Raw genomic sequence first — 60,948 nt, forward strand, 5'->3', positions numbered from 1 at the left:
TAAAAATTCCTTATTCACTGCACTGCAATACTTAAACTTTATCACAGTTTTTGGTTTATTCCTAATGCTAATATTAAGAATGTGAAATAGCACATTCATGGGTGGTAAAAATCCAATTACAAGGTGACCCTCACTTCATGAATAGACTAAGGCATAAGAGAGTAGATGGGAAGAGAGGGATAGAAATATAAAACTAAATTACAGGAAGGCACAGGAAAGAGCAAGAAGAAAGAAGCAAGAAGTAGAAGGAACAGACCTCATAGGCCAACTACGATAGCTAGGGACTCTTTTAGACAAAACCATAAGTCAGTAGTTTGTCTGTCAGGAATTAAGGTTAAAAGTATAAGAGAGAAGCCAGGCACAGAGGGCATAAGAGAAAAGAAATCTTGGTTATGAAGATGAGTTTCAGGCTGTTTTTTATTAAGAAATTATAATAAAATGGAACGGTTCACACAGATGTAAAATCAGTTGAAATGAGTCTCTGAATTGTTAACCAGGATTTGAGTACTAGCTCCTTTTCTTTTTGTGAATACAGACTAACACGGCTGCTACTCTGAAACCAGGATTTGAGTATAACTGTTTGGTTTAGTCACTGCAAATGAGAAAAAAATGGAATTCTGGGACTATTTTGAGGACAAAACAATCTTTAGATTACAAGGTATCCAGGGAAAATTTCAGAAGCAAACTGGTCACCTGTAGTGAAAACAGGCTCTTTGAAATCATGGTTGGGAAGTGGGAAGATAAAGGTGACAACATTGTGAAACTAAGGTGACAGGGAAATAGTTAAAAGAAAAGGAGTACTTGTGGCACCTTAGAGACTAACAAATTTATTTGAGCATAAGCTTTCGTAAGCTACAGCTCACTTCATCGGATGCATTCAGTGGAAAATACAGTGGGGAGATTTATATACATAGAGAACATGAAACAAAGGGTGTTACCACACACACTATAAGGAGAGTGATCACTTAAGGTGAGCTATTACCAGCAGGAGAGCGGCGGGGGGGGGGGCGGGGAGGAACCTTTTGTAGTGATAATCAAGATGGGCCATTTCCAGCAGTTGACAAGAACGTCTGAGGAACAGTGGGGGGTGGAGGGGGGGAATAAACATGGGGAAATAGTTTTACTTTGTGTAATGACCCATCCACTCCCAGTCTCTATTCAAGCCTAAATTAATTGTATCCAGTTTGCAAATTAATTCCAATTCAGCAGTCTCTCGTTGGAGTCTGTTTTTAAAGTTTTTTTGTTGAAGAATTGCAACTTTTAGGTGTGTAATCGAGTGACCAAAGAGATTGAAGTGTTCTCCAGCTGGTTTTTGAATGTTATAATTCTTGATGTCTGATTTGTGTCCATTTATTCTTTTATGTAGAGACTGTCCAGTTTGACCAATGTACATGGCAGAGGGGCATTGCTGGCACATTTGTAGATGTGCAGGTGAAAGAGCCTCTGATAGTGTGGCTGATGTGATTAGGCCCTATGATGGTGTCCCCTGAATAGATATGTGGACACAGTTGGCAATGGGCTTTGTTGCCAGGATAGGTTCCTGGGTTAGTGGTTCTGTTGTGTGGTGTGTGGTTGCTGGTGAGTATTTGCTTCAGGTTGGGGGGCTGTCTGTAAGCAAGGACTGGCCTGTCTCCCAAGATCTGTGAGAGTGACGGGTCGTCCTTCAGGATAGGTTGTAGATCCTTGATGATGCGTTGGAGAGGTTTTAGAGGTTGGAGAGGCTGAAGGTGATGGCTAGTGGCGTTCTGTATTTTTCTTTGTTGGGCCTGTCCTGTAGTAGGTGACTTCTAGGTACTCTTCTGGCTCTGTGAATCTGTTTCTTCACTTCAGCAGGTGGGTATTGTAGTTGTAAGAATGCTTGATAGAGATCTTGTAGGTGTTTGTCTCTGTCTGAGGGGTTGGAGTAAATGCGGTTGTATCGTAGAGCTTGGCTGTAGACAATGGATCGTGTGGTGTGGTCTGGGTGAAAGCTGGAGGCATGTAGGTAGGAATAGCGGTCATGTGCACTTTCTCTATTAGTCACCACAAACAGTATGATTTGGTAAAGATAGAAGTCAAGAAATTATCTCCCGGTACCTTTATTCTTGCCTATTAACACTCTTTCTCTAGCTTTTCTTGGTGAAGTTTATTGAAAAAGTTTTGTCAATACAGCTTTGCCATTATGAAAGGATTCAGGATTTCTAGCTGTCCTCTCAGGCCAGGAATTATAACTGGTTATAGTTCAGAGATAGATTATCTCCTTTTAGCAATGTACAAAGAACAAGTATTTATTCAGATATTTTGGATTTGTCAGCAGTCTGACACACTGATTATGGGGTTTGCTGACACATTTATGGACGATACTAGAGATAGATGGAGTTGGGCTTGAATTGCTTCAGTACTCTCTCTGAGAGCCTAGAGGAATTTTTTCCTTTTGCCCTTCTGGTTCTGTTGTTTGGGGTACCACAAGGTTCTTTTCTTTTGAGCATCCTGATCAATATATATGTGAAATTACTGGGAGAGTGAAGTTATATGAGCTGCTGTTCCATCTCTCTGGAGTTGACACTCATCTGTCTCTTTTCCATCAAATTCTGGTGGTGCAAGCTCTTGATTTTCCCAGTGTCTGGCCAAGATCAAGATTGGAAGAGGGCTAGCTAGAGCATACTCAGATGATGGAGATGGTGATATTTGGTTGGGGAAGCTACCTGGAGAAAATGGAAATTAATAAGAAAAAGCCACACTGTTTTAGGAGAGAAATACTGTATTATGCATTAGTAATATAGGAGTGCTACAATATTATATATTTAAAGACAAGAAGAAATGTAATTTTAAATCCCCAAGTTTTTCAAAGTCAGGAGACTGCCTCGGATATTAAATTACTGAGATACAGAGGCCACAGAAAGGAAAAACTATAAAGTGGGCCTGTGCATGCGTGATGAAATGAAGAGCATAATGATTAAAGGAAATAGCTCACTTTCATCGTCTATCACAGCAGGGATATCAGAGTGGAGGTCAAAGTTTTAAAAGGCTGTCTTAGAAAGTAGTTATATAGACTTCCTGAGCAGAAAGGGAAGGCATATACCAGACTACATGAATTTTCTTAGCCATGTCACAGTTTGAGATAGTTGTGAGAATTATGAGGAACCTGAAAACTTATTTGGATGATGAGTATGTGACTTCACAGTGGCTAGATGCACTGCTGAACGTTGTTTGATTTATTATTTTTCCATACAGTTGAGCGAGGAAAATGTGACTTGCCAAAATCAGATCCCTAGGGATGGAAGATGGAAATGAGGAAGTATATCCCCATTGAGAATGTTGCACAGAAACTTGGATAATTACTGTAACAGTATCATTAAATGTTCTGTTTAAATATAGTGAGTAATTTTCATAACCTCTTATTCAGATCTAGTAATTAATGCATTATTGTACATTATCCTATTCAGGTGTGGATTTGTGTAGGAATATAAAATAGGCAAATATTTAGGAAAAGCAGACATGCCAGCACATACTTAGGTGGCTCCCACCACAGAATTACCTGGAAGTGCATGAGTACAACCGGTGGGGTATTAGACTACTTAGACCTAAACATCTAGTCGGTGTACAGTCCATTTACTGCCCCTGAATGATGACATGTGGCTAAGCGATCTGGGAGACTAAATCCTATTATGAAAAGTAATAGACACTTTGAAAGTCAGTGGGACACTAGAGGGATTCCACTCACTGCAGGTACATCACCTTGCAGGTAGTTCTGAGAATTAGCTCTCACCCCATCTGGCACCCCCTTCCAACAGTTGCTCACAGTATGTCCCCTTTCTCCCCACCCCCATCTTTGTGACTTGGCTGTCCAGCCAGGTCACTATATCGTCCCCCACTTCTAGGGTAACGAGCTGCTCACATGCTGTTTCTGGACGTTTTCTGTTCCAACTCTAGGTTCTGTGCCACTTTGCCAGTGGCTCATAGGGGAACCCATCCCTCCTGCCCACCCCCCTGGTTTCAGCCCAGGGACCCTGTCACTAGCAACCTAGGTCTGCTCAGTCCCAGGTCCTGTTGCTTTTTCCCTGGACTCCTTCCTAGCCTACCTCTCTATCTCCTTACCAGGGGCATAGCCAAATCTGAGCAGGGGTGTAGTGCTGCCACAGTGGCCCAGAGTGTCACTTGGGCACCTGAAATATGGGATGGAGCTATGCACCCACCCTTCAGAAAGCTACACTCCGGCAACTCTGCCTTGCCATTTTCTGCGCCGCACCATGTGTGTGCCCAGCTCGGCTGGTGAAGCCCTGTGTCTGGGGCACCAGGGCTAGGAAGAGGGCATGGCAGAAGCTGAGCTAGCATAGTCTGTCATTGCCCGTTCACCCAAAAGTTGGGGCCCACACAGATTTCCACTCCTAGTTATGGCACCGCTCCTTACTTATCTCAGGTTCACCACCAGAGCTTCCTTTGCTCTTCATGGCTACCGTACCCTTCTTAGCCTCTTGCCAGACTCTCTAGTCCAGAACAGGATCCCAGCGCTTATTTTCCCATTGGACTTCTTCCTTGTACCTTCCCAACTTTTTCGCTCTAGAAAGAGACTGCAGGTCCCTTCCCTACTGCAACTTCCTGCTCTCACTTCCTGGTTTTATAGTATTATCTCAACTCCTCCACCAGCTGGGCTTCATCTGCTGTTAAGACCTATTAATCTCTGGTTCCTCTTCAAGTGGCAGCATCTCAGGTTAACTGCCACCCCCTGTGCCCACATTAACCCGCTCTGGGCTTGTATGTGGTGAACACCCCATCACAGGGACTTAAAAGCCTAATTCACTATTAAAAAAAGATGATTCCTCAATCACTTAAGCACTTTTGAAAAATTCACTCCTGTTCAAACTATCCCTTTGTAAATATTTAATTTATTGTCAATTAGCCCTATTTTCTATATAAACAACAAGGAGTCCTTGTGGCACCTTAGAGGCTAAAAAATTTATTTGGGCATAAGCTTTCATGGGCTAGAATCCACTTCATCAGATGCATGGGAGTGAAAATACAGAAGCAGGTATAAATACATGAAAGGATGGGGGGTTGCTTTACCAAGTGTGAGGTCAGACGTATGAGATAAATTAATTAACAGCAGGATACCAAGGGAGGAAAAATAACTTTTGTGATTATACCCAACCTGATCATGATTTATCCAAAATTTTCATGATTCACAACTGTTTGACAAAGTGTTTATGAAACTATTTGGGCCTGTGGATCTACATTTACTCTTGATGCCAACAATTGATATACTGATAGATGTATTTTGTGTTCTAGCAGTCTTTTACCTAGACATGGTGTTTTTTGGTTCCCCCGCACCTCCAACCGCATGGCCTAACCTGAATAAACAGGAGTAGTGCCTGCCTAAAGACATTATTAGTTTTGAATCTACAGAAAGATATAAAAAATGCACAGCAAGGAAACTTTGCAAATTTAAAATTGTTTCTTGTCTTCTGCACCAGAAATGCACATAAATGATTTAAGAGTCTAAGGGTAAAATTTTCGAAAGCACTGAAGGGGCAGATTTTTAAAAGGTATGGAGGTGCCTAAATATGCAGATAGATACATTGTGGGATTTTCAAAAGTGCGTAAGCACTCATTTACTCTGAAATTAATAGGAGTTAGGTACCAGTGGGATTTTTTTAATGTACCTAGATGCTTATCTGCAACCTCCTTGTAAATACCTTTACAAATCTGTCATAAGTGCCTATGTCTTTTCTGAAAGCGGGAGCTGAAGGATAGATCTACACTTCAAGCTGGAGGAGTAAATTCCAGCTTGAAGAGACATACTCTCTCTCTCATTGAGCTAGCATGCTAAAAATAGAGTGTAGCCATGGCAGTGCATGGGACAGGAGTAGCTAGGACCCCAAGTATGTCCCGTCCAAGACACTAGATACGCACTTGGACAGCAATCCCCTCCCATTACTCCCACCACCTCAGCTACACTCTATTTTTAGCACACGAGCTTGATCAGAACTAGCACAGGTATGTTTCAATCTGCAATTTACTCCTCCAGCTCAAACTGTAGACATTCCCTAAAAGTCACTTAGCTGCTTTTGAAAATGTTACTCCTAATATCTAGTGTCAGAGTGTAATGTTTAGATAATTAATAGCTTTAAGGTGAACAGTGAAAAGTCTTACCAACATAGTTTAATTTCTGAGTGGCCTCACAATTTCAACGACAGATAAGTCTTGCAATCGGACACTGGCTGGCTATGAAACTAGTTGCAAGATGAGGAAACCAGAGACTGACCAAGACTGCAAGTCTGCTGGAAAAAGAAAATCTTCTGAAATCATGTGAAAAGCTTTGAGAATCATTAAAATATATGAAATTCAGATTTAATGCATGTTGCACTACATTAGTATTCTTAGATCAACCTTAAAATAGTGTACATTGTGGTATTCTTTTGTCTACATTCAGCCAACAGCTGGGAGCCAATTTTGGAGAAACATTTGGAATATATATAGAAGAATGCGATACTTCATAGTGACCTATAATTTTCAGGTAGTTGTACTTCTGGGAAGGATCCTTCCCTTACTTGTGCTGATTGCTTTTCAGTATGTTTCATGGATGTCTGTTTTGTCTCTAAGGTCAATTCAAGAACATCTTTTTCATTTATGGTTTTAGATATCCACTCAGTATCTTTGAGAGGAAAATGTTATTTCAGTTGCTCTAGGTTAGCTTCAAGCACTGGGAAACAATGCAGCATATTTCCTTCTGCAGTAGGCAAAGAAGATGGATAATATAGATTGTGACTGTAGCTCATGACTTATATAGACAAAGACTGCAGATGATCTTTCTGTTAGATTCTGATTGTCTACCTTGCAATCATTCTACAGCTTTGCAAAGTCCTTAATATTTTGAATTGAGGTGGAGTCCCTCAATCATATACTATAAATGGTGGAATTTCACTTGAGTTACTTTCTTTTTGAACTAGAACATGTACACTTATTTGGGATAATGAACTTCGAAGTAAGAGTTAAATTGACTATGCAGCTTGTGTGCAATGATGAGCATTTTCCCTCCATTCTTTGGTTATGTCATTGACTAATGAATGAAAAGAGCACGCAAAGTGTGGGATATACCCACTTGCCCCATCATTCATGATATAAACCATATTTACCATTATCAGACATTATCAGATCAACCCAGAGAAGAGAGAAATAGTACTTTGATTTCATCACATGGCTCCTCTGCAACAAATTCAATGCAGTGGTAATTTTTAAGTCTAGGGCCATATACTGCCTGGAATCCATTGCAAACTTCCTGCTGACGTCATAGGGAATTGTACATATGGATGAAGGGCAGTATAGAACTCACAATGTTGCCTGCTAATAGACACAGGTTAATGATCCTGCATATGAAATGGAACTCTGCCTGTCCTTCTTACCTAGATATCTGAATGAAAAAAAAAAACAACAACCCCAAAATGTTTTACAGTAATTTTAAAATAAGTCAATTAAAAACAATGTCTGTAATGTCTTATGTTAGGCCCCTATAGACCTTAGGTTCCATCATTTATGCATCTTTCCATATGTCAGTGAGCACACTGCAGTTTAGCAAGTGTAGTTTTAGAGTAATTACATAATTCTAAAATTAGCATAGCATTTGTATGTAAAATGTACATAAACGTTATTGGCCATATATTTTACTAGTAAAAATACTAAGAAAACATTTCACAATATTACATATACTTATCCACCTCTACAAAGGAATTGGACTAAATCTAAAAATAGCAAAAAACAAAATAAACTTCAGCAGGAAAATATACTAGTTTGTATCTGTCCCATGCAAGTCTCCTGATTAAAAATGGGTGCTCCAACAGGTATCTGATTCATAGATTAAGGCCAGAAGGGACCATCATCATCATCATCATTATCTATTCCCCTTTCATAACAGTATTCCTGAACCTCACCCAGTTATTCCTGAATCAATCCCATAATTTATATTTGAGCTATAACCTCTCTTTTAGAAAAGATATCCAGTCTTAATGTAAACACTTCTGGTGATGGAGAATTAACCATATCCCCTCGTAAGTTGTTCCAATGTCTAATCACCCTCACTATTAAATTTTATGCCTTATTTCTAGTCTGCATTTGTTTAGCTTCAACTTCTAACCACTGGATCTCATTATGCCTATTTTCTGCTTGATTAAGAGCCACCTATTATGAACAATCTTTCGCCTTCATAAGTTCTTGCAGAACACAGTAGATACTTATAGACTGATCTGGCTTGCAATATTTGGCAGCTGAACAACCAGATGACATGAGATTTCTATGCTCTTTGGGGCTGGAACTGTCATTTTCTGTATGTTTATAAGGGGCTAGACAGTGAGGCTCTCACCTGATTCACCTCTAGATGCTTCCACAATACTTATGTTTAACAATAATATGTCTATGTACATACTTCTGTGAGCTTCTTCACTGTATTGTCTGAACAGCTGACTCTTGTGAGAAAGTGAGGTATTATCCTCAATTCACAGATGGAGAATTGAAACACAGGGTACCTTAAGTGACTTGACCAAGGTGTCAGAGGGGAAGTCTGTGACCAAGCTACATATTTACTCAGGAGATGTTGGTTCAAAGGCCAATCAAAGCCCTATTCACTAGACAATCCTTTCTAATAAAGCTACAAGAACAATGCAATTGTTCAGCAGACTGTTATTTAAAAATTAGAAAGTCAGATAGCATTAAAAAGTTTTTTTGTATCTTGACAGATCTTATAACCTTTGTACACAGTACTAAATTTTTTGAATGTATAGTCAGCATCTAAGTCTCACTTCCAAGCAGCCTCTCTATTTACACTTGGTGATACTTGTACTCTTTGGCACACTTCCCTCAGAAATGCACGACCCTTTGTAGTCCCTCAGAACAGTCTGAAGTCCACCATTGAGAGAGCCCTGTAAAGAAAATCCCATTCACAACTATAAACAAAGATAAATGTCAACACATCTTGCCTAAAGCTAAGTTTGTATGAAAGGGTGACAGTAGATATATTCCCAGTATCACTATCTGTTGGGAATTTGCCACCAAGCTTGGCATGTTTTCATATTATACCAGCCTAAAAACCTTCAGTTTAGTTTGTAAAGGTTTTAAATTTATACAATCTTATACAAGGACATCAGAACACAACAGTTAATATTATACACGTGGTTTATTTACAACACTTAAATACTGTAAATTGTGGTTGGAAAGGAAATCACTGAACTGGAAAGAGTGAAGCGAAACAGCTGCATGTTAATAAAAAAAGGTTTTTTTCAAATAGTATTTTTCTGTCATGACCATATGCCTACAGTAAGGTCACATGGAGTTCAATGTCCCAGAGGAACATTGCTGTTTTAAACCACTCTGCTAAAGTCTTTTATTTCAAAATGCTATTCATTAAAACAGTATATTGATAATTGTTCTGGGGAAAGGCAGATTAACTTTTTAAAGAAAGGCTAAAGCAAACGACTATTGGATAGTAGGGTTCGTTTGACCACAATGCAAACCTCCAAAAAGCCGTAAATTGTGAAATACAATACTATATTTCTGGTTACAATGCTTGGTGGAGGAGGGGTTGGTTTACATGTGCACTTATATAGCTAATCTCTGAAATAATAATTTTGACTCGCTTTATTATTACAGATGACATATTTAAATATAATGTATCAGGTATCATAAACTAAGGGTCAATTTTTTTTTAAAAGTAACATTAAATTCATATAAAACAGAAACCGATACATAATATCAGCAGCACTCTAACTAGTGGATGCTTTGTCACAAGCATCTGAAGAATAGAAAATAAATCTACCAACCACCCTAGTTTTTATAAATCACTTCTCTGGGTATGGGTTCAGACAGTTCGGAAAACCACCGAGCTTCTTCTTCACTTAGAAATTTATTTTATTCCTGTCTTGAAAGACACAAAACATGATTTTAATGTACAACATTCCATTATTGTACAGGATATTGTTGGATGCCTGGAAGGAATTTTAAGGGTCTTTTACCTAGAGTCTCACAACTCTCTCTTAATGGAAATTTTATGTATATGTATTAAGATAATTCACACCCGTGGGGTATCAGTTTATTAAACTGAATATAAATGAAAAAAATAAGAAATCAAAATTTGATAGCACAATAACCTAACAAAAAGTTCCATCTTCCTAAATCATTTAGCAAAGTGAGCACAGAATTGTGTTTTAAGGTCAATATACAGTATTCTGTTCTCCCTGCCTGGGATGGACGCACTGGAGACCGAGAAAGAGAGAGAGACAGAGACTGACTCAAATCAGACCCAGATCAATGGTTCATCTGAAAGATAATTTCTTCTTGGCTAGATGAAGGAACTGAAAGTGCAACTGTGGAAACTGAGATTGGAACAATTGTGATGGGCGTGAAAGTGCCATTAGAATAGGCTCTACTGAGGCACTTAGCAATGTCAGATGCCAGAGTCCAGAGTAAAAAACTACCACACTACTGGAAGTGATTGAAAGTGGTTCTAAGTAGCCTGCTGAGAGGACTATATAGGGAATAAGAGACTGTAGATAGATAGATATGGGAAAGTACACAAATTTGGGAAACAGTGGCATAATACTGAGAAAGAAGAACATTAGAGGTAAATTTTTTTGCAAGTGCCCAAATACTTAATGCCTAAATCCTATTTTCAATAGTGACTTTCAGGCTTTGTCTGCACACAAAAGTTGTACTGCTTTAATTGTACTAATATAGTTGAAGTGCTACTGCCCACTTTTACTTCCCCCAAAGTGTGCTTAACCTGGTATAGCTTGTTCCAGTACGGGAAGGAGACTAAGCAATATATATGTCTCACTTATACCAGTACAACTGCATTCATGTTAAGCATTGTGCCTGTATAACTAGTTCCAGTAAAAAAAATTCACCCCCCTAATCAAAATAGTTATGCCAATACAAAAATCAATGTGTAGACCAGCCTTAGGCCTTAGAAGCCCAAGTCCTATTAAAAGTCTGTAGGATTTTTAAAGGCATTTAGGTACCTAAAGATGCAGATAGGTGCTCAACTCTCTTTTGAAATTAAAGGCACCTAGTGGGATTTTCAAAAGATGCTTTAGTTACCCTAAGTCACTTTGGAAAGTGGGATTTAGGCCCTGAATCACATTACCCCATGCCCCTCTATAAATGTTAACATTAAGCATATATTTTGTATTAGGCTGCATTTATTTTCTGACAGGGATATGGTATACGTATGGCATTATTTACTATTAATCATATTACTCTAAGCTTCACCTGGGACAATGATTCTGCAGTAGTTAATGCGTTGCTATTAATTTAATAACTTTATTGAAATAAAATACCTGAGATGAAACTCTCCACTGAAAGGTTGCATTTGAAACCATGACAAGAGACTCTCCCAATAGTTAACAACGATCTCACAGTGTTAAAGCTTTTTCATAAGAAAGTACTTCACTATTTTAACATGGGGGTTTCTGGGTGTGGCTACCTTCTTGTCTGGATGTAAAATCCCACACAAGGCAATTCCAGTTTGGATGTTTGTACTGACAACTGGCTGATGGGGTGACTGACTGGCACTTCTCACAGAGAGGTGTTTAGTGTGTTTGGGGTGCGTTTGAAGAAACTCAGTGACACATTAATGAGGAGCAATTTGTAGAAAGTAACAGTTTGGTTTGGTGTGTGTTTTATTGGAGTTTTTAAAATGGAGGATTTTTTATATAAGTTTTGCAGTCTAATCCATTGTCATTCAAGGTAAACAGGAACTATGTAAAACAAAATTTATGACTCTGAGTTAACAACATTAAGAATTTATGACCAAACTAGGATAAATTTATGTTCATTCATCTCCCTCCCAGCAGGGAATTAACCCACTCCAGGAACCCAAACCTTCCTTCAACTACTTAGAAGCTTCAACAATACATTAACTCTATTTCTCAGTGGACAGAATCCACATAATTTAAGAGTAAAATAATATGTTTGGCTACCTAAACAGTAAGCACAGAGACTGAATGAGCCTGGTCCCTCAAGCATAGTATGGCATGGCAGGTCATGGAACAGTATTGCCAAGCCAAACACTCTGGCTTAAACATCATGATTTTTATTTTTAGTCTCATGATTTTTGAAAGACAAAACAAATTAAATCTTGGGCGCATTGAATTCACCTTCTGGTTTTTTTTAAGCCTTTGTGGTGTATGTGGGTCACATTTTCAAGCATTTTTCCATACTATGACAGCTATAAACTTTCTCATTTAATGAAAATGGAGATTTTCACTTAATCATTTTACTGCAGGAGGTGGGGCTTCATCAAATGATACCAAGTTTTATGAGACTCGCAATAAATTTGTGGAAGGTGGCAGAACTGAAACTAGCACTACTAGTATGCATGCTGTATCTGTTCTGTGAATACCGAGAGGACTTCAGTCTCTCAGGGCTTCTCCACACATGAAAGTTGTATTGCTTTAATTATGCCAGTATAGTTACCTGGCAGACGCCTCCAGTGTGGACACTGTTTTAAAAGTTCTACCAATTTATCTTATTTCCCTTCTTGTATGGCAAATGAGCTGTATAAGGTACCTTTATACCTGTATAACTGTGTCTTTGGTAGGGGCTGTACTAGTATAAGAATTTCAGTTAAAAAAATAAAATGTAAGAAGCAATACGTCTATATTACATTTGAATCCTCTCTAGCTGACTCAGTTAAGAAATACTAACATATTCATGCATGCTCACTCTCCCTCTCACAATTTTAAAGAAAGCAAAAAAGTATGGAATACAAGGAAAATAGACAAATATATTCCACTGCATGTGAATTATACACATCTGTGTATTTTTCTAGTATAATAAAATACTCAAAGTAAAATTTTTGTTACAGCATACAAGTATTGCAAAATAAATGTTTACTGCTATAAGCTATAGATATTGGCAGCAAGACAGCTGACTAAGGTCCTGCAAGATAGGCAGGGATTCATTTTTATTACCTTAGAGATCGATGGGCCTTTCAATCTAATGTCCTATGAAGCTGAGGATATGTATTTAAGTCTTAAGGGAAACTTTTACCCAAAAGAGTTCTACGCAGAAATTCCAAAGTTGCTATTTGATATATTTTAGTTATATATGTTATTAACTTTTGCTGTGATTTTCTTCTTTATGTTTAAATGTGGGTTGGGTAATTGACAAGAAAGTCACATTTTTAACAGTTCTAGGTTTTGTTAAATTATCTTTACATGCTTTATAAATCTTTGATCCTCAGTTTGGTTAGTTTGATAGCTTCTATGTTTTAACAGAGCATGATGATCTCATCCCTTAAAAAAACCCCAAAACAACAACAAAAGCATTTTGTCACATTTCCAGTCTTTTCCTTGCAAAAAAACAGTTTGAGACACCATACATGCTTCTACAATATATTAATGGAATTTCATGGGAGACTAGAACTTTTAAATTATGGCAGCAGAAAATAATACCCTTGCTAGCCTGGGAGATATTTATTAAAGTACAGTCTTGATTATTTGAACTTCATTTATCCAAATCCCTTTGCATCCCAAAACAGGGTTATGTTGCATGGCAGTTTCAGACAAGTGAGTTCTGAATAGTTGTGCCTGCCAATGCTGCTCTTCTACATTCTTCATTCAGCTAAAGCTTCTTCCCTGTAGTGTTTCCTCCATGATTGGGAATGGTCAGGTTTCTCCAAAAGCCATTGGCTCAGCAGTATATCAGTCTCTCTACCTTTATGCCATTATCATTAGATAACCCTGGTGCCCCGGGGAACGTGGATGGACAAGAGAATTTTCCAGAAAGCTCAGGTTCTTTAGCATTAAGAGCCTGTTAATTATCCAAACCCCTAGTTACCTGAAGTGTTTGGATGTCTTGGGCATCTTCTTGGAACCATGGGATTAGGTCCTAGGTGTATATATTTGTACAAGCTGATGTACTCTAGCCCAATGGCCAAAAATATTGGTACTGTTACGGAATCAGGAGATATTAGCATAAACTAAAGCATTATACAAGGGTGTCTGACTGAGTGCCAGAAACAGCACCTATTGAGTTCCAGTTCTTGTGCCCGTCCAAAGCTAAAGACCCCTTCCACGTGCCAGAAACTAGTATGTGAGCTAGGCATCAATCAGCTCCTCTGGAGACGGCTAATTGGGGCCATGCAGGATATTTAGCTGATCAGGCTGAATGAGAGCCACTTAGTCCAGCCACTGAGGGGTATAAAAAGGACACAGGAATGAAGTACCAGGGGGAGACAGGGAATGACCAGGGCTAGCTGAGCCCAATGTGTACAGTGATCTCAAGACCTCTGGTCTTCCCTGGGACTGTAGGAAAGAGCTAAAATTGGACAAACGCTGTATATTATACTGCTATACAGGACTGTGGTAGTGATGGGAATGTAAACAAATGACATGAAGTTGCCACTCAGAAAGCATCAGAGGTTCCTGGTGCATCTGAGGATGGGGACAGAGCACACCCTGTTATCCTTGCTCTTTGCATTAGCTATGGATCTTGTAGCACACACAATTAGGTTTAGTAGACAAATTACAGGTGTCCAACTGGGAGATGCTGATCACTGCATAGTGCTGTATTTAGACTAAACTATTTGCTAATAATCTTAATATTTTGCTTCCAAATATTTTCAAAGAATGTCAGTTATTTATCAGCTACTTTGGCTGTGAAGTAAACTATAACAAAAAAAAACATAGGCAAACATTGCCTATAGGTTTTACTAAAGTAATCTTGTTGACTCCTTAAAATAGATATTTCTTTATATTAACCTCAACTTTTACCATCTGCTAGAGCTGGATGATGTTTTCTTGCCAAATAGTAAACTCAGCAAAGCTATTTGTAAATTCGGGTCACTTTCACAAATAATTTCACCAACCCCCTCCCCACAAAATTGTTTTTGAAGTGACCCTTTTTGACTCTACATTTGATCCACACAGTATTTTTTTAGTTTATTGATTTGGTGAGAAGCCAAAAATTCAAAATAAAATAAAATAAAATAGGTCAATCAAGATGTTTTAAAAATTTCAAAACTTTTCAATTTTATTTTAAAAACCTGTTGAATTGACTCCTGTGAAAATTTCAGTTATGAAATTTTCGAGTGATAATAACATTTCATTGAAAAATTCCTGACCAGCTTTAATTTGTATGGTATGGTAGTACCTGATATCTCTAGTCATGAATGGTACCCCATTGTGCAGGGTGAAGAACAAAGATAAAGGAAGATACAAATAGAAAAAAGGTTCACTCAAGAGGGAATAGGAGATATTGGAAATCTCATCAGAAAGCGTGGTCTTGTGAAACTTCCAGGCCATCTTTTTCCCCATACAAGACACGCCAATAATTCAGATAAATTGAAGTTCAGATCCTACTTCAGTTCATGCATTGCTAACTCAGAGGAGGTAGCTTTGTTAGATGAAAATGAACATCACCTGGATATAATGCACAGTCTACTTGAGGTTCTTCTGGATGTCATTTGCATGTAGTCATTGTAAAAAGCTGCTTTCCTTACCTGCTTAGTCACCAGCTGTATTTAGGTTCTGGTTCCATGCTGTCCTAGTAAATTATCAGTATAAGATTTATAAACATGGTATGCATATAGATATACATATTTTTACAATTGAACTTTCCCCAAGTAGTTTGAAATCTAAGAAGAATGTGTTATGAAATGCACCCCTGTATACACACTCTACACACTATTGTAATAATCTTTGTATAAGGTATGCCTTGTGAGGTATCATTTGAAAACTTATAACTTACTGATCAGTAATATCATGGTAAAATGCATGTAGCAATGTGTGTGTAAAGTTATGAACAGAAGCTGAAATCATGGCTGAAGTGTGTTTCCAGATAAGTCTGGGGAGGGGCTAAATCAGTTTCTCAAGACAAATGCCAAGATGGTGCACCAGTCAGGTGTCAACAAAGCTGATGGTCCATCACCTATCAAGTGGCCATTCTTTGGCAAGAAAGGGGGGCAGGATCAAAGAGATCTGGATCTTAGCAAAGAAACAGTATGAGGTCTCTTTCCTCTACCAGACCCCAATTTCTTGGTTCTCAGCTGAAAATGCTTTTCAAAGAGGGACTGAAACTATAAAAAGGAGGGACAAACCTCCCATCTCATTCTCTGCACCTGAGAAGACAAAGAAAGCAACCAACGAAATCTGGAGAAGGGGTCCTGACCAGAAAGTTTGGTCAGTAATGCTGTTGGAAGCACATGGTGAGAAACTTTGGTTTGAATCTAATAGTTTGTTAAAGCAGGCACAAGAAAGCATTTTAACCTTTATTTTCTTGTAACCATTTTCATCCCTCATTGCTTGGACTCACTTAAAATCTCTCTCTCTTTGTAGTTAATAACCTTGTTTTATTGTCTTATTTAATTCACTGTGTTTAAGTTAAAATGTCTCAGTATCTCCATTTAAGGTGGTAAGCTGGTGTATGTACTTCCCTTAAAGGAATAATAGACTTAATATATTTGGACTGTCCAGTAGAGGATTGGGCAGGACAGGACTTACATTTCTAGGGGGAAATATATGACTGGGACAGTGTTGGGGTCACCCTGCTGCATAACCAAGGCTGGTGAGAACCAGAGTGTAACCCATGTGTGGCTGGTAGGCTGCAGTTACACACAGATGCTCAGGGTATGACTTGCATGCTGAAAGACTGTGAGCAGCTCAGATGGGAGCTACTGCTAGCAAGGTATTGTAAGGCACCAAAAATTGCAGGGCAAAGGTGACACAGCCCTTCACTGGTCTGGATTGCACCTGGGTATGTCTCACAGGGCTAGTTGAAGAGCTTGGTTATTTTTTAACTACAGTAAGTCTCTTTCCTTCCTCCCCCTCTCACTCGCTTTCTAAGCTTTAGTTTTGGAAGCTAATACAGATATTTGTATCGTAGGACTCATTAATCCAGTGTACTGCACGAACTGTAAATGTCTGCAACATGTTAACTCCACAAGTTAGATTCATAGATGGAAGAAGAAAAGCGAAAGGTTGTGATTTTTGGTAAATATAAAGTCCTGCATGAGTGCCTTTTAATAGCTTGTCAGCATGTAATCAGACTGAATAACTGTTGCATCGGAGAGCTCCTACATACTGGTAGATGCCCACAGGCAGCGCTTTGTTGTGGAATGTCACTGCAACAGAAACTGCTGGACATATAATGCATCATCAGCCTTAATGCTATAGGCATGTCATGCAGGTGGATAGGAATCACTGGAGTGTGGTAAATGTAAGCGTGCCAATGACATCTGAGTGGTATTAGATGGATAGGGGGCAAGCAGAAAGACAAAGAAGCCAAGAAATTGAAGAAAACAGCTTTCACCACTAAATGGAAATTACCTTGAATGCTGCAGTGCACCAGTAACTCTGACAGCTGAAGCAGCAGCAGAAAGAACCTGACTAAGATATTGGTCATAGTGTTTTCTTTGCAAGTGGCTAAATGTGGTTGATTTTCCAGTGACAATATCAATCAGTGTTCTTCCAACAAAATAAGCTCAAACTACTGAATATTTTCTTGGAGGCATAAGAAAACTGAAAGCCCAGATTTGTGTGTGTCTCTGTATGTGTGGAATAATGAACTGTAAGGACGAAAATAAATGCATATCTCCCTTATTTGACTAAGGCTATGTTATTTAATATTTGAAAAGAATCTTGTAACAAAAGATGTATGCCACCTTTATGTATATCATAAATTCTCTTTAATGGCTACTATATATCAAAAGTAGATGTTCATATATTAGGAATACATTTGAGTTATATGCAAAATTTGCTGGCAAATCTGCCCCAGTTTGGAGCTTCATGTCATCCTGAAACTTTTAGTTTTATTTCCCTAACTCCTTTTACTTCTTTTCCCTCTGTCCAAATGACAGTATTTTCAGGGAATATGGAGCCTTTGGTATCCCTGTATTTATTACTGTACATTATCTTTAAAATGCACACATTAATGTTTAGCTTTAATGTAGCACTTCCAAGCCATAGGTAATACTTTGCCTCATTTGAAAGTGCTTTAATCCACATTTTACACTCAGGGAAGTGGAGGCGCAAAAGGGTAAAATGACTTGTCCAAGGTCACCAGTGGCAGAGCCCAAAATAGACTACAGGTTTCCAGACTGCCAGCCTAGTGCTTTTTCCAGTAGGTCATACTGCCTCATCTTCAGAGATATGCCTCTCCCCCGTCCCATCCCGACAACTAACATCTGTGAATTACTGAACACAAATGCACAGTTAGCATTGCCCCATTCCACCAGTATGACAAAATAAATTGAAACTCTAAGGGTGCCAAACTCTGCTCTGATAAGTTGCTCTCATGTAACTCAGAGGAGCTTGGCTTTATATTATGGCCCTCCATTATATGCTGGAGATGAAGTTTTCCATTTTCATTACTGTGTAAGCTATCAGAGATGGGGTTGTTATATTTAGTGGCAACTTCTTGCAGCAGATCATGTTTAAAAGAAGAGGTCAGGGCAGGTCTTCAGCTGGTATAAATTGTCATAACTCCATTGACTTCAAGGCAACAGAGCTATGACATTTTCCTTTAGGAGCAATGAACACCAAAGATGTTCACTCTAACCTAGGATGCTGTGACAAGAAAACTGAACCAATGCTATACGATTAGGTAACAGCTGTGGATCAGTGAGGCAGAGCAGTAGCTCAGAAAAAGGGAGACAGCATTTTAACAAGTACACCAGTCCTTCTGTGTGCCTCTTAAAGATGGTCCTCATTTTAAATAAAAGAGCTCAAATACGTACATTGCAGCAGAAGCGGAACAGCATATTTGTTTGTGGAGCAAGCATCAGCCTCTACTCAAAACTGTAGGTGTGCCAGAATACTACTCTCCTGTAATAGGGTATTGGAGATACTCAGGTCCAGAATGCTTTTCTCCATATATTCCTGTCTGAAACCAGTAATTCTGGACACATTTCACAAGCACAGTGTATGGGAATTAATAATGCACATGAGCCTCCTCTGATGTGTACTCATTCAACAGGGAGCTGTCTGTCTACATGAGGTTTTAAAACACATCTGCCAGCTAACTCAGATTCAAATGCAAACACCAGCACCTAGAGGCATCATGTGGATATCTGCAGAAATGAGGGTCCATTAACCAGTGAATGGACTGCACATTATCTACATAGTGGTTTTCACCCACAACAGTTAAAACATGGACCATGTTCTTCATTTAATAAATATTTCAAGTATGTTTCTGTAGCTACTGATTTAACAGCAACAGTCTGCATTTTAATGAATCGGGAACACGTGTGACAGAGAACACAAATAAATGGAAATAGCTCATACACTATGAGAGAGAGAGAAAGAGAGAGAGAGAGAGAGGACTGCAGTAGTTTGACACAGTTGTCAGTGAAGTGAAAGGCTTGTCATACACTGGTATGCTGTAGCTGAGGTGGCATTACACTGCCAATTGACAGATTGTGAGATGACTTTCACTTCACTGAAAGGCACTCCAAGTGTCACAGGATATTGCAGTCTTACTGAAAAGTGATGCAATACATATTGGACAGGTAAACTGTGTAGCATTCTTAGGCGGTATGTGATTACAGTAGTCAGGCAGAATATGAGAAGTGGGGACAGCATTATCCATTTTGTATTTCCTGCTCAAGTATTTGTTGGGTATCAACACTGAACTTTGTTGTTGCAGCCAGAAGCTTTATTTCCAACATAATGCTAGTCTCTATTACTAACCTGGTCTACATTATATCCCTAAAAAAAATAGTAGGAAACGAGCTGTCTACCGAACAACCAGAAAAGAGATACATACACTGATTTATTATCAGAGCTGAGATAGACACTAGACACATTATCTATGAGTACAGAGATGGAAACTATGCACATAGCCAAATCTGAATACTCCATCCAGTTTGCATAAACAGTGTTATTGAAAGTTGTGTTACTGTTTGTGTGCACCTAACTTTTTAATTTCACACCCTTCCCTCACCCATAAACACAGATCGCTGTTCAGTCTAAGGATGGCTGTTGTAGCACTGCTCACAATCTCAGCCTTATACTTTAATTCCCTGAATAAATCATTTTGGTATCATTTCTGCATGGATTATATCCAATCCAGATTGGTTTCAGAGTAGCAGCTGTGTTAGTCTGTATCCGCAAACAGAAAATGAGTACTTGTGGCACCTTAGAGACTAACAAATTTATTTGAGCATAAGCTTTCGTGAAGCTTATGCTCAAATAAATTTGTTAGTCTCTAAGGTGCCACAAGTACTCCTTTTCAATCCAGATTGGTCATTCTCAATCAGCTGCAGTCTCTTTTTCAAAACTGTTTTGTCGATCATGCTGAAATATTTGGTTTACCCACTGAAGGTTGACAAGAGCATAATGTTATCTGCAAATCTCTCTCCCCAATTACTTTACCAGCAAAGCAGCTGTATCTTTGAAGAATTCTCATAATAGAATAAAATGGAGTATCACCTTTGGGCTAATTGATTATGACATCTATGGTATATCTGGCAAGTTTAGGATGACAAAATCTTGTTGATTGTAAACATGCCCAAGAAACAATAACATATTCACAATAGTAATAGGATAGTGAGAACTTGGGGGAAGACTTCACAAGAAAAAAAAAAGATTCAAAGCTAATTGCAAATAAGTACATTACTAAAGGCATGGTATTAATTAAGATGTATGTGCTACCTTAGAACATAATTAAGGTGGCAAAATGTCAAGCATGAAAGAGTTAAGAAATGCAGACTTAAGGTGCCTGTACAAACGCGTTGCTTAAAATTTGGCCTAAAAATCTTAATATGCAGGAAATAGCAGCTGGTATTTCAAAGTTTCCCAGGGAAGCAGCCACAACCCATTTATTTAAGTTTTCCTTGTATCACCATAGCCTTGTTTGTCCAGCAAAAGACCAATTCTTATAGTTTCTGATACTTATCTTATTATGATTATTATCTTCTTCCCTAGGAGACCTAGTCATGCCCTAGGACCCCCACCCTGAATCACTGAAATCAAAGGGAGTTTTCCTAGTGAATTAAGTGGGCTGGGAATATGTGGAAATCAGATCTACAGTGCTAAAATGGGAAGTGTTTGGTGGGGGAGAGGGGAAATGATCAGACCATCAACGATGTTAGAGTGAATTAACATTTGTTTTGAAATTAAAAAAAAGTGCCAGATTAGCGTGTCCCAGTAGGAGATGGGATGGAACAGCCGACAGTCTTATCCCAGCACTCCGACAAGCCTCTCTTTTATATGAGTGAAATAGAAACGTCGTGAATAGGGATGGAAGTATTCATTTGGATAAAGCAAGAACTGATCTAAACTTTTGTTCAAGACTGAACTACTTTTTTGTTGTTTGAAGTAGTTGTGACTATCTTTATTTTCCCACTTGCTTTTAACTATGAAGTCCCAGGTTTTAGCTGGGAGTGGAATGAGCAAAAATACAAGCAAAAGATTCTTGAGGTATTTATGTTCCAGACAGACTTGGAAATAATAGAAATATCAAGAGAGCCTGTTAGGCTGTTTCCAGCCCAAACTGGTTTGAATGAGTATCTAAAATACTGAAACTGAATCAAACTCAAGATATTTGAGATAGGCCCCAAATTTATTCTGAAATGCAGAGATCAGTATTTTTAAAGCACCAATCACTCCACTATCCAGGCATTTTGGGTCATTAAACAAATTGGGAACTGTCCAGAAGGGACAGGCAATTCTCATTCTTACTTTTCAGTTGGCTTCTATATTAATTCCAAACCAAAAACCAATATAAGGTATATCATTAATGGTGCACAATTAAGCATTCACAAGAATCAAAACATTTCAGAGGTAAGTTGGCCCTTGTGACCTTAACTATGCTTTTTTATGTTTGTGATTATGTAAGGGGACTGTTGCCCACTTACTAACATTCAGTGGGGGTGTTTTAGTTGCTAGCTCCCAGTACTAAAAAGGGGGAAGGGTCGATGGGGAATCAGGACCCTGAGACTGATAGACCCCAGGAACAATGGGGAGAGCCAATGCTTTAGGTCATCCTGAATGACAGGGTGGGCAGGCTAATCAGGGAGTCAGGAGGCCAGGGAGGTCCCGTCCTCCATGTGAGCTGAAATTGCCTGGGTCAAGCAGAGTGGGGCCGAGCTAAGGAGAAAGCAGCGGCCTGAGCTGAGCTGGGGAGCAGAGCTGTGCCAGATCCAGAGGGACCAGAAAAGCAGCCCAGAAAGAGCAGACCCTGTGCTGGGAGCAGAGCTGCAGCCCCAAAGCCAGAGGCACAGCCCAGAGAAAACAGACTTGCCCTGGGAGCAGAGCTGCAGCAACCAGAGCCAGAGGCTCCAGAAAAGCAGCCCAGGAAGCAGGTCAGTGCTGGGAGCAGAGTCACAGAAGCAGCCTGCAGAGCAGACCTGTCCTGGGGGCAGAGCTGTAGCAACCAGAGGCAGAGGGGCCAGAGAAGCAGCCCAGGGAGCTGGAGGGAGAGCAGCAGCAGCAGTGCAGAGACAGAGTGGTGCAGCTGGGGCTGGAGCCGTCTGGAGCTGGGTGCGGTGAGCAGCTGGGGACAGCGAGGGGGACCCGGGGCAGCAGCCCCAGCATAGGGAGACGCTCAGCCAAGAGGCTCTGCAGGCCAGGCTTGGATCATAACCTGGACAGGGTGGGGGCGACACTGGGAAGAAGGGTCCTACCACCTAGAGCCTGAGAGCGTGTGGCCACCACCAGAGCAAGTGTCCAACCCACAGCATCCCTGCAGGAAAGCCAGGGCCTGAGAAGAAGGCCTGGGACTGTGAACTGCCCTGACGTTCCAGAGACACTGTTTGTGATGTTCCCTGCCACAGAGCAGGTTGATGTGTTTCGTTTAACCTTTCCCATTTTTCCTTATCCTTTTAAAAATTAATTGTTGATTAAATGACTTGAGTTTGCTTTAAATTGTATGTAATGGTCAGTGGGTCAGAGAAGTGCCCAGTGCAGAGAGAGTACCCCAGAGTGGGGACACCCTAGCCCCTGTCCTAGGTGACCACAGCAGGGCTGGGGGGTCGAGCCCCTCAGGAATCTTGGGCCCAGCCTTGTTGGGGTTACGAGGACTGTGCCAGACAGGAGAGTGGAAGGGGAGTCCTCAAGGGCAGGGAGGCCACTGGGTAAAGGAAGTGGGAGCGAGGACTCAGATCCTTTCACTAGCACACTTCACCGGGGTAGTACAGAAGCCAGGAAGGTTCCCCACAATAGCGGGACTATTCCCCCGCTTACAATTACATACTATTTCTCAAACACTGCAATAGAATATCATGCTTTTTCTACATTAGATACACAGGCGTAGCAGCTGGCACTGTGATCTACACCAGGTACAGCAGACAGACCAAGGCTCTTGTGAATCCTAAGACCTTTGAGAAGAACAATTATACTGATCAGTTAGGAAGAACCAATAACTATTCATTTACAATCAACCCTTTCAGTTTCAGAAGTAACTGTGCATTAGCCCTGCAGTTCCCAAGACCAAAACATTGTAAGTGTTGAAAATTAGTTGAAGGAGGGTTCCTGCTGTCAGCCTCCCTTCACCTCTCTCCACTTAGTGTCTTGTCTAAAACTATTGAAGTAATGGGAATCTTTCTACTGACTCAATAGACTTTTGATCAGGCCCTGACTGAGGAGAGATCTTTTGCATAACTTTTGTTTCAGACTGTGCACCCTCTCACTCTATTTTCAGAATGCAGGTATAGCAGTTCCATAAACACATGAAGCATGGCCTTCTCAGCTGCACACTTGTGGTGAAATTCACTTCTATGCAGAGAGTCCATACAAGCCTGTACAACACTCTAGCCTCATTTTGCATGGGGTGAATTTTACCCTTGTGCAACAACCACCAAACATCTACTTTACAAGTCTTATAACTCAGAAGAAGGCCAAAGCTCCGATACAACAATAAGGTCAAGCAAAGCCTCAATTCCCACTGATAACAGAAAGAAAAGGAGTACTTGTGGCACCTTTAGTCTCTAAGGTGCCACAAGTACTCCTTTTCTTTTTGCGAATACAGACTAACACGGCTGTTACTCTGAAACCTGTCACTGATAACAGAAAATTCTGCCCACAATCGTTCCGTTTGGAGAAGCCAGGTTAAAACTGGTGCAGTTACCACAGAGAGCCATCAGAGAGCCCAGGCTGAGGCTCGCAGGAAGCAGAGAATGCATCAACTTCCATCTGGCGAGTGGACCTGTAGCCACTGTGGGAAGGTTTGCTGCTTGCGCATTTGGCTCTTTTCCTATACCATTGCTAAGCACTACTGATGGACTGACTTTGTCACGTCTCCTTGTATCTGTCAAAGATATTGGGCGGCCATATAAACTCAACTTGAACACTAAACAGCACTTCTCACTGAGGACTAATCTCTTTGCTATTTTGCTATTTGCTAGATTTCACTTCTACCCTGGCTGCTTGGGCTGTAGAACTGTTCATTAAAGAGTGCAAGAATTTTATATAAGAAAAGTATATATTTTTCACATTACTTACACTCAAAAATGGTTTCACTTAAATATTCAAAACCAGTTTTTCTCTCTTTTGAGCAGAAACTAAGCTTGGAAATGTGTAGCCCAATAAGTCTAACGTTTCAGAAAGTTACAAGCAACTGAAAACAGGATATTATAATGGAAATTGTTATGCAATATTAACTATATTGGTCGCAGCCACTTCAGTTATAGCTCATCCATTTCATTTCTCAGAGATCCCAAACTTAAGCATTCGGATGCTACAATGATTTGGGCTATTTAAGTACCTGGATAAAAAGACAGAAATATTGAGAGCTCAGGTTTTCAGCCAAATAAACCTCTCAAATATATTTTAAGACAGCTCCACTAGAACCAAAACTTTGGAGGCCCTCTGTTGGTATCAGTAACCTAGTTTTATTAGCATTAAGAGTATCTCTTCCCACTCAAAATTAGGATTAATTTGATTCCCACCTCCTCAGTCCAGCATTTACAAATGGAGGCTGCACACTTTTCTAGGGCTTACTTTAATCAACATATCGCTTGGGATAACTTGAACACTTAAATATTAGATCAAAATTGTGTTCAAGTCACACTTGTGCAATTCCACTGATTTCAAGGATGTAAATGAGGTAGAATATGGCCCTTCATCCATTTCTAACATGGCCACTTTTGCAGATGACTTCTTTCAACTTGGCTGTTTTGTAAGTGTGAAGTGTTTGGATAAACTCAAGATTTCCAAAATAATATAAATTTAAGATTAACACATGAATTGTGCAATAAGTGCTAGAAAGTGTATTAGTTATGTTTTGGAAGTTCTCGATCAAGGCAATATTGATCTGGTACTGTGTCACAGGACAGTGATTTCAACCATTATTAAAGATGGAAGGAGAGTGAATGCTTGTGAAATAGCATTACTAGATTAATTTTTCTTTCCACAACTCGATGGCCTTACATCCCTTGGCTTCCTGTCATGTCTGCACCTTTGTCAACTTAGTGTCTCCCCATGGTGGTCCCCCTGTTCCCTGTATCACCGTGAGAGACCTGAGGAGACTTAGCCCTCCAGCTAAGTCAGAAGATTGGACGTCTAAGAGTTAAACAGGAAGGCCATACTGCATCTTCATCCTGGATCTTCAGCCGAACTCCACAGCCTTTCCACTCCTGTTGTGGGGATTTGTCACAGCACCTTCTTTAGATTGCCTGTAGAGGAACCCAGGCCTTCCATATACTCTGGATTCCAGTCCAGGGACCATTATTAAGGAGAAAAGATCCACCTACTCTGACCCCAGCTTACTTCACTGGACAACTTCCTAATTGTGCCTACCTCTCAGCCTTACCCACAGTCCCTTCCTGGGTTCTCTGTGCCTGCCTGTTTCCTGAGCCTCTCAGCACTTCCCATGACCCACCTGGCTTATTGTAAAACAGCTCTTCTCCCTACAGCTCTTCTCAATTGAGCTGAACAGGCTTCTTTTTCTAGCTGCCTCCTTAGGCAGCTGATGGACTTTGAGGCACCTCACAAAGCACAGATGGACTAAGCTGAACTTCCTTAAAGGACCAGCCCATACTGTGACTCTCATTCAACTACTGCAGAGAAAGATCAACTCCCCCCCCCCCCAAGCTAGAAAACGCTACACATAAAGGCATACAAAGCAGACCAATTGTAGTTGGCAGTTTTGAAACAACAAAACCAGCAAGATTGGTTAATACCCTTCAAGTACACATGGAGATTTGGATTTGTGTGAACCTGAAAACTCAGAGCAAAATCAATCAAACAAACAAACAAAAAAACCATTAGCAAAACTCTTTACAAAAACAGCTAGGGCGAATAATTCACAATATATTACTCTGTGAATTTCACCTGTTTATTTTCAAAGCATCTGTCAGGGTTCCTTCCCCACTCTGAACTCTAGGGCACAGATGTGGGGACCCGCATGAAAAAAACCCCTAAGCTTATTTTTACCAGCTTAGGTTAAAACCTGGTACGCAGCCATCACCAAGCAATTTAACAAAGAATCAGGGAAGAGACTACTTGGAGACTTCTTCCCCCAAAATATCCCCCCCCTCAAGCCCTTAGCCCCCTTTCCTGGGGAGGCTTGAGAATAAACAAGATGAGCACAAACCCGCCTTGGATTTTTAAGACCCAAAAAACCCAATCAGATTCTTAAAAAACAGAACTTTATTAGAAGAACAAAAAAAGATAAGAGAACAACTTTGTAATATCAGAGTGGAAGATAATCTTACAGGGTAATCAGATTCAAAACATAGAGAATCCCTCTAGGCAAAACCTTAAGTTACAAAAAGACACAAAAACAGGAATACACATTTCCTCCGGCACAGCGAATTTCAGAAGCCAAAACAAAGAAAACCTAATGCATTTTCTAGCTAGATTACTTACTAACTTTACAGGAGTTGGAGGGCTTGCATCCTTGATCTGTTCCCTGCAAAGATATTACACAGACAGACAAAAGCCTTTCCCTCCCCCCTCCAGATCTGAAAGTATCTTGTCCCCTGATTGGTCATTTTGGGTCAGGTGCCAGCCAGGTTACCTGAGCTTCTTAACACTTTACAGGTAAAAGGACTTTGCCTCTGGTCAGGAGGGATTTTATAGCACTGTATACAGAAAGGTGGTTACCCTTCCCTTTATATTTATGACAGCATCCATGAATAAGCTGCAGAACTTTTTTTCAGCAAATAATCCTTGGTTTGCAGACCATTTATGAATAGTTTCCTTGCACCTATCTGGAATTCACAATGTATCTTGCATTGACTAGTTATGTCAGACACATGCTGGTTAGGGAGCTAGAGTGGGACCCCAGAGACGTGGGTTCAGTTCCCTGCTCCAAACATAGATACCCTGTGTGACTTCAGACAAGACACTTAGCCTCTCTGCCTCAGTTCCCATCTATAAAATGGAGATAATAGCACCTCCCAACCTCTCAAGGATGTTTTAAGGATAAATACATTAAAGATTCTGAGGTGCTCTATTTATACAGTAATGAGGGGCTATATAAATACGGAAGATAGATAAGATATATTTCTCTTACTTGTTTGGTTGTCTTATGTAATTACCCAACACAAATTTTCTATTGCATATTCAAGTATAAAGTACACAGTTGTCACCTCTGTTGGTTAATTCAGTACTATCCATGACTATATATGCAGAGATCATGTAGGTCTTTGTTCTACTAGTAGCATATAAGTAGCATTCCTACTTTTGTGCCTTTGTTTGAACATCTCTTCTTTGTACATACTTATTTGTTCTATTTGGAATTATTAGCTCCTGAGTTAATGAGCATGAGTAAGAAAGGTGCTAGATAGTGCAGTCCTGGAGAGAGAAAGATAGCACAGACCCCTTTCATTTTGAGACAGATACGCCAGTATTTATATTCAGTTCGGTCTTTTAACACATACTCTATTAGTCTTTCCTCCACTTTGGATCATACCCATTTATAAAGACAGATTAGTATTGAAAGCCAACTGCACAACAGCTAGGAAGACAGAGTTATCTTGTTTGTCTTAACATTAGCTAACCTTGGCGTCCTCTCTAATATTGAGGAATAATAGCGCAACAACACAGAGGGAGAGCCTGAATTAATGAAGTGGGGATGCTGAATGAGTAATTCATCCAAAGCTTCCTTTTGGTTAGGAGAACAATCATAGACCTGTGTTTGAGCTACTGTCTGGGCAGCTGGAGAATAGGTCAATGCAATGTCATTCCCTTCCTGTGCTAGAAACAGTACTTTCTGTACTTACTAGAGATGGGTTCCTTCCAATGGAAAAAGGAAGTGCCATACATGAGTCAACCTTGTGTGTCCAGGTGGTGCCATTACTCAGTTTTTGGACACTGTGCTACAACGTACTCATACACTCATTTGGGGATTTCACAACTGTGTGAAAAGGAAACATTTTCCTTTGGATTCACTTAAACCATTAAAACAAACATAACCCTCCCATAAAAAGTTAGCTTGTGAGCCTCCCCTTTTTCTCAGGTGCTTATGAAGGAGAACAAGGGATGGGATAATGGGTTAAAAACGCCTCTTATTTGAGGGCCAATAGAAAAAAAAAATTTCCTGCCTCTGGTGTTAAAGAAAGAGTTCTTTCACAGAGGTCTCCTTGTTGAATGTAGCCTTAGCTATGGGATTGCCAAAATGCTGCTGAGCAACTTTTATAATACACCTAAAACCTGACTCATTTGCATGCCCATATTTTATTTTTCATGCCAACTGTCATTTGTCATAAAACAGAACAAAATCCTCCAAGTCTGCTTCCTCCAGTAGAATTACACCAACTGCAAGTTTATTTAGAATTTATCTTTGCATCTTATTTTTTTTCCATGACACACTGCAACAAATGTAGTTCATTTTTTATTACTTAACTAATAGGATATTAGTGTATCTATAAATAGTGGACAGTCTCCTATCCAGCTACAAGTGGGAGTAAATATCCTTAATAAGCATTGCATGGGGTTAAATATCCGTGAAGTCCAGAAGAACTCTGCCCTGAAGTGGCACCATTTTGATGATCTTTGGACAGACTCTGGGTGGCTGTCATGATGTATAGTGGCAGCTAATTATTTGAAATACCTTCTAACCTATTCCCTTAACCTCTATCAAGATTCTGCAAAACTATTCCAATGGTTGCCATTATTTGTAAACATTTACCAATTGTTACTATGCAATGGTATGTGGTAGGTCATTTATTTATTATTTTAAGTATGAAGTAAAAAACTGTCACTTTGTGGTAACTATTGATAAAGGTTTAATTTTATTGGCACACACTCTAAGTCGTACATTCCCCTGACTCTTCACGTTTTCAGTGGGAATCGTTATGATCTTAAAGGTTTTGCCTAAAATCACAAAAAACAGTGCAGGTTCCAATACAGAACCATGTCATCATCCAATACTCACCCTTTAATTCCAGCTCTTAACTTTCTGCCTGAAAATATTTTTTTTGATAACTTACTATCATACTGTTATTTAAAGAGTTTATACATTAATCCATCATGACAAACTTTGTCAAAAGCTTCATAATAATCCAAATACATTAAATCTGTTGGGTGAACCGTGATCTAGACCAATATTTACTTCACTAAGAAAAGCAGGGGAGTGTAAGAGCCAGCAGATTGTGTTATGATTCATCACTGAAAATTAAAAAGCAAATAAAAGAAAAATTCCCCATCCAGCTTCTGTTCTGCAGAGATCCCGACAAGGCTGTATTAACCCAGAAAATAATCAGGATGCTTGTGGCCTCTGAAAAAGATTTCTAAATTGCAGAATCTAAATCAAGTATGTATTAAATCTAGTCCCAATAAAATATTAATCACCGTCCCTCTTTATAAGAACAATTGTAATGGCAAAATGCTGAGCTGGCTGTGGCCTCGAGGGAGGAGGATTGTGTTAGGGAAGGGGGGAGGAGAAGACTTAGTGGTGGGGAGTGGGGCTGTGGTGTTCAGAATAGTATGGGGACATTTTAACTAACAGGTTCTTCACTTTTGATAAGTTTGCATTTTTTTGTTTCTTTCATCTATTCCTATTTGGTTAGTTTTTTTGCAGACTATTAATTATTTGGGGCCAGTACTGTCTTTTCTTCTGTGTCTGTACAGTGTCTAGCATGATGGGATCCAGGAGCAGCGGAAGCTTTCTAAAAGTGAGGGGAGCCATCAGTGCCTGAACCATGGTCCCACTCCCTCGCGCCACCCCTTCCACCGAGGCTCTGCTCCTACTCATCTCTGCTCCTCCCCCCACTCGCCCTTATGGCTGGTAAAAAATGTGGGGGCATAGCCCTCCTACTTTTAAAAGTGAGGGGGCCATGGACCCCTGCCCCACTCACCATTCTGGCACCCCAGGTCCAGCTCTCTGACTGGAGACCCCAAGAACTACTTCAATACTAATAAATTATCAACAACAATTCACTTGCCCCCCCGGTCAATAAGCCATGCAGTACACATGGATTTTCAAGACAGAATTCATCCCTAATGCTTTGTTTACATCTAATAACTAATCCCTCCATACTTTGGTTTTGACTTCAGGTTTGGGGTGGTAAATAGTGATGTTTACTAGGGTTCCCATTTTCTTTATAATAAATGTCTCAGAGTGAGGAGTTATTTTGCAGAGATATGCATTATTGTACTTGTGATGAACAGCATAAAGAAACAGCTTTACCCCTACAAGTGAAGGTGGGGGTTGTGATGATCATAATTTTAGAAGATGGTAGACAGTGTGAGGTAGAACATTAATTTTATTTTTGTAAACAACTATACTGTGTCAGAGTATTAGTGTTACATATCTTTGCTTTGTATCCACTAAGGATACACATAAATAAACCTTGTACTTTTAGAGACTGGAGGTAATAAAAACAGGCTTCTATTTCCTTTTCTTATTTTGTAGTTGGAGAGAGAGCCAGAAAACTTGTGTCATATTTGCTGAGCTGTTTGCAAGAGATGCTACTGAGTAACACCATAAATTCCACAAACACGCTGGTACTTTGCCAGACAGCACAGCTAAAGATATGACAGTTCTCTTATAATATTTTCCCAAGGATTTAAAAAGTTGTAGGGCAGAGAAAGTGAGGAGGAGAATTTTTGTCTGAAAAAAACCCACAATTTTTCTGCAGTTTAAGATTTACTCTTATTTTGCATAGACTGCATTCAGTTCTGAAGTGTAACTATTTGCATACCACTGGAAGTGCTTCCGTGCAGCACTGGGGGTTATTATATAAATAAAACTTGCATTATTATTTCTTGTTTCACGTAATCTTAATAAGCACCTATTGCACAGTTAATCCTCAACAAATATGCTTTCAATAATCTAATGGTAATTATTTAGCCTTTAATAACTGACTTAATAAAATCTAATTTAAGCATGTAGACATTTAAAATGTTTAACCATTTGATTACTGATTGAATTCAGTCTATAGTCAACAGGAATACTTGCTTTAGCACTAGACCATTAAACTGAATGGAACATGAATACACAACAGGTAACCACAGAACTAAATGACTATCAGTGTCCTTCCTGACTGTGCCTTTCTATTACCAAATGTGATAATTTAATGTTTTGTTAGCACTTCTTTTTTTTTTTGCAAAATACAATACTTACCATTCTGGCCTATAAGGGTCTTCTGTGTGAAGTATTGTAATGGGAAAGTGTTTGCTCAGAGATTCACCATCTTTGTCCTCAAGGGTTCAATTACCTCGTAACGTGATGGTGGCGACTGGGTCCTGGATATGGCACAAATCTTCCCAGTAACAAATTTGAAGGAGCAATGATGTGTGTTCCTCCCTGGAAGCTGCTCATGTAATGTTAGTTGTCCAAATACTATCGTCTGCTGGGTGCAAGAGGGAAGAGACAGGGCCAAATCATATTCCTCATGCTGACATACACAAGGATTGATGGGACAGCATCTTCTTCCGCAATCTTGACACAGGGTGCCTGTAAGGTTGTAGTCCATTGGTTCAGCAGTTTGTAGACCATCTCCCCATACACAAACATTCACTTTACAACTGTACCAGGTTGCACAGGCAAGCTGCTACTGATACAGGGTTTACCTCTACAGTCCCCCAGAACGAAAGTTGCCTATTTGGAAAGATTATTTCTCCAACCCAGTAAACATAAGACTGTCACATAGCATGTAGAGTCACATCTTCTGCCCCTTTAAGTCTGCTTTTTACTAGTGAATCTGGCTAGTACAGGATTTACCCAAATGAGGGAATAATCTGGGTGGCACAGAGATAGCATGGCCTGATCTGCACCACTCCTTACTCGTAGACTCTGGCATACTGGACTTTACTTGGAGAAGTGGGCTGTGGTCAGAGTTCTCTCAATTCGAGGCAGCCAGAGCTATTGACAACTAACTGTTGTAAATGTAAATGTATACCTCCTTTAAGGCCTGTTACACTTCCCAGGAGGGTAATATAATTAATGCCAGTCAACATGGTTTTATGGAAAATAGATCCGGTCAATAACAGTTTTTTTGGGTGGCATCACAAGTTTAGCTGATAAAGGTAATAGTGTTGATGTAATTCACTTAGACTTCTGTAAAGTGTTTGAGTTTGTATTGCAGAACACTGATTAAAAAATCTGAATGATAGAAAATTAACATGACAAACACTAAATGGATTAAAAGCTGACTAAATGTTAGGTCTCAAAATGTAATTTTAACCAGGGAATCATCATCAGGTGGATGGGTTTCTAGAGCCATTCCACAGGGATCAGCTCTTGGTCCCATCCTATATAATATTTTTAGGAATGACCTGGAAGAAAACAAGATAATCACTGATAAAGGTGGCAGATGACACAAATTGGGGGAATAGTAAATGAGGACAGTTCACTGATACAGAGCAATCTGGATCACTTGGTAAGCTGAATACCAGCAAAACAATGTGTGTTTTAATATGGCTAAATATACACATCCAGGAATAAAAGAATAAGGGCAAGGACTCTATCCTGGAGCAGCAGTGACTCTGAAAAAGGTTTGGGGCTTGTGGTGGATAATCAGCTGAACATGAGCTCCCACTGTGATGCTGTGACCAAAAAGACTAATGCAATCCTTTACTACAGGGGGAATTCTATGCCACTGTGCAAGCGCAGAATTAATGTCCCCCGCAGATTTTTTTCCCTGTAGAATAATTGATTCTGCCACAGAGGTGAAGGAAAGCTGCAATTATACCTTTTGCCCACCAAGTGGCACCAGAAGAGGGCACTGGGCTCACAGGCTGGAGCAGCGAGCCGCGGAGAGAGAGGGGGAAAGGCTACCTTCCTCACAGTGCCGTGTCTGTGGGGCCGGTGAGGAGGCATGGGATATGGTGGGGACAGGCTGAGTGGGGCACACGGGGCTGCTGGAGGGGGGAGTCACACAGACTGGAGTTCAGAAGGGCTAGTGGGGGTGACAGAATGGGAGTTGGGGTCCAGGGCAATGTTCCCTCTAATTTTTGACAGGCTGTGTGTACAAAACATTTCTTCTGTGCAAATTTTTCTGCTTCTATGCAAATTTTTGTGTGCGCGGTGTTTCGCCATGTGCATGGGGTTTGGGATCTGTGTGCGCGCATGCACAGCTTAGAGGGAACAGTGGTCCCGGGCCACATGGGAACAGGGGCAGCTGTGCCTGACTGAATGGGAGAGGCTAGTGGTCAGTCAGGGTCTACAAGGGGGAGGTCCCCCAACTCCCTAACAATCCTCCCTCCCCAAAAAAGCCCTGTTCCATACTTTTCCCATCCAAACCCAACAACCCTCCAGATTCACTCCCAGGCTCCTTCCCAGCAATTGCTTCCTTCTCCCTCAGTGGCTCCATTATCTCAACTCCCCCAAGCCTTTGCACTACTTCTGAGAGTGTACAATACTTCTGTATTGTAGCTTAAATTAATTACTCAAAGCTCTGTATTAATATGCCTAGTAAGGAATCTATTTGTCAAAAAAAAATCTGGAATCTTTTTTGTTGTCTGTATTGTTACAGACATACTTGCTGACAAGTATTTTGAAATAAATAACCAAAATAATTTAAACTGGTGCGGTTATGTTGTGTTATTTTGACAAATAAAATATGCAGAATTTTCAAATATTGTGTGCAGAATTTTTTTGGTGCAGAATTCCCCCAGGAGTAAATCCTTGGATAAACAAATCAGAATCTCAAGTAGGAGTAGAGAGATTATTTTACCTCTGTACTTGGAACTGGTGCATTTGCTGATGGAATACTGTGTTCAGTTCTGGTGTCCACAATTCAAGAAGGATGTTGATAAATTGGAGTGATTTCAGAGAAGAGCCACAAGAACGACTAAAGGATTAGAAAACATGCCTTACAGTGACTGAGCTCCTTGAATCAATCAATCTAGCTGAGCAAAAGAGGAGGTTAAGGGTGACTTAATAGTCTCTAAGTGCCTCCATTGGGAAAAATATTTGATAATGGACGCTTCAGCCTAGCAGAGAAAGTTATAACACTAACCACTGGCTGGGAGTTGAAACTAGACAACATCAGATGGGAAATAATGAATACATTTTTAACTGTGAGCAATCAGAACAATTCACCCAGGGTCATCCTGGATTCTCCATCACAGGCAGTTTTAAAATCAAGATTAGATGTTTTTTTAAAAGATATGTTCTAGGAATTATTTTGGGAAAGTAGGGCCTGTTTTATACAGGAGATCAGATTAGGTGGTTGTTAGTATATAGGTCTGTTTGTTAGCCTGCGATAGAATTCTGGGTTTGAATTTTTGATACTCTTATACTAAAATGTGTAAACAAGGGACACAGACACTGTGATGTTGCTTTTGCCTAGTCAGCTGGATTTGTTCATACAATGGGAATAGATAAGAGCAGTTAAAGTGTTACTGGAGAGCACACTTTAAGATTGCCTCAATCCCAATCTCAAGGCAAAGTCAAGCACCAGTCGGGAGGGACAAATGGGCTTGTGGGGGAGGTATAAAACACTAGAAGACCAAATAAATGCCAGTCCATGACCAGAGCACAACCTCACTCCTTACCCCTCCCATGGAGTACAAAAGGGGTGGAACGAAGAGCCCAGATCCAAAAAGTTAAAAGACAGTGTACCTCTGAAGCAAAGGCAGGGGTGAAATGTACAAAAAGCAAAGTCAGAAACACTGAGCCTTGAGGTGGTTCTGAGTAATCAAACTGTTACAATGTTAAATCTTGGCAAAAATGCTCGTGAGTAATCCTGTAATAATGGATAATGTGTTTGATTTCGGGGAAAATTTTTAAATATGCTAAAAATGGTAATTGAAAGCAAAAAGCAAACCATGTCAAAGGTTTCACGATAATACTGCCTCTCAGCTATTACCTGTGAATAACCTTAAAGCTTGGCACAGCAGAAAAAACATTACAAACCTCATCTGTTGTACAAGAGGAAAAACTGAGGTACACCACCTCATGAATTTCATGAATGAAGAGTAGGATAATACACTAGCCTCCCTATAGAACAAATGAAGAAAAGTATGGAGGTAATTATTCTGTTTTTCCTGCAATCAGCAAGGAAATTGGTAAAAGGAAGGGGTATTTTTAAGCAATAATCTGTCCCCACTAAGGGTCTGGGAAATGTTTCTTTTGTTTTTCAGACACACTACAGGCAAGCTAGTGCCAGTAGAACAACCCAGAACACTATGCGTCTACTGTCGTGACGAAAATTGTGTTGTGTGTTTTGTGTTGTTTTGTTATTACTGTTATTTTGGTATATATTGTACAAGGAGGGTTAACACATATAGCAGCAAAGGTCACTGAATGGTATAACCTGCCTGGAGAGCATGGTCTACCCAAGGTGGGAGGTCATGTGATGTGCTGGATTCCAGGACAACACCATCTATTCCCAGCTCCTAAATGGAAGGGCCCTTACCTAGTCCTTGACAGATTGGGGCCCAGCTTGCTGCCATAAGAAAATGGAGAATGGAGGGCAAAAATGGGTTAATTTCACACAAATGAAAAAACACAGAATGGATTAAGGAGGAGGATGGATAAATTACGTTGCATGCATCTTACAGGTGCAGGGCGTGCTGCTAATCACAATTGTTGCTGTTAACAACTTAGGGTCATGTTCCATTTTGGGTCTGGAGTCTTCATCCCACCGCTTTTGTACCATGGGAGGGGTAAGGAGTGAGGTGGTGCTCTGGTCAGGGATGGGCATTTCTTTGGTCTTCTAGTGTTTTAAACCTCCCCACAAGCCCCTTTGTCCCTCCCAACTGGTTGCTTGACTATGCCTTGAGATAGGGGTTGAGTCAATCTTAAAGGGTGCTCTCTGTTCCCATTGTACTACCAAATCCAGCTGACTAGGCAGAAGCAACATCACAGTGTCTTTGTCCCTTGTTTACACATTTCTCCAGAATGGTGTTAAAAGGATCTTAACCCTGTCAAAAGAGGAGAAGCAGTGTTTCTGGTGGTGGCCCAGATATTCAACTATATTACGATGGTCAGGACTGACAATATTACCCTGGATTATTGTGGCAATTGGCCTATTGTCAAGTACACTAATTTTGCAATGTATACTACGGTGGTTAAAGGGGGCACAGGCCCACAAGGTACAACAACTAATTGTCACATATAAGTAATGTAAACGGTCCTCTGCCAAACTGTAACAGATAACCCAGACCCAACCTTCTTGGGCCCATTCCTATGGGGAGTCTGACACACTAATCGGAATATACGTGCAGTATGTCCATACGAGGGAAGGTATGGTGCAGGGCACCATACGGCACAGGGGGTAGGGGAAATGGAGCATCAACACATTCTACCTTGATACCTGGCCCTTTCAGGAAACGTGCCGCCATATGTCCTATGCTTTTTCCCCCGGGATACCTGTCCAAGAGGGTCCCAGAAGAAAATAAAATAAAAGGGTGGAATGTTAGTATATAGTCTGTTTGTTAGCCTGGGATAAAATTCTGGGTTTGACTTTTTGATACTCTTATACTAATATGTGTAAACAAGGGACAAAGTCAAGCAACCAGTCCTGAGGAACAAAGGGGCTTTTGGGGAGGTATAAAACACTAGAAGACCAAAGAAATGCCCATCCCTGACCAGAGTACAACCTCACTTCTTACCCCTCCCATGGGGTACAAAAGGGGTGGGATGAAGACCCTAGACCCAGAATGGAACATGACCCTAAGTTGTAAGGGGTGGGACCAAGGGTGTGCATTGCAGGTATATTTGGGCCTGCTAAGGAGGAGGAGGAGGTGGGAATGGGAAATGAGAAAGAGGAATGGGGAACAGGGACCCAGGCAAGGCTCTGGGGAGTCAGAGCTGGGAAGGGGGTCATGGGATAAATGCTCTGCGGTGTCAGAGCTGGGATTGGAACACTGGGAACCAGACTCTGCTGGCATGTAGAGCTGTGGACATGTTGGCTTGGAACTAACCCCAGTAAACATCGCATTGTCTGCACTTTGGACTCCTGGCTTTCTGTCTGTATGATAAGAACCAGCGGAGAGGGTGAAGGGAAAGCCCTTTAACAGTGGTCACAGTGGGCCCTCTTGGCCTTGAATCCAGAAATTATTTGTAAACAAAGTGTTTTATTCTACCACCCCCATAGATGGTTCCATAATATTCAGACACATTTATGAATATATTATTTTATTTGAGCAGCTCTACCTTGAAGGACAGTTGCTACTGTCAGGCCCCAGTGAAACAGGACCCTAGTGAAGAAATTAGAAAGGAGCATAAGCTCTGGCAAGTCAAGTATAACATTTTAATTAGGCAAGCCAAAAAAAAAAATCTGAAGATGAACTAGCAAAAAGACACAAAAACTAAAACTGTTTTTAAGTATATCAGAAGCAGGAAGCCTGTCAAACAATCAATGGGGACACTGAAGGACCAAGGTGCTAGGGGAGCACTCAAAGATGACAAAGTGATTGCAGAGAAGCTGAACAAATTCTCGGCATTGGTCTTCACTGCAGTGGATCTGCGGGAGATTCCCACATTTGAATCATTCTTATTTTAGTACAGATCTGAGGAACTATCCATGATAGAGGTATCAGTGGAGGTTTTGGAACAAGTTGATAAATTAACCAGTAATAAGTCACCAAGGGCAGATGGTAGTCACGCAAGAGTTCTGAAAGAACTCAAATATGAAATTGCAGAACTATTAACTGTGGTATGTAACCTATTGCTTAAATTAATCTCTGTACCATCTGACTGGCAAATAGCTAATGTAACACTGTTTTAAAAATGGCTCCAGAGGTGATCCTGGTAATTACAGGCCAGTAAGCCTAATTTCAGGACCAGGCAAGTTGGTTGAAAGAAAAGAATCAGACACAACATGATATGTTGGGGAACAACTTTGATGAGGCATGATTTCCTTTTACATATCTATTAGAATTATTTTATGGCGTTAGGCATGTGGACAAGGGTGATCCCCACTTTCAGAAAGCCTTTGACAGGTCCCACACCAAAGGCTATTAAGGAGAGTAAGCAGTCATGGGATAAAAGGTCCTCTCATCTGGTAAAAAGATAAGAAACAAAAGGGTAGGAATAACTGGTCAGTCTTCACAATGAAAAGTGGTAAATAGTAGGATCCCCCATGTATCGTACTGGGACCTGTGCTCATCAACAGAGGGGGTGAATAGTAAGGTGGCAAAATTTGCAGACGATACAAAGTTACTCAAGATAGTCAGGTCCAAATGTAACTGTGAAGAATTACAAAGGGATCTGTGACAGACTGGGGTGCAATCCAGACCAGTGAAGGGCTGTGTCTCCCTGCCCTGCAACTTTGAGTGCCTTACATACCTTACTGGTGGTAGCTCCCAGCTGGGCTGCTCAAACAGTCTTGCAGCATGCCAGTCACACCCTGGGTGTCTGTGTGTAACTGCAGCCTGCCAGCCACACGTGGGTTATGCTTTGAATCTCACCAGCCGTGGTTATGCAGCAGGGTGACCCCAATACATTCCCAGTTCTGTATTTTCCAACAGAAATATATGTCCTGTCCAACTCTCTCCTGGAGAGTCCAAATATATTATGTCCATTATTCTTTTAAGGGAACAATATACAAAGGTTTACCACCTTAATGGAGTTACCCAAACAAACAGATTGAATTACATAAAACAAAACAAGTTTATTAACTACAAAGAGTACAAGCAATGAGGCATAAAAGTCAGAAACGGTTACAAGATAAAAATACTTTCTAGTGCCTAGCTTAGGAAACTATTCAATTCCAAGCAAAGTTTCTCACCATGTGTTTCCAATAGCATTACTAACCAAGCTTTCAGGTCAGGACCCCTCCTCCAGAATCCAATAGCTGCTTCCTTTGTCTTCTCTGGTGCAGAGAATGAGCTGGGGTGTTTGCCCTTCTTTTTTATAGTTTCAGTCCTTCTTTGAAAAGCATTTCCAGCTGAGAACCATGCAACAGTGGAGGAAGGAGACCTTATGCCATTTCTTTGTAAAGATGCAGATCTTTGCCCTTCCCCATTTCTTGTCAAAGAATGGCTGCTTGATAGGTGATGGCCTATCAATTTTGTTGACACCTGGGTACGGTGTCAGCTTGACCTTTGTCTTTGATAAACTGGTTTAGCCCCTCCCCAGACTTATCTGGGAAACACACCTCAGTCATAATTTCAGCTTATATTCCTAACTTTACGCATAATGTTGCGACATGCATTTTACCATGATATTGCAAATCAGAAAGTCATGAGTTTACAAATAATATCTCACAAGGCATTCCTTGTACAAGGGTTATTACAAGAGTATAGGGGATGAATACAGGGGTGCATTCTGCCACAGGATATCACTGGACTGGGTGACAAAATGGCAGATGAAATTCAGAGTTGGTAAGTGCAAATACTGCACATTGAGGTGAAAAATTCCCAACTATACGTACAAAATGATGGGGGGAGGAGGGGAGGGCGCTAAACTAGCTGTTTCCTCTCAGGAAAGATCTTGGCATCATTGAAGATAGTTCTCAGAAAAAGTCTGCTCAGTGTGCAGTAGCAGTCCAAAAAAAAAAAAAGCTAACAGTGTTAGAACTACTAGGAAAGGGATAGAAAAGAAGACAGGAAAATATAGTGTCACTGTACAAATCCACAGCATTCCCACACATGAAATATTATGTGCAGTTCTGGTTGTCTCATCTCAAGAAAATAAAAAAGTTAGAACTGGAAGAGGTACAGAGAAAAGCAACAAAAATGATTCGGGTTATGGAACAGATTCTATACAAGGAGAGATTAAAAAGACATGACTGGGTGTGGGGGAAGGAGAGGGCGGATATCAGAGGTCTATAAAATCATGAATGGTGGAGAGAAAGTGAAAGTGTTATTTATCCCTTCTCATAACACACGAACCCAAGAGTCATCCACTGAAATTAGGAGGCGGCAGACTTAAAACAAACGAAACAAAATACTTCTTCACACAATGCACAGTCTACCTGTAGAACTTGCCAGGAAACGTTGTGAAGGTCAAAAGTATAAAAGAAGAAGGATTAGCCTTCCTGAACCTACATCCATCAATGGTGATCACTGAAGATGGACAGGGACACAGCCCTATACAGTGTCCTGAAACATCTGACTGTCAGAAGCTGGGGATGAAAGACAAGGGATGGATCACTCAGTAATTGCCCTGCTCTGTTCTCTCCCTCTGAAGCATCTGGTACTGGCCACTGATAGAAGACAAAATACTGGACTAGATGGATCACTGGTCTGACCCATTATGGTTGTTCTTAACTGATTGAATAGACCAAATTCACTCCGGGCATAACTCCACTGATGTCAACAGTTACACCTGCAGAAAATTTGACCCTTTTTATTTGATGGGAAAACAAACACACATGGATTTGTGAAAGGAAGTAATGGGAGACTGGCTGGGTCAATCTCTTATTAATGAGATACAGACCCTTTCTACTCTAAGCCACTTGACTAAGCTGAAGCAGGTCAGCTGTGTAGTGGCCTGTAGAAAATGAGTTGGTGTTCTCAGCCCAATACATAAAACAGTACAATAATTAGTGTTAATTTGCACTCTTGTTGACAGTCACAGAAGAGAGGCCAAAGAGTGAATAAGCTACCCCATCAGCATAAAAATCTCACCAGGTCAGGGTTGAAGCACATTAGCTTCAATACAGACTTTCAGTGATAAGCAGAGGACCTAATTTTTCAGTGGATTCAATAGTATGTCATCTTTTGCAAGCACTAAGGTCACTTAAAAGGTTATATTTAAAAAGAAGGAACACATTTATATGAGAAATACAATGATGTCAGGAACTGGAGGGCTAAAGCTGACCCTCTCAGAAGTGAAAAATTATATAGCAGTATTAGTATTCCTACAGAATTGTTCATCTACCACCACAACTGAGAAACTATGAACTGTTTTGTGTACACATGGTGGGTAAGTTAGCATTAGGTGTATTGTGGTCCAGTGTCAACTTATAACCCTCACGTTTTTGATTCCAGATTCTGTCACTAACATAATACTGACATCCATTACTGCAATCCATTTTCAACCTAGTGTGAGATTAATATTTATCATGCATGTCTGTGCCTCTCATTCCTAGTTGTGCAGAAGAATAATGTATGTAATTAAACTAGAATGCCTTTAAGTCTCCCACCTTAAAAAGCCAACTGTCTGTGCACTTGGGAAGCTTTAAAAACTTCTGTTGGGATGTGTGTTTTGGAAAGGAGGTAGGCTGAGATATAGGAAATGGAGAGTAGATAACTGGTACCCAAAACTATATCAGCTATGAGTATATTTGACACTTGTCAAGCCTAGCTGAGCCCTTAAAGATATAAGGGACACTTCTTCCGAGGATTTAATTATACAGTTGAGATTTGTTTAGGAGTACTGGGAAGGCAATATTGAGTGAGCCACAGGGTTAATTAACCTGGATGTGGCTTTTATGTGCAAATTTCTTTTGATTCAGTAAAACAACACTTCCCAGAGTCTGTTCTGCTGTCCACACAAGCAAGCCTGCCTGTGAATGCAAATGACTTTATTATAGGCTGACTCTGTGCACCAGTGAACTGTACAGGACACTTGCAGTGATACCATCTTTGTATGCTGCTTTCTTGCTGTTCCTGTATGGAGATAAGTGGTATCTTATCCATTGGTTAGTTGGAAGGGAAGCTACCACTTTCACTCTTTGTTAACATATTCCTTTCTCCGTGACGGTTGATAACATTTGCTTTTCCTGTCTTCATATTGACATCTGTAATAATCATCTCCAACTGAGTCTGAATAGTGTTCGGGGTAGGACTTCTGTTCAGGTTGCTATTTTGCTGAATTCACTGAATGCATATATGCAAACAATATATTGTTTAATAAATGAATAATGAGCATTCCAGAGCTGACAGACATGCACAGGTAGAGCAGGAAGCTGTTGGAAAGAGGAAACAGAGGCAGTTTCTCTTTATATGCAGTTCAGGTACCTGTATGTTATCAGACCCAACTGACTGACCTCCATTATCAGAGATTATTATCTGCACTTGGACTGTCCCTGTACATGCTCCTGCTGACACTGTGTGCTACCTTAGAATACTCCTGTGCATTAGATAAGGCTTTCCTACACCTGAGCTAATAGTGATGGTTAGCATAGACTATCGTCTGCAGTTGCTGCTCGAACAGTGTTTGCATAGCCTTTGTTTCTATCCTTACTGAGGCCATACCTGCTAGTTGTGCCTCACATTTTAAATTCGATTCAAGGGGATTTAATTGGAGATTGGGTGCAGTTTATCCATTCCTCTTTCAGAACAATTTTTGGAGACTTTTAAAAAAAACAACAAAAAAACCCATGTGGGATGAATGTGTGTCTATGAACGTAGAAGAAAGAAATTGTTTTAGGCCATATCTTCACTGGGGCTTTGCCCCAATCATAGCCATGGGCAGCGGGTATAATAGGCCACTCCAATCCTCACCTCACCTGTGCTCTGCCTCCACCCCTCCCTGCTCTGCCCCTTCCCCAAGGCTCCCACTGCCCACTGCTGCCTGGTGAGTCCTTCCTCATTCTTCTCCTCCACTCCATCAGCCCCTCTCCGGAGGTCCCCACTGCTTGCCACGTCCCTCCTCTCCTCCACCCCCTTCCCCATGAGACCCTCCCCACCCACCACGTCCCTCCTCACCTCCCACCCCCTTCCAGCAAGACCCCCCTGCTCTGTGTCCCTCCTCATCCTCTGAGACCCCCCCCCACCCACTGCATCCTTCCTCACCCTCTCCTGCCCCAATGGGGGTGGGAAGGGATATGGTGAGTGGTAGTGCGGGGGCCAAGCAGGGAGGGGGCTGAGTGGGGATGGAGTGTGGGCAGACAGAAGAGACGGGACAGGGAGCTAGCATCCCCCAGGGGAAGCTCCACCCACTGCCCATGATCACAACCATGGCTAGCTAACCAGTGATGTAAGAGCACCAGTGTGAAATCCTAGTATAGACAGAAAGCTACTATAAACCATAATGAGCTGAAAGAAAAGGAGGACTTGTGGCACCTTAGAGACTAATCAATTCATTTGAGCTTGAGCTTTCGTGAGCTACAGCTCACTTCATCAGATGCATACTGTGGAAATTGCAGAAGACATTATATACACAGACCATGAAACAATACCTCCTCCCACCCCACTCTCCTGCTGGTAATAGCTTATCTAAAGTGATCGTCAAGTTGGGCCATTTCCAGCACAAATCCAGCACATAATGAGCTGGTGTAGCCTACCCTTGCTTTGAGTACTGGTGCAAATTGCAGCTTACAGAGACTTTTCCTGTTTATACAAATGGTTTACGTGGGTACAGCTACACTCCTGGTTGGCTGCTAATGGCTGAAATACCTGTTTAGGCAAAAGGTAAAATTTTCAAAAGCACTTCAGTCCCTTAGGAACCTGCTGGAATGATTAAAAGTCAAGGGGGCTTAGTCTCCCAAATCACTTAGGTGACTGAAAATTTTACCGAAGGCCTTATATATATATATCTATCTTAGTTTGACTGTAAGAGACCAGATATGGAAAGCTATTTGGTTAAAATCACATTGCTCAAGAGTAAAAATGAAAAGGCATTAAACAGCAACATGTCATTTCTAATCATCATGGTTTTTGCTGAAAAAAGCAAGCACATCTAGAAGACCTGTAAAAGACCTGCATGCATCCGATGAAGTGAGCTGTAGCTCACGAAAGCTTATGCTCAAATAAATTTGTTCATCTCTAAGGTGCCACAAGTACTCCTGTTCTTTTTGCCGATACAGACTAACACGGCTGCTACTCTGAAACCTGTAAAAGAAAGATGCCTTAGCAGGACTTCAACAAAGGAGACTTTCTGTCCTACATGTTTTACAATGCATCGTTAGCGCACTAATATCAGACAACCTCACAGGTTATGTAAGTGTTTGAGGGCCATTAAGCACTGTGAATATTCCCTAATGAATCACGATTACAGCATCACCTGTGCTAAATCATTTTGTGCTGCTCCACCATGAATATTTATTCGTCCTTAACATTTCTCTTTGTTTACCTGTGACAGGGTTGCTTGGTGCCTGAAGGTGATCTGGCACCTACATACTTGCTAATAGTGTAGGATTCATCCCAGGAGGCACACACAGGGCTTGTAGAATCCCACATTTGCAAAGTTTCTGGTTGACGTTCCTCCACACGAAAGGGCATCAAACACAATTTGAGACACCCTTTGGGATTACGTGCCCCTGGCTGTCGGAGCACAACTATTTTATGCTCCAATACCTTGGACGTGTCTGTGCTTGAGCTGATACAGTCATCTGCCATAGGCTCATCTTCAACCAGAATGCCTGCGCAGGCAGCCCTCTTCTGTAACATACATTGTATATTCTGAGAAACCATGTGATCTAAAAGGGTTTGTCAGATCACTTTTTAGGCGGTCAGTGTCCTTGTAATCAGACCAGCTGCCTCTTATGCACCCCCTCCTGGCTGATACATGCCATGAGCAGCCTGCCTCAGTTTCCCCTTCTAGATTGTTCAAATACATTTCACTTAAAGCTTCCCCCCCCTTACTCAAAAGGTGTATTAATAAAATAAATAAAACTCCCTACCTCCTTCCCCACAGAAAATACAACAAACAAAAAACCCAACAACAGTCCATTCGTAAGTCCACACAATGCAAGGTTTCTCTTCCTCCTCCCAGATGAGGTACAGCTACACTCCTGGTTGGCTGCTAATGGCTGAAATACCTGTTTAGGCAAAAGGTAAGATTTTCAAAAGCACTTATGTCCCTTAGGAACTTGCTGGGAATAATTAAAAGTCCAGGGGGTGTAGGCTCCCAAATCACTTAGGTGACTGAAAATTTTACCCAAGGCCTTATATATATATCTATCTTAGTTTGACTGTAAGAGACCCTCCTGCCTGGGGCCTTTGCAGTCTCTTCACTGCCTTGAGAGCTTTCCTCATTCTCCACACACTAACGCAGCTGCCTGAGATTTAGTATAACTTCCCTGCTCCTTTTATACTGGAATCACCTCATTCCTCTCAAGTGGAGTTTATCCTGAACTCAGGGTTGGCTTAGGCCCAGGATCTCCAGCCCGTATTACAGTCCTCAAACTTTATAGCTCCCAGCCCCTTCTGGTTCCTCTTCCAGATCTTCAGGTTCATGTGTGATTGAGTGTAGTAGTATGCTGCTGTCATAAAAGGCACAGCTTTTTTCAGAAGATCAGGTACAGTGTTATTTAGGTAGCTTGTATTTCTTAGCAGTGCAGATGAAATTGTAAAGTTTACCGCCCTCCCCCAAAGGTAGAATTGAAATTCTGGAGCTGGAGACTAAGCTCTGACATATAATAAAATTGTCCATCACTACAGACTTCTTGGAAAACACACCCTTTCTTCAGAAAACTATATGCAGTGGCCCAATGTGTGCTTTTAGGCACAACTCTGAGGAAGAGGTAAGTGCATAAACTGCACCACTTGAGGTGTAGAAACATGCCTCAGTTCCCTCCCTTGATTTCCCCTTGGCATATACCAGCAGCAAATTACAACACCCCTTTCACTTGCTCAGCTGTACCAGTTGATGCCCTGGGTGGGCCAAACCTATGTTATATCCACTCCCCATTGCTGGCCAGAAAGCTGTTACAGTTCAGTGCCCCAGGCTGCTGTAATGGTCCCTGAGGCTGCTCTAACTGATGTCTAATTAATTTACCTGGAGCTAATCTGGCTCCTTGGGATTCTGGGGATCAAGGAACCACAAAAGTAGCATTTGTCCTTGTCAGGTCCTGTACCATGTGAATGTGAGGGCAGTTTCAGGGCCTTGTTTTGTAGCAAGGTGCCTTGGCAGTAGAATCAGCCAAGATTTAAGTGTCCTCGTAATAAGAATAAATATATTTCAGCTGTTTAACTTCAAATATACTTTTCAAACCATACATTTGTTAAGAACAATTTTTCTTCAGGTAACATTTGCTTTTTGACATTTTAGTGAAGCAATCTACAGTGTGTTCAATATTTAATATAATTCCTGGGATTAGTAAATAGTAAAACCTTTCTTAAAAAGAAAAATCACATCAATTTTGGTGATTCTTTCTATTTTCTTTTTAATTTACTCTCTGTTCACATTGAGAGAAAAGACAGTGATCAGCAGTGTTTAAAACACTTATGCACTCCAGGTAAAGGTGCTAATACTGTCACATCTTAGTAGGAATGCAGGATATTTCATTTCTATACAATTTAATTTTTTAAGGGATATGTTAGGATTTCTAGTGTACTTGAGCTGTCATCTCCATGTGTTTGAATTCTGGAGGTCTCAAGCTATTTATGTTTAAAGAACCTATATTGTGATGTTGGATGGAGGTTGTATTTTAAATAGGAAGTAAAAAAGTCAAATTATTTCATCTACTTGGAACTCCTTCTACCCCAAAAAAATTATTGTTAAGAAAAAAAAACACATTTTTCACTTGTATTAAACAGAGATGTTTCCTAGGAACTAGACTGAATTAAAAACCTGTGTCTTTGTATGCATCAGGGAGCTCTACTCATTGAGAGATTATTAAATTTTCATACATTTAAATTATAGTTGCTGGTTATATTAATCTAATTGTTATATTTCTATGAATATAAAATGGTCTGTTACAGGGAAGTTTTATTTGCCACAATAGTGGTATAAAAATAATTTTACTTATTTTCACTTTTGATGTTTTCAAATTGTTTACCAATTCAAAGAAAGGTGGGTAGACCCATGTGGTTCTATCTAGAACCCAAGTCAAGGCAGCCCCATGAATTTGTGAGCAGAGGTGATCTACCACTGCATGTGCCCAGCATCCTCTCTTCTCTAAATCTATAGAGCAAACATCAAAACATGGCTCTCATAAATTGCGGTACAAATTGGTATGGGTAACCAGCCCTGGCAACCATCGATCTTAATTCTTTCAGCTATCACAAACAATTTTTGGGAGGGGTGGGGTTTGGCTTCAAAAGTCCTATATAGTCTTAAGCATGCCTGCAATACAGAAAAAGTTTGGAAACTGATCAGAAATATCTGACAGCTCTAAGAAAAAAATATTTTCCATAGTTATGCTATTTTATTTATTTATTTTCACAAATATTTCTCGCAGCATATAACTTGTTACAGGCCTTGTGGACAGGCCAGCAAGGTTTGGTTCAGGTATGGATAAGATGGGCACAAATGCTCTGAACAGGTTTTTTAAAATCAGCGATTAGTTTCCATGAATAAAAGTGCTGCATCTAGTCGGTTATGATTCACTGAATCATATGATTTCTTATTCATAAGTAAATGGACAACTGAGCACAGATATAAAGGTTTATGAATTCTGAAAGTTTTTTCTATTAAAATTTATAGAGTAAAGGATATTTGTTAGTCACTGTTAGTAATTTTAAATACTTCGGTCATCTACCCATACAGTGAAAACTGTATCATGTGATTTGAGTGCTTCAATCACACACCATGAATAATGAATAGCAAGTAGTCACCGAACAAACACCGTATAGTTTGACATTATTCAACCAAGCTTTTTGGCAAATACTTGAATGATGAATACATTCAAAGAAAAAAAAAGTCACAAAACAGAAGAGGTGCTAAATTCATAACAAATATTGAGCGCAATTCTGCAAGCCATTTATTAGACAAATAAAGCTTACAGGTGAAATTCTGACCCCATGACAAAACACTGACTTCAGCAGGGCCACAATTTCCAGTATTTGTAGATCGGACCCATTATTTGTAATGAATAGATTAACCTGCTCTAATGGGAGGTGTATTTAATCTGAGGTTTTTCACTTTCTGAGCAAGCCTCCATCTGATACATTTTGTTGCACTTCAGATAATTTTGGATTGTCAGTTATGAGAATAAGGGTCTCTCTTCCTCCTGCAGCAAAATAGTCCAACAAAGGACAATCCAATGAAGTTGAAAATCCAACTTCGCCTGTTCAATAGCTATTTATAACATAGTTACTATTTTAGCTTTGGAAAATGTGCTTACAATCATATATAGTACCTCTCAGCCCAATGGATCAAAAGAATACTTTACAAACTATGTGAATCGCTTCACACACACCAATGAAATGACACATTTGCAGTGAGTTATTAGTGGTTAAACAGCCCTTCTTGCAATTGCAGTTATTTGAACTGGAAGTTGGTGTGCACAGGGCAATTGCTCTGCTCACCTGCCCCTCGAACATTCTCTGCTAATACCACAATGATGGGCACACTATAAAACATGAACAGACTAGGATGTCAGGCATTTATGAAATAGTGCTGACAGGTTCAACTATTGTTTACTTGGTTCAATAATTGTAATTGGGAGAGGGAAGAGTTTTTTTGTTTTTGTTTTAAATAAAAGAGATAAAGTAGACCCCACAACATCCCAGTCTCAAATTAAAGTGGTGTGGATTTTTCTGCTGAGTGCCCAAACTGAACTTGGGGTCTCTTAGAGATGAGCCAGTTGTACTCATTTACTTATGTTGAGGTGCATTTATTTACTAAATGTTTGTTGACAAAGGAGCTCTCTCTCATGATCCACTTTCTCCTTTTCGTAGGATGATGTTAACACATCCTTTTGACACATCACAGGCTATTACTGTTAAAAAAAAAACAAAAAACCACCAGATTTTGTCCTCATGTAATAAATAAGTCCCAGCAGAGAAGTGGAAGAGAAAGTTCCTGATTTATTGTTTGTGGAGACAGTTTGATAACTGACTAATCTTCAGATACAAGCCAAAAATAAATATTCAAAGGAATTAAGAGAAATGGGAACATTTTAGTATTTTTTACTTCTTTTTTGGACCAAGCTTTTAAGATCACATTTAAAAGCCTATAATAAAAAGGCTATAGGCCCCAATGCTCCTGCCGTGGAAATCCTGAAAAACAAGGTCTGGGGGTGGATAATTCTGCAACCCTCGCACAGTTTCCCCTAACTTTTTGTAGAGAAACGGAGACCTGGGTTTGTCCCCCACAACTTCATCTGTGAAAGGATATGTGATAAGTAACTGAGAGGGGTATGTAACAGGCATAAGATCACAAGGGGTAGTGAACTGATGGTCCTCTCTTCCTTACCCCATTCTCATCTTTTTGGTTCTCAATCTTGATCTCACTGAAGTCTGAACACTAACTCCCATAAATTTTAGTAGTGAAGGATGACGCTCTTTATGGTTACCTTCTTTAGACCAGATTCTTCTTTGGTGTCCTATCATGTGTGTATTCCAGTAGCGCCTAGTAGGCCAATCAAGATCGGGGCCTCAGTGTGCTAGGAGCTGTACAAACACAAAGTATGAGACTTACACAGCCTGGATAGAGCTCCACCAACTGGACATGCATTAGGCTACTGTGTTTGTGACCCATCACACTGGCTAAATACACCTTTAAGCTTCCCTTGCTGCAGAGTATCTTTTTCCTTAGCCTCTCTGGCACACTTCCTGGGCACAGGTTGACTGTCATCCCTTCATGGAAATGAGACCGTGTGGCCCAGCTATCCTAGGCCTTCAGGACAAGTACCCCCACACTAGTACCCTTCACTAGCTTAAGTACACCTTTTCCTAGAGCTCCAACCTTGTGGGTGCTCTGGCTTTACAATTCACTTTTTCATGGACACATGATAGTGAAAGTAGACACAAACTTTATAAGGGTTCCAGAAACCAATCAATCATTCTTTACTTCAGCTAGCACAAGGAATATATAGCTCTAGACAAAATAAACTCACCTGTATGCATTTCCTTGCCTCATTCTTTACCAGTCCTGAGCACTGTTTGGGGTTAGGTCAAACTCCTTTAAGAAGTCCAGGATTCCCTTTCCTGAACATGGTTTATACTCCAAATGACTGACTGCTTCTCTACACTTCAAAATTAGGTTGACTTAGGAAAGGTTGACCTATAGCCCCTGCAGCAATTAAAATCATTTGTTGGTATCCACACTGCCCTCCTTCTGCCAGTGGTGCATGTTCTCACCAGGAGCGCTTGCACTGACTAAAGTGGGGCATTGTTGGGCAGTGACAGCCATGCATGGCTTAGCATTGGAAAACCCCCTCTCTCCCACCCCCAAGGCTGACAGCGCAAGCCAGAGACGAAATGTGAAATAGTGGTGAAATTGATATTCTTGTCAGTTTCATGGCTATGGATAGGCTCCCTGTTGTGAAATTGAACCACCTGGGCTCACAGCTCAGGCTGTCAGCCCCGGGACAAGGGGAATTCCAGCTGTGAGCCCCACACCAGGCTGGCAGCTCAAGCTGTCGGCAGCTCAAGCTGTCAGCACCTGGCAGCAGGGGATGGAGGGGCTCCAGCTGTCAGCCCCACTTGGGGCTGACCGCCAGCAGCTGATGTAAGAAGGACTATATTGACATAAGCGCTACGGCTCTCGTGGAGGTGGAGTTATTATGTTGGTGTAGCAAGCCACTTACTTCGGTGGAAGCAGCATTCTAGTGTATACACTGACATAATTAGATTGATGTAAGCGATCTTATGTTAACCTAACTCTGTAGCATAGACCAAGCAGGAGTCTCTCTCCCACCCTGCCCCCAGGCAGCCAGTTTCCTCCTTTTTTTGCTGATCCCACAGTTAAACAAGACCCCTCTGCATGAGAGCCATGCCCATCTCTTCCTTTGTCCTCCCCACACTTCTTTTGTCTTTGTGAGTACCTTTGTATTAACACTTGATTGTTGTTCTGCCTCTAGAGCAATTCAAATATCCCAAACGCCTTCCTGCAGATAAACCTGACAGACTGTTTTATCTAGGCTTCAGTCATCCCGCTGTCTGGAGGTGCTTCCACTTGAATAGGAATCAACAAGGTTTAGCCTGTTCTTGGAGATTCTTTGCACAGCCCTGACAGTATATGGATGACTCCAGATATATCAATGTATCCAGTGGCAGCCATTCTAGTTGTACATATAGATCCCCAAGTTGTCTCCATGAGAATCTCTGCCCCACAGAGTTTAGAATCTAAATACCTCATTTCCAGTGTCCCTTCTCCAGTGCACTTTGTACCTGAAAGAATATCACTCAGGAACCAACAATGAATAGCACCCGACATTAAGCTAACTGCATGCAGTGTTGTTGCAGCCATGTTGGTCCCAGGATATTAGAGAGATAAGGTGGGTGAGGCAATATCTTTTATCGGACCAACTTCTGTTGGTGAGAGAGACACCTTGTATTTAGTTGTCACACTGAGTACATTTCCCAGACCTGAAGAAGAGCTTTATGTAAACTCAAAAGCTTGTCTTTTTCTCTCACCACCACCAGAAGTTGGTCCAATAACAGATATTACCTCATCCACCTTGTCTCTCTAATCAAGCTAACTGGCATAGTGACAGGCAAAGGAGTAGATATTCCAGGGGGGAAAAGAAGCAAAAACTGTACTTAACAATTTAGTCATTTTAGAAACCAAAACAATTCTACACTTTGCATCAACTGAGGCAATCTCAGGCATAGGAATATTGAGGTTTCAAACAAGAAGACAGTTAGTATGTGTCCTCAAAGATGAGAAAACATGAGACCTTCTGTAATCTTTTAGAAGTCTCCTCCTCCCCCCCCCCCCGAGGAAAAAAAATCCCCTCTCTTTTCTAGCAGAATGTTTGTGGAGTTTCCTTTTTCTCCCCTTCTTCCTACAGGATTAGTAGTTAACTGGAAATATGGGGGAGTGGGGAAGCTCCTTTAGAAGAACTCCAGTTTAAAAAACAAAACCAAAAAGCCAAAAAAAAAAAAAAAACCCCACACACCACACCCACAACAAGAAGTCTTTTTTAAACCATCCAGGCTGAGATCTGCAATATGTCAAATGTCTCTTTGATTATCCAAAGAGAAACATTATATGGTTGTCTCCAAATGATAAAAGGTTTCTTAGGCAGTGTAGCCATTTTAATTTCCATGTGTTGAGATTAATCTTGCCCTTTAACTGTTCCTACGAAAAACAAAGTCTGTTTTTCCTCCATGTGAATTTGATGTTTCAAGGGATGCCATGCCCAATGTTTTTTTTTTTTTTTTGGGGGGGGGGGGGAAGAGGGGGAAGGAGGAGGGAAAGAAGACTTTGTGGGCTGCCATTGTTTCATATCTCATGTGTCACATTGCTTTGCTGCTCCTGCTGCTTGCCCACCTGTCTCCCCTACTCTGATTTGACACTTCAGGACTCAGCACGTTACTGGCACAGGTACTTCTTATGGCAGGCACAGGGCAGCAAGCTAAAAGCAACAGTAGAAACAAAACAGACGTTACTATGTGACTCATTGCCAAAAATGTGGTTGCTCCCTGAAAAGCAAAGGGGATAAAATAGTATGGAGGAAGGGGGGAGAAAAGAGAAATAGCTTCAGAAGAGGTGATGCTGAAAAGGACTGAAACAACTGCAGCTCAAGGGAGCTTAAGTGACATCAGTTCTCTGTCCTATTATGTTTAATGTTGCCTGGCCTGATTCCCCTCTCACACCAGTTTTACATTTGTGGAGTTGCTCCTGATTCACACCAGGGTGAGAGGAGAAACAACCCCTTATCTTGAACTTCATTCTGGACCTTTTTAGCTCTTGGATGTCTGAGCATCACACTGAATATCTGAAGAATTTTTCTCACATTTTCTAGCAAGAAATATTCATCCAAAGGATTAAGAGGCTGTGGAGTTATGAAACTTTATATTCTCTTCACTCCCTCCTATCTAGTGATTTGGTGCCTCTAGATAAAAACAATGTGGCTTACACTTCATACTTTTAAAATGGATTTTTAATTTAATTCTGAATCTGCATACATGGCCTGATCCAAAGCCCAGTGAAGTCAATGAAAGATGCCCATTGACTTCATTTGGCATTTGCCCCAGGCCCATAACACTTTAGAGTTGAGAAATAAAGCATTCAAAAAGCACAGAAATGCCAGAAGTTAAACTGAATCTTCAGCTATGTTGTATTTATGTTCTAAGCTACTTTTCCTCTCTCCCACTCTTGGGCAGGGTAAAGCCTGAAAAAGTCCCTGGTAGCTGCAGACAAGGATCTGAAAGAACACAGTGTGCTCTGCCTCTTCCCCTCCTGCCTCTGGTATGTCCCTCTGCACCAACCATCAATTGCTAGGCTGAAGGCAGTGGGGAGTGGATGCTGTGCAGCTGGTTACATCAGCTTTGTGCAAAGTGAGGATTCACCTGTCACGGCTTCCCTTACAGGTAGCTGTCCATCTGCTTAAAAAAAAAAAAAAAAAAAAAAAAAATCCTCACTCCTCATGAGACAAAGATCTTCAACCTCTGCCCCCTACATCCTACTGTGGTGATTTACTTCAACTACATTGATACTCTTCGTATTAGCTAATCAATTGCAGAAGTTCCCATAGCGGAAGTCAAATCTGACTGCTTATGAATGCAACTGTTTCTAAGCATAGAGGTTGCTAGGAATTAGGAATGACCATACAGATCAGTTTGTTTTGGTCCTATATACAGAGTTGATACAAATTGGTATTGAAAAATTCTGGCTATCAGCTAAAATAGGTGGTTATATATAATGCTGGGGACAGGATAATCAGCTACCCTCAGGCCCCTTTACACCATTTTGGAAAGGGGTTTTAGGAATGGATTAGCCACTTGGACAATGGGGCCTGTGCCTAGGGTCCCGGATCAGTATGACTTAAGGGAGCACAGCTGGTGTTAAACCACTTAGCCCCTAGATAGTCCCTCCAGCCCAATCTGCCTTTAGGGATTGTTTCTTGTATAAAGCAAAACAGCCAGGGGGTTACCTTGTGTCAATAGGGTATGGAGGCACTCATTTCCCAGAGACAATAGTGCAGGAGCTGCTACTATGGCTTGTCTATGCCACCCGAGGAGTCCCATATGCAAGGGGAACTCTCAAGGGCTGGATTCATCAACATTGCATCAGGTTTAGTGCTAACATAGGTGATGCAAAGCAATTGGTTAGGGCAAGGAGCTCGACCTTAGAAAGGAAGACAAGGCAAAACAAAAACAGAGCAAAGCTTCTCATGTCAACTCACCAAAAAGTGCAATTGCCATCCCACTTGCTTTCTGCCTTCTAAAATTCTATGTTAATTACATTGCCAGAGACTTGTTTCCTTTAAGGATAGAAAGAAGTGAAAGCCCTCTTCATTTCTAGGGCCTCCTGCCCGTTGAATGCAAGAGGGCCCCCAATGAAGGATCTGAAATAGAGCCAACCTAACCTTTACATTAGAGAGCAGTGACTGTCTAAGAGCGCTTTCTTCACACAGAGCTGAATCATTCTACTTGCACCCCCCCCTCCCCCCCACACAGAGGACAGCAGCCAATAGGTTTAAGAAATAATCATTTCAGGTAGGTACCACTATGTGGGTCCAGTCCCACAAATTGATTTTGCACACAAATCCTGCATTGTGCAGCTGCTCTCAGTTCAGTAGCTCATTCGGGGAGAAGGAACCAGAAAAGAATCCACCTAGGAAAGACACTTTATAAATAGCAAAGCCCCTTTCTCTCATGAATTTGAAGATATTTGCAAGCTTTAAAGCTGCAGCAAAAGGTATATTCTACCTTCCAAATTATAACAAATTATCAGTGCCAGATGCAAAGATGTTTGTTTGAAGGAGGCCTTTTGTTTACTTGGGAATTCTTGGCAAGTCTTTATAAACTCCCAAAAGACTTTATGGTGGGTTCCATGGTCTACCACATATGACCATCGAATAGATGGAATTATGAATTACAATGGAGATCTTAAATTCCAAGGCCAGAAGGGACCATTATAATCATCTAGTCTGGCCTCCTGTAGAACACAAGCCATAGAACTCCCCCAGAATAATTCCTACAGCAGATTTTAGAAAAATATCCAATCTCAATTTAAAAATTGTCAGCGATGGAGAATCCACCATGATGTTTGGTAAATTGTTCCAATGGTTAATTACCCTCACTTAAAAATTTCCACCTTATTTCCAGTCTGAATTTGTCTAGCTTCAACTTCCAGCCATTGGCTTGTGTTTACATTTCTCTGCTAGATTGACAAGCCCATTATTAAATATTTGTTCCTTGCTTAGATACTTATAGAAAAGTAATGTGATTTGTGGTGGTGTTTGCTCACCATGGGAAGCACTGCTATGAAAAGACTTCAGTGAGACAGGAGGGAAAGATAAAACAGCTTCAGAAATGAGAAGCTGAAATCACTGCCTGGATACTGACCATATTTGTGTGATGTTTTACTCTGGGACCCCTCTTCATGGATTTTGATGTTTCACAAAATGACATCTTGTTAATACATTGCAGATGCATTATTAAAGGGGCTGTGCAACCTCTGATATGCCTTCGCTTACACCGAGCTCTATAGGCCTCTGGCAAAGCTTTACGTAGCTTGAATCTTACAGCTCACATGCATGTGAATCTTACATGCATATGCAAATCTGGAGTGGCTCTGAGTTTATTCTTTAAGCAGAGTTCCTTGGCATCAAAAAGGGAGAGAAACTTTAAATTTCCTTTGAGGAACTTCTTGCTTGGAAGTACATTAAAAAGAACTCTGTTCTGAGTTAGTAAGCAACTTTGTATGCCAGCCAGTAGGACTCCGTGCTCTAGAATCAATATTGCAGTTATTGAGTAATTACAGTACTTGCCTGGAAAGATGGACAATGTGATATTTGTTCAGTGACTGATGAGTGATAATGAAGCTAAACAAAAGACAATAATTGAAAACAAAATGATCTTAATGCAGTTGACAGACACAGAGTGATTGCAGTCTTGAAATCAAAAACACATTTTATCTTCTTGATTGTCAAAGCAGTTTAAAAATAGACACTGGCAGCAAGACGTTTGGAGGGCAATCTTCCAGTTGCAGTTTTCTTTAGGCCATCCCTAAAATCATCAATGAAGGGTCTTTAAATTCTACTCCTCAGGAAGTGGATCTCTTGTGGACTCGTCCAGGCTGAAGTTGATGGTGGGATGGAAATTGTTGAAATCATGGTGGAATTCCTCAAGGGCTTCTTTTCCATGGGTCCAGATGATGAAGATGTCATCAATATAGCGCAAGTAGAGTAGGGGCATTAGGGGACGAGAGCTGAGGAAGTGTTCTAAGTCAGCCATAAAAATGTGGGCATACTGTGGGGCCATGTGGGTACCCATAGCAGTGCTGCTGACTTGAAGGTATACATTGTCCCCAAATGTGAAATAGTTGTGGGTGAGGACAAAGTCAAAGTTCAGCCACCAGGTTTGCTGTGACATTATCGGGGATACTGTTCCTGACTACTTGTAGTCCATCTTTGTGTGGAATGTTGGTGTAGAGGGCTTCTACATCCATAGCAGCCAGGATGGTATTTTCTGGAAACACCATCAACCTCAGCCTGGACTAGTCCACACAAGAGATCCACTTCCTGGACGCTACTAAGCGATGATCACATAACACCACCCTATACTGGAAACCTACTGACCGCTGTACTTACCTGCATGCCTCCAGCTTTCATCCAGACCACACCACACGATCCATTGTCTACAGCCAAGCTCTGCGATACAACCGCATTTGCTCCAACCCCTCAGACAGAGACAAACACCTACAAGATCTCTATCAAGCATTCTTACAACTACAATACCCACCTGCTGAAGAGAAGAAACAGATTGACAGAGCCAGAAGAGTACCCAGAAGTCACCTACTCCAGGACAGGCCCAAAAAAGAAAGTAAGAACGCCCACTAGCAGTCACCTCAAGCCCCCAACTAAAACCTCTCCAGCGCATCATCAAGGATCTACAACCTAACCTGAAGGACAACCCATCACTCTCACAGATCTTGGGAGACAGGCCAGTCCTTGCTTACAGACAGCCCCCCAACCTGAAGCAAGTACTCTCCAGCAACCACACAACAAAAAGAAATAACTAACCCAGGAACCTATCCTTGCAACAAAGCTCGTTGCCAACTGCGTCCACATATCTATTCAGGGGACACCATCATAGGACCTAATCACATCAGCCACACTATCAGAGACTCGTTCATCTGCACATCTACCAATGTGATATGTGCCAGCAATGCCCCTCTGCCACATACATTGGCCAAACTGGACAGTCTCTACGTAAAAGAATAAATGGACACAAATCAGACGTCAATAATACACAAGGATGTACACAAGGTGTCATGTCTTAATATTGCCTCTACATGAGAAGGTGCATCCATGTTGATGAAGCATTCTTGTATCTATGATAGCCTATTTCTTATGCCTGTATATTGTACTTTTAAAAACAGTTGGTCACTATTTGCCTCTGAGGTAGATGCTTCTAATCATTTTATTTAAAAATAAGATGGCAATTGATATACCATATTGAGACGTGACACCTTGTGTACATCCCCAGGTGCCAGAGCACACTGGGTTTACATACGAATATAGGTGCTAGAACTAGGGGTTCTGGGTGTGCTGCAGCACCACCCTGGCTTGAAGTGGTTTCCATTATATACAGGGTTTACAGTTTGGTTCAATGGCTCTCAGCACCCCCACTATAAAAATGGTTGCAGCACCCCTGCATGCTAGTAAAAGTAGCATGAAACTAGGCAAAAGAGACAATAATCAACTTCACTATAGATATACAGCAAGACAAGTTCAAAAAAACACCTGTTTGTATTGCCTCTGGAAAAATACCACTTGTGTGGAGTAGAAGTCAAAGATACATAAGGTAGATCATCTTTTAGCCAATCACAGTCACTCCTACATAAGCATGGATTAATAACATGTCAGAATAATAGGTGGTCATACATAAGGGCTTGTTACAAAATGAAGTGGAGAAGACTATATCAGAAGTATGTCCCAAAGCAAAATTTAGAGTATTATTTGGAGTATGCTAGGCTCCCCCAACTCCCCACCAGACCACAATTGAAGCAGCTTACAGAGTCCTTCCCACATATGGCACACAAGGAAGTCTGCAAACCAAAACAAAAAGGTTCTTTTTCCTCTCCCTCCCCTGACAGCAGCAGAAAAAGAAAAAAGTGGTCAGTCTCTGGGGGCAACTTATCTACAAATACAGTTTTTTTGGTAAGGGTTTTCCTCCAGCCTTACCCCACTTTATACCTGGGCCATGCAGTCTCAGGAGCAACAAGGTTTGTTACAGCCTTCCTCTTTGCTGGTCTGTCTCTGTAACCAACAGTCTCTGCAGTCATCTCCCTAATCACCACCCCTTTCCTGTGGCAGGCTTTCCCTGTTAAAGCTTCCTTCCTCCAGGCAATGCAAGCCTGACACAGGTGTGTCTGGTTAGTGCTGGCTGAGCCCAGAATAGTTTAGTCTCCTCTTTACTAGAGTGAGTGAGTATTCCTCAGGTGGAACATGAGCTTTACAGTGTAATATACCTGCTAGAGCTGTAGGTTTGGAAGGCTTGAGATTTTAATGTAAATTGGGAAATATCTTAATTTGCATATTAAATAGGTGCTCATCCCCAATTTACATAAATCCCCCCTACTATAAAATCCTTCAAGTTCTCTCTCCTACTCTCTGCAGTATTGCCAACCTTTCAAAAACCATGAGTCAGACCCCACAAAATCATGAGTTTGGCTTTAAAAGGTTGTTTGTTAATTATCTGCCTTCTGTTTTTTGAGTCACTAGGGGAGATGATCTCCCCACTGTGAGTGGGATCATTTCAGGATCAAAATTCAACTTTAAATGCAGGCCTTCCAGCTAGCTCTTCAGAAGCAGTTCCCACTTGCCATTTCCTAAAAAAGGGAGCTGCCTTTTTTATCACCCTCCATTCCCCTCCCTTATCACTATCATGTTTCTTTCCATGTCCCAGCCAGTCTCCAGCCCCCCTCGCTACCTTCATGCTCTCTATCTGTCTCTGTGCCCCACTGGGGCCCTATATGCTCTTATCCTCCATATTTTTCTTCTCCATCTCCCTATGCTCTCTTATCCCCTATATTTTCTCTCTCTGCCACCTCTATTGCCTTGCAATCCCTCTGTCTCTTCTTGCAACATTTTGGTCTCTCTCCTCCATCCCATATTTCTCTGGCTCCTCCTTAGTCTGCTACTCCTTCTATCTTCCACATTCCTCTGTTCTTACTTATTCCCCCTGTCTGTGCAACCCACATGCTTTAGACGGCAGCATTTGACTTTGTTTCTCCTGGAGATCAGGAGAGAAGCAGTGGGCCGTAGACATAGAGCTAAGTTGGATATTCGTATCTCTGCACACGTACAGAGAGCAGGACCAAGCAACTCATCTAAAAGAACCCAGAAACATTCAGAACAGTTATTAGCCATGCTCAGTAGCTGTTTTCTGAGGCTGTGTAGGAAGTTTTTCATTGTTGGCAACCCATTAGGCAGGTCACACTTTAGTCAGCTTCTGAGAGCTGTGCCAGTCAGAGAACATTTGGGGCGGGGTGTGTGTGTGTCCGTGATGGTGTTATAAATACAGGAGTTAAAGACATCACTACGGACTCATGGCTGATTGACACAGAATCAAGAGATGTGTCTGCTGGGAAGGCTGGGTCTCAATCTCTGTACCACTTTGGATACAGGGTACAGACTTCCGTGTCACCAGGATCTTGAGAGGACCTACTAGCTAATTAATACAAGGGCTGGAGTGCTGCTAACTGTGGAGACCCCAAGACTGTTTGTTAGCTGACATGGTTCTGAAGTATTTCGAAGGACAGAGAGGCTGCTACTTCTCAAGCTCCAAAGAGTCCAAGTGACACAGGATACCTACTTTAGTCACCCTCTAAAGACTGAGAAATTACCTCAGAGAAGTTCAGAGGGGCATGTGTTTTGCCTTCCCAGATCTTACATTTAGCTGCACCCAATCAATCATCCTACCTCTTCTGCACATTCCTCCTGCACCGTCTTCATATTTTGTAGATTTCAGTTTCCTGTCCAGTCTCTTAAACCACAGAACACCTGAGATTACCATCTTCCCTGAAGGAAGCCTGACTTCAATTCCATTGAAAACAATGGGATATGACAGTCATTTTTAATAGAGGAAGCTGCAATGCTCGCAGACCAGGTGCCAGCTTGTGCCAAAACCTGGGGCCTCACTGAACCTCACAAATGCATAGTTGGAAACCAGTCTGGCTTACCTGGGGGTTAGTATAGTTAAAATCGGTATTAGTCTTATAAGTATGTATTTAGTGTTTAGACTTTTTGGAATGCTCGCAGGATGCTGCATGTATTAATCCTACATATGATATCTGTATCCCATGGTATAAAGTTATTTTGAGTGTTTGCAATGTAAACCCCTGTAACTGTATAACTCACCAAACAAGAAAAGAAGCATTAATTAAGGTAAAGTGCCTGTCCTGCATGCAAGATGGCCTGTTGAAGTCAAAAGAGGAGTTATGTAGCATCAAAGGACAGAGACCTTGTTGATTGCACTCCTAACTCCATCCCGGAAGGAGAAGCCTGCGCACGAACTCAGCCCATCATCTTGGAATCTGGGTGAAGGAGATAAAAATCCCTGACAAAGATAAACTTGGTCTCATTATTCTGTCTGGACTATGAGAGGCAAAAAGTCCTAAACATAAGCAAAAGATCCTCATGCTGCTTGGCAGGGCTCAACCCTAAAGGACATATAGAGCTGCTTATTATAAAAGCTTATGTTACCTTTTTCAATCTAACACTGTAACTTATTTGTTTGTGTGTGTTTCCTGTTTTAACCTTATAAATAACTCTCTCATTTTTTTTCCTAGTTAATAAATCTTTGGTTAGTTTATTACAGGTTTCCTATAGGGATTTTCTTTGCTGTGCGATCTAAGGGGCGAATTGATGTGGGGTAAATGATTGGTCCTTTGGGACTGTGAGAAACCTGAATATTGTTGTGATTTTTGGTGCAAAATGACCATCTATCACATAGTCCAGCTTGC

At 40.9% G+C, this 60,948-nt stretch overlaps 1 long non-coding RNA gene across 1 annotated transcript; it reads right to left on the bottom strand.

Moving 5' to 3' along the window:
* Positions 1-41,508: 41,508 nt before the first annotated feature.
* Positions 41,509-58,289, bottom strand: LOC122466368. The gene is made up of 3 exons (XR_006291796.1): positions 58,178-58,289; positions 49,376-49,472; positions 41,509-42,157 (listed from the first exon to the last, which is right to left on the bottom strand). It is a non-coding gene; the product is annotated as an uncharacterized LOC122466368 (long non-coding RNA).
* Between the last annotated feature and the right edge of the window lie 2,659 nt (positions 58,290-60,948).

This window comes from Chelonia mydas, chromosome 6 (assembly GCF_015237465.2).
Source record: "Chelonia mydas isolate rCheMyd1 chromosome 6, rCheMyd1.pri.v2, whole genome shotgun sequence".
Lineage (NCBI taxonomy): Eukaryota > Metazoa > Chordata > Testudines > Cheloniidae > Chelonia > Chelonia mydas.